This window comes from Hibiscus syriacus, unplaced genomic scaffold, assembly GCF_006381635.1.
Source record: "Hibiscus syriacus cultivar Baekdansim isolate YM2019G1 unplaced genomic scaffold, ASM638163v2 tig00005406_pilon, whole genome shotgun sequence".
Taxonomy (NCBI): Eukaryota; Viridiplantae; Streptophyta; class Magnoliopsida; order Malvales; family Malvaceae; genus Hibiscus; species Hibiscus syriacus.
Genome location: NW_024062056.1, coordinates 5509070 through 5581158, shown reverse-complemented (window position 1 = coordinate 5581158; position 72089 = coordinate 5509070). Strand labels below are relative to the sequence as shown.

The 72089-nt window shown below is 36.4% G+C and overlaps 1 protein-coding gene across 1 annotated transcript; it reads right to left on the bottom strand.

The window, feature by feature from the left end:
- Positions 1 to 40224: 40224 nt before the first annotated feature.
- On the bottom strand, positions 40225 to 63807 carry LOC120199232. The gene is made up of 2 exons (XM_039200388.1): positions 63483 to 63807; positions 40225 to 40400 (listed from the first exon to the last, which is right to left on the bottom strand). The coding sequence occupies exons 1-2, from the start codon at positions 63805 to 63807 to the stop codon at positions 40225 to 40227; spliced, it is 501 nt and encodes a 166-aa protein (XP_039056319.1).
- Between the last annotated feature and the right edge of the window lie 8282 nt (positions 63808 to 72089).

Genomic DNA, 72089 nt, shown 5'->3' with positions numbered 1-72089 from the left:
TTTTGCACTTCTTTTTGTATTTTTTTTGTTGTTGTTGCACGTTGCTTCTTCCACCAAAGCTCTGATTACCGCTTGATGTAATGTACTTGTACCTTTTCAAATGATTGTGGATCTAGGAAGGAAGCAAAACAACCTGCAAAGTGAATGGCTCAAAATAGAATGGTTAAGGGTGGTAGACGTATGGGTGAATTTGTAGGATATTTAAATAATGAGTAATGGAAGCGGAAGATAGTTGATAAGGCTATGGTTATGGTGATGAAATAAAAGGATGGTTGTGAGGATAGTATCTTGAAGAAATCTCAAAGAAGAACCAATGCTATAGAGAACAGAGACCCAATCTTTATATTGCTTCTTCAAGGGGTGGTGTTAAGTACTTTGACCCACTAGTTATATGAACTAGGAACCAGAAGTATCAAGATGAAAGGAAGGGGTTGACGCCACAAGTATAAAATACTTGATAAGTCGATAAAAAGTCACCAGGACTTAAGAAGAGAATAATCTCACTTTAATTGAAAAAAATGTCTGTTTACAAATGAAATATGCTTTCCTATTTATAGGAAATGGAAGGATATGGCCGAATGATTACAAGAGGTTTCGGCCAGCCCTTGTGCCTCTATGAAATGACATAATTTAATTATAAATAGAGAGGATGGTTCGGTTTAATTGGAGGAAAATATCCTTTGGCCGAATAGTGCTTGTACCCCTTCAAGTTGGCGCCAAATTGGAGAGAAAGGAGTGCTTGGCCGAATGGTAAGAGGACTCTTCATCTTGGCGCCTAAATGAAGTCACACGCCAATCACATGGTGGTCTGGTCACAAGGCGTGCACATGGTCTCTCTAGGATGCTTGTGGTGTAGCCTTGCGCATGGAATGATGGCTGGTCATGTGTTCCATCTTGGGCGTGCATGTGTCTCCTTCCAAGCTAGCTTGAGTGTTGAGCTAGCTAGCAAGAATGGGGCTGTTTATGAATGATCTTCCTAGCCGAGTCCTTTTGAGCTCCATAACAGCATGTTCAGCTACATTCAGCTACCTTTGTCATCACTTTTAGCAACTCAGCTTCAAATAGTCCAACTAGCTAAGTTTAGCTAGCCTGAAGCTTCTTCAGCTGAACCGAGCTTCCCTTAGCATTCCATGAGCTGCCTTGTACTTTGTGAGCTGTTTGTGAGCTATGTATGAAGTCCAAATCATTCACCAAGCTACCTCAACGTGTGCCATGCTCCAATGTAGCTACATGTGCAAGGAAACAAGGTAAGTTCATGATATTGAGCTAAAACGAGCTAAATACCTTGCTGCCATGTTTGTTTATGGTAATGGGAGCTAAGTATGATGGTCATGAGCTAAGTACATCATCTCCTAATATGTGTAAGATAATGTATAAAGCCTAAGAGTTAATATGAATGCAAATAAACTAATGAAATGCATTATAAGTATGCTGCCTTGATGTATATATAACAATCATGCTTAATATAATAATAAAACTATCCTAACATGCTTAACATATTAAAAATAACAATGTGTAATATGAATTCATACTAAGTTACTTAACTAATATTCTTATCATAATATATTAATAACATATATTATAAAGCTAATAATAAGTAAATTCAATATAAAGATGTTCAAAAGTACTCCCTTTGTAGATGAAAACGTGATGATATCATCCCCCCCTTCTTTAGGGTGATTTGTCCTCAAATCGAGTTCATTCTGTCCTTGCATAGCCTCACGCCTCTTTGCTAATAGAAAGTATTCTTTGAACGTTTGTGTTCTTCCATTAGGTACCTTTTTGTAAGATTTCCTTTTAGGTTTTCTTTGGAATATGATTTACCAACAGATACCTTTTGGGAATGATCTTTATCTAAGGATATCCCTTTTGGAAGTGACCTTTTACGTGGTTGGTCCTGAAAAGTGAGAAAAGAAAAGGTTTCATATGAAAGGTTACTTACCTTTTGAAGATTAAAACCATTGGTGAAGAGTTGCGACTTTAAGTCCCAAATATCACCATTGTTCGTAGAAAACCTTTCATTTTCCAGCATTGAACCATCATGTTTCTCTATGAAGAAGTTTGGTTTCTTGTTTTGTTCCTCTTCATTCTTTGTTGGGGTTTTGTCTTTGCGCCATGCTTGTACACTCTTTCTCATATGCAACTGATCTTGTTGCACTTCTTTGGGCGTTAAAGGCATCAAGGTCACCTTGCGTCCATCATGCTTAAAAGTATATTGATTATGAAAACAATCATGAATAGCCCTTTTATCATACTGCCAAGGTCTCCCAAGTAAAATGTGGCTAGCATGCATAGGGACAATGTCACAAAGCACCTCGTCCTTGTACCTACCAACTGAAAAAGGAATTAGAACCTGTTTGGTAACATTTAACTCACCTCATTCATTGAGCCATTGGAGTTTATACGGAGTAGGATGCTTTGACGTTGCCAATCCAAGTTTTTCAATCATAAGAGTGCTGGCTACGTTTGTGCAACTTCCTCCATCGATGATCATTGTGCAAACCTTATCCTTGACATGGCACCTTGTATGAAAGATATTGTTTCTTTGAATATCCTCTTGGGATGTTTGTGATTGTAGGCACCTCTTTGAAACAAGCATTTCACCATGATCTGCATTTTCTTCCGTTTCTTCGTCTTGTATTATTTCAGGTTCCTCGTCAAAAATAGGCTCATCAGAATCTGATATAATATCTCCATTGTCAAGTACCATCATGGCATTTCGGTTGGGACATTGACTAGCAACATGTCCTTTTCCGAAACACTTGAAACATTTGATGTCTCTTGATCTCTCAAAAGTGCTGGTTTGCTTTTCTTTACCCTTGCTAGATTCGCCCATTTGTGCAGATTTGGGTATCTCTGTGCGATCCTTTGGTTGGATTGGAGTTTGTTTCCGGAAGGTAATAGGTTCTTGCTTCCATTTGGTGGCCGAATTTGGACTGCTCCTAGTGTAGGATTTCCTTTTGAGTTGTCTTTCAATTTTCATGGCCACATGCACCATCTCTTCAATTTCTACATAATGCTGAAGTTCAACAAGGTTAGCAATATCAATATTTAGACCAGATAAGAACCTTGCCATTGTTGCTTCTCTATCTTCATCCACATTGGCTCGGATCATGGCAATCTCCATCTCCTTGAAATAATCTTCAACGTTCTTGCTTCCTTGTTTCAGATTTTGTAACTTATGATAGAGATCTCGGTGATAGTGATTAGGAACAAACCTTTTTCTCATAATAGCCTTCATTTCTTCCCAAGTTGTGATGGGGCGTTCACCATTTCGTCTTCTTGAACTCACCAACTGATCCCACCAAACTAAGGCATAGTCAACGAATTCCATAGCAGCAAGTCTAACCTTCTTTTGCTCCGTATAGTTTTGGCATTCAAAAATTTGTTCAATTTTGATTACCCAATCAAGATATGCTTCTGGATCAGTTCGTCCTTGAAATGGAGGAATAGTCACTTTAATGTTGCTGAAGTTGTCATTTTGATTTCGATGAACATCTCTCCTTGCTACTGATGTTACTTCAGCCTCTTCCTCTTCTAAGTCTTCTTCCATTCTAGGGTGATTTACTCTCCGATTGCCTAGAGATACTTCTAATTGATCCAGACGATCTTGCAAAGGCTCCAATTCTAATTTTAGCAATCTTGCCATTTCACGCATAACGGCTTGAGTCTGCAAATTAGGGGAATCTCTTTCTGGGGATTGTCCTAAACTCCGAGACATGGTTAATAAATAAGAAAAGAATAAGATGTGTAAAAGACCTTACCAGAATATACTCTCACAAAACCTCACGAGTCACTCCAAGAAAACTTGATGTCACTCAATCCGCTTGTGTTTGCACTCTAGGACTTTAATGGCTTTTACTTGTCCTCTTCTGATCTCACACACGCTCCAGCCTTTTTCTTCAATTCTCTTGTCTCAAGTTCTAATGAACTTTTACTCAAGACTATATCGAGTAATTTCACTTGTTTGGCGTCGGTTGCAAATGGTTAGTAGGAATGGAAAGCAAATATAATTGAAAAGGTGGCTTAGAAATTAGAAAGAAGAGAATGAAAGGGTTACTTACACAAGTCACTTCACAACCTTCTATCACCACAATCAATTTTAAAGGCTTACTTGAAAATGCTTGGTGATGAGAATTGTTGATGAGTGCTTCCAACTTTTCTTTCTTTTCTTTGCTTTTTCTTCTTTTTGAGTGCTTTGACTTTTGAGTCCTTCAATTTTTTTTCTTTGCTGATTTTTTTTTCTTTGACTTTGCACTTCACTTTTGCACTTCTTTTTGTATTTTTTTTGTTGTTGTTGCACGTTGCTTCTTCCACCAAAGCTCTGATTACCGCTTGATGTAATGTACTTGTACCTTTTCAAATGATTGTGGATCTAGGAAGGAAGCAAAACAACCTGCAAAGTGAATGGCTCAAATAGAATGGTTAAGGGTGGTAGACGTATGGGTGAATTTGTAGGATATTTAAATAATGAGTAATGGAAGCGGAAGATAGTTGATAAGGCTATGGTTATGGTGATGAAATAAAAGGATGGTTGTGAGGATAGTATCTTGAAGAAATCTCAAAGAAGAACCAATGCTATAGAGAACAGAGACCCAATCTTTATATTGCTTCTTCAAGGGGTGGTGTTAAGTACTTTGACCCACTAGTTATATGAACTAGGAACCAGAAGTATCAAGATGAAAGGAAGGGGTTGACGCCACAAGTATAAAATACTTGATAAGTCGATAAAAAGTCACCAGGACTTAAGAAGAGAATAATCTCACTTTAATTGAAAAAAATGTCTGTTTACAAATGAAATATGCTTTCCTATTTATAGGAAATGGAAGGATATGGCCGAATGATTACAAGAGGTTTCGGCCAGCCCTTGTGCCTCTATGAAATGACATAATTTAATTATAAATAGAGAGGATGGTTCGGTTTAATTGGAGGAAAATATCCTTTGGCCGAATAGTGCTTGTACCCCTTCAAGTTGGCGCCAAATTGGAGAGAAAGGAGTGCTTGGCCGAATGGTAAGAGGACTCTTCATCTTGGCGCCTAAATGAAGTCACACGCCAATCACATGGTGGTCTGGTCACAAGGCGTGCACATGGTCTCTCTAGGATGCTTGTGGTGTAGCCTTGCGCATGGAATGATGGCTGGTCATGTGTTCCATCTTGGGCGTGCATGTGTCTCCTTCCAAGCTAGCTTGAGTGTTGAGCTAGCTAGCAAGAATGGGGCTGTTTATGAATGATCTTCCTAGCCGAGTCCTTTTGAGCTCCATAACAGCATGTTCAGCTACATTCAGCTACCTTTGTCATCACTTTTAGCAACTCAGCTTCAAATAGTCCAACTAGCTAAGTTTAGCTAGCCTGAAGCTTCTTCAGCTGAACCGAGCTTCCCTTAGCATTCCATGAGCTGCCTTGTACTTTGTGAGCTGTTTGTGAGCTATGTATGAAGTCCAAATCATTCACCAAGCTACCTCAACGTGTGCCATGCTCCAATGTAGCTACATGTGCAAGGAAACAAGGTAAGTTCATGATATTGAGCTAAAACGAGCTAAATACCTTGCTGCCATGTTTGTTTATGGTAATGGGAGCTAAGTATGATGGTCATGAGCTAAGTACATCATCTCCTAATATGTGTAAGATAATGTATAAAGCCTAAGAGTTAATATGAATGCAAATAAACTAATGAAATGCATTATAAGTATGCTGCCTTGATGTATATATAACAATCATGCTTAATATAATAATAAAACTATCCTAACATGCTTAACATATTAAAAATAACAATGTGTAATATGAATTCATACTAAGTTACTTAACTAATATTCTTATCATAATATATATTAATAACATATATTATAAAGCTAATAATAAGTAAATTCAATATAAAGATGTTCAAAAGTACTCCCTTTGTAGATGAAAACGTGATGATATCAACACGATAAGAATAAAATAAACAAAAGATAAATAAATGAAAGATGAAATAAGATAATAAAGAAATCAAAAGATCTCCCTTATGAAGGTGAACGGTAAAGATGATTGATGGTGCGGATGGATTTATGGAAAAATAGATGGATAAGTGTCCTATCGAGCCCTCCTAGTCGCAATGAAAAGGCAAACATGATAAATGACTCAAACCAACCCTCCTAGTCGCGATGAAAAGGCAAATTGGAGTGTGAAGATTAATCTCCCTCACAAGAACTTGAAAGAACTCCAGGAGAAGAAGGTTTGAAGGCACAAGGCAGTCAGCACTTGCAAAAACGAACTCTCGTTGTATTATTAATCAAAGAAATCTTGAATTACAAAGTTTAATGAAGCCTCCTCTATATAGGGGCTGAGTTCTAAAGGTCCTAAATAACTAATGAATAAAATAATAATAAACTAAACATATCTTAACTCTAATTCCTAATAAAATAATAATAACTAATGATAATACTTTTAACCCAACCTTAATTCCTAATAAAATAATAAATCTAATCCTAAAAGATAATGCATCATCCTATATTAAGTTATATTACAAATAATCAATAAAAATATTGAAAATTCGTAATATTTACAAAATCCCGTATTAATCCCGTATAGGATTTTCTGCATGCACCGTCTTCAGTAAAATAGTCATATCTTGAGTTCCCGATATCAGATTGATGTGATTCAAGAACCGTTAGAAAGATAAGAGACAGACGGTCGTATATTCAAAGACATCTTGACTAAATAAGACCAGGATCCCATTCAAAAAGTTGTCGTAAGTCTGCTTCTGTTCTGATCTTCTTTTCCAATGCTTGGACGAGTGGATCTTTTGGAAGAGTTATTACTTATTCCTTTGATGTGAGCCTTGTGATGCATGTATCAAAGACGACGAAATGGTGAATGCCCCATCACAACATGGGATGAAATGAAGGCCATTATGAGGAAAAGGTTTGTTCCTACTCACTATCACCGAGATCTTTATCAAAAATTACAAAATTTGTAACAAGGAAGCAAGAACGTTGAAGATTATTTCAAAGAAATGGAGATTGCCATGATCCGAGCCAATGTGGATGAAGATAGAGAAGCAACAATGGCAATATTCTTATCTGGCCTAAATCTTGATATTGCTAACCTTGTTGGACTTCAACATTATGTAGAGATTGAAGAAATGGTGCATGTGGCCATGAAAATTGAAAGACAACTCAAAAGGAAATCCTAAACTAGGAGCAGTCCAAATTCATCCACCAAATGGAAGCAAGAACCTATTTCTTTCCAAATGCAAACTCCATTCCAAACAAAGGATCATGCAGAAGTACCTAAAACTACACAAGTGGGCGAATCTAACAAGGGTAAAGAAAAGTAAACCAACACTTTTGAGAGATCAAGAGACATCAAATGTTTCAAGTGTTTTGGAAAAGGACATGTTTCTAGTCAATGTCCCAACCGAAATACCATGATGGTGCTTGACAATGGAGATATTGTGTCAGAATCTGATAAGCCTATTTTTGAAGAGGAACATGAAACAATACAAGAAGAAGAAACGGAAGAAAATGCAGATCATGGTGAGATGCTTGTTTCATAGAGGAGCCTACAATCACAAACATCCCAAGATGATATTCAGAGAAACAATATCTTTCATACAAGATGCCATGTCAAGGATAAGGTTTGCACAATGATCATCGATGGAGGAAGTTGCATAAACGTAGCCAACACTCTTATGGTTGAAAAACTTGGATTGGCAATGTCAAAACATCCTACTCCATATAAACTCCAATGGCTCAATGAAGGAGGTGAGTTAAATGTTACCAAACAGGTTTTAATTCCTTTCTCAATTTGTAGGTACAAGGACGAGGTGCTTTGTGACATTGTCCCTATGCATGCTAGACACATCTTACTTGGGAGACCATGGCAGTATGACAAAAGGGCCATTCATGATTGTTTTCACAATCAATACACTTTTAAGAATGATGGACGCAAGGTGACATTGATGCCTTTAACGCCAAAAGAAGTACAACAGGATCAATTGCATATGCGAAAGACTGTACAAGCATGGCGCAAAGACAAAACTCCGACGAAAAATGAAGAGGAACTAAACAAGAAACCAAACATCTTCATAGAGATACATGATGGTTCAATGCTGGAAAATGAAGGGTCGCCTACGAAAAGTGGTGATGTTTGGGACTTAAAGTCACAACTCTTCACCAATGATTTTAATCTACAAAAGGTAAGTACCCCTTCATATGAAACCTTTTCTCTCCTCACTTTTCAGGACAATTCACGTGAAAGGTCACTTCCAAAAGGGATATCCCTAGATAAAGATCATTCCCAAAAGGTACCTGTTGGTAAATCATATTCCAAAGAAAGGCCTAAAGGAAAATCTTACAAAAGGGTATATAATGGAAGAACATAAATGTTCAAAGGATACTTTCTTTTAGAAAAGAGGCGTGAAGCTATGCAAGGATAGAATGGACTCGATTTGAGGACAAATCGCCCTAAAGAATGGGGGATGATGCAAGCATGTTTTCAACTATAAAGGGAGTACTCTTGAACATCCTTTTAATGCATTTACTTTATAATAACCTTATAATATATACTATTATATTACATATCATTCTAAGGATATTAGTTATGAAGTTAAAGAATAACTTAGTATGAATACATCTTGCACATTGTTATTTTGTTATGTTAAGCATGTTAGGATAGCTTTATAATCATATTAAGCATGATTATTATTTATGCATCAAGGCATCATACTTATAATGCATTTCATTAATTCATTTGCATTCATATTAGCTCTTAGGCTTTATATCTTACCTTACACATATTAGGAGATGATATAATTAGCTCATGACATTCAAACTTAGCTTACATTACCATATTCATGCATGGCAGCAAGGTATTTAGCTCATATCAGCTCAATGCCATGGACTTACCTTGTTTCCTTGCATATGTAGGTACATTGGAGCATAATAAACGTTGAGATAGCTTGGTGAATAATTTGGACTTCATATGCAGCTCACAATCAACTTACAAAGTACAAGGCAGCTCATGGAACACTAAGGGAAGCTCGGTTCAGTTGGAGGAGCTTAAGGCTAGCTAAACTTAGCTAGTTGGACTATTTGGAGCTGAGTTCCCAAAAGTGATGTCAAAGGTAGCTGAATGTAGCTGAACATAATATTGAGGAGCTCACAAGGACTTAGCTAGGACGTTTGTTCACAAACAGCCCATGCTTGCTAGCTAGCTTCACAACTCAAGCTAGCTTGAAGAAGACACATGCATGCCCAAGAGAGAAAGCACATGACCAGCCATTATTCCATGCACAAGGCTGCAGCACAAGGTTTCCTAGAACACCCATGTGCCTTGCATATGACCAGCCCCCATGTGCCTTGCATGAGGATCATTTAGGCACCAAGATGAAGAGTTTTCTCCCTATTAGGCCAAGCATCATTTCCCATGCAATTTGGCGCCAACTTGAGGGGACACAAGGACTATTCGGCCAATGATTATTTCCCTCCATAAAGGACCAAAACATTATGTCATTTAGCATTTAATTATGTCATTTTATAGAGGCACAAGGGCTGGCCGAACCACCATGTATCCATTCGGCCATACTCCTCCATTTCTTATAAATAGGAAATCACAATTCATTTGTAAGCGGACCATTTTTATTAATCAAAGTGAGATTATGCTCTTCCTTAAGTCCTGGTGACTTTTTATCGACTTATCAAGTATAATTTATACTTGTAGCGTCAACCCCTTCTATTTTCACCTTGATACTTCTGGTTCCTAGTTCTTTATAACTAGTGGGTCAAAGTACTTCATACCACCCCTTAAAGAAGCAATATAAAGTCTGGGTATTCGCTCTATATAGCATTGGTTCTTCTTTGAGTCTTCTTTAAGATACTATCCTCACAGCCATCCCCTTTATTTCATAAACCATAACCATAGCCATATCAACCATCTTCTGCTTCCATCTCTCATTTTAAACAGCTCACCTATTCACCATACGTCTACCACCCTTAACCATTCTATTTTTGAGCCATTCACTTTCGCAGGTTGTTTTACTTCCTTCCTAGATCAACAATCATTTGTCAAGGCATCAGAAGAGCCATACATCAATCGGTAATCAGAGCTTTGGTGGAAGAAAGCAACGTGCAACAACAACAACGAAGAAAAAAAAAGAAGTGCAGTGAAGTGCTAAAGTGAAAGAAAGCAAGAAAAAAAAATCAGCAAAGAAAACAAAAGCACTCAAAAGAAGAAATTGAAAGAACTTGAAAAAGAAAAAGAAAGAAAGAAAAATTGGAAGCACTAATCAACAATTCTCATCACCAAGCCATTCAAGTAAGCCTTTAAATTTGATTGTGGTAATAGAAGGTTGTAAAGTGACTTGTGTAAGTAACCCCTTTTATTCTTTTCTTTCTATTTCTAAGCCACCCTTTCAATTATATTTTGTTTTCCATTCCTACTAACCCATTTGCAGCCGGCGCCAAACAAGTACAAGTTTACTCGATATAGTATTGAGTAAAAGTTTTCTAGAACTTGAGACAAGAGAATCGAGAGAAAAAAGGCTGAAGCATGTGTGAGATCAAAAGAGGACAAGTAAAAGCCATTAAAGTCCTAGAGTGCAAACACGAGCGGATTGAGTGACATCAAATTTTCTTGGAGTGACTCGTGAGGCTTTGTGAGAGTATATTCTGGTAAGGTATTTTACACATCTTATTCTTTTCTTATTTCACTAACCATGTCTCGGAGTTCAGGACGATCCCCAGAAAGAGAAGCCCCTAACTTGCAGACACAAGCTATTATGCACGAAATGGCAAGATTGTTGAAATTAGAATTGGAGCCTTTGCAAGATCGTATGGATCAATTAGAAGCATCTTTAGGCAACCGTAGAGTAAACCGCCCTAGAATGGAAGAAGACTTAGAAGAGGAAGAGGCTGAAGTAACATCAGTAGCAAGGAGAGATGTTCATCGAAATCAAAATGACAACTTCAGCAACATCAAAGTGACTATTCCTCCATTTCAAGGACGAATTGATCCAGAAGCCTATCTTGATTGGGTAATCAAAATTAAACACATTTTTGAATGCCAAAACTATACGGAGCAAAAGAAGGTTAGACTTGTTGTTATGGAATTCTTGGACTATGCCTTAGTTTGATGGGGCCAATTGGTGAGTTCAAGAAGACAAAATGGTGAATGCCCCATCACAACATGGGATGAAATGAAGGCCATTATGAGGAAAAGGTTTGTTCCTACTCACATCACCGAGATCTTTATCAAAAATTACAAAATTTGAAACAAGGAGCAAGAACGTTGAAGATTATTTCAAAGAAATGGAGATTGCCATGATCCGAGCCAATGTGGATGAAGATAGAGAAGCAACAATGGCAAGATTCTTATCTGGCCTAAATCTTGATATTGCTAACCTTGTTGGACTTCAGCATTATGTAGAGATTGAAGAAATGGTGCATGTGGCCATGGAAATTGAAAGACAACTCAAAAGGAAATACTACACTAGAAGCAGTCCAAATTCGACCACCAAATGGAAGCAAGAACCTATTTCTTTCCGAAAGAAAACTCCATTCCAAACAAAGGATCGTGCAGAAGTACCTAAAACTACACAAGTGGTCGAATCTAGCAAGGGTAAAGAAAAGCAAACCAGCACTTTTGAGAGATCAAGAGACATCAAATGTTTCAAGTGTTTTGGAAAAGGACATGTTGCTAGTCAATATCCCAACCGAAATACCATGATGGTGCTTGACAATGGAGATATTGTATCAGAATCTGATAAGCCTATTTTTGAAGAGGAACCTGAAACAATACAAGAAGAAGAAACGGAAGAAAATGCAGATCATGGTGAGATGCTTGTTTCAAAGCGGAGCCTACAATCATAAACATCCCAAGATGATATTTAGAGAAACAATATCTTTCATACAAGATGCCATGTCAAGGATAAGGTTTGCACAATGATCATCGATGGAGGAAGTTGCACAAACGTAGCCAACACTCTTATGGTTGAAAAACTTGGATTGGCAACGTCAAAACATCCTACTCCATATAAACTCCAATGGATCAATGAAGGAGGTGAGTTAAATGTTACCAAACAGGTTTTAATTCCTTTCTCAGTTTGTATGTACAAGGACGAGGTGCTTTATGACATTGTCCCTATGCATGCTAGCCACATCTTACTTGGGAGACCATGGTAATATGACAAAAGGGCCATTCATGATTGTTTTCATAATCAATACACTTTTAAGAATGATGGACACAAGGTGACATTGATGCCTTTAACGCCAAAAGAAGTACAACATGATCAATTGCATATGCGAAAGAGTGTACAAGCATGGCGCAAAGACAAAACTCTGATGAAAAATGAAGAGGAACCAAACAAGAAACCAAACTTCTTCATAGAGATACATGATGGTTCAATGCTGGAAAATGAAGGGTCATCTACGAAAAGTGGTGATGTTTCGGACTTAAAGTCACAACTCTTTACCAATTATTTTAATCTACAAAAGGTAAGTACCCCTTCATATGAAACCTTTTCTCTCCTCACTTTTCAAGACAATTCACGTGAAAGGTCACTTCCAAAAGGGATATCCCTAGATAAAAATCATTCCCAAAAGGTACCTGTTGGTATATCATATTCCAAAGAAAGGCCTAAAGGGAAATCTTACAAAAGGGTATATAATGGAAGAACACAAACGTTCAAAGGATACTTTCTTTTAAAAAAGAGGCGTGAAGCTATGCAAGGACAGAATGGACTCGATTTGAGGACAAATCGCCCTAAAGAAGGGGGGATGATGCAAGCACGTTTTCAACTATAAAGGGAGTACTCTTGAACATCCTTTTAATGCATTTACTTTATAATAACCTTATAATATATACTATTATATTACATATCATTCTAAGGATATTAGTTATGAATTTAAAGAATAACTTAGTATGAATACATCTTGCACATTGTTATTTTGTTATGTTAAGCATGTTAGGATAGCTTTATAATCATATTAAGCATGATTATTATTTATACATCAATGCAACATACTTATAATGCATTTCATTAGTTGATTTGCATTCATATTAGCTCTTAGGCTTTATATCTTACCTTACACATATTAGAAGATGATATAATTAGCTCATGACATTCAAACTTAGCTTACATTACCATATTCACGCATGGAAGCAAGGTATTTAGCTCATATCAGCTCAATTCCATAGACTTACCTTGTTTCCTTGCACATGTAGGTACATTGGAGCATAATAAACGTTGAGATAGCTTTGTGAATAATTTGGACTTCATATGTAGCTCACAATCAGCTTACAAAGTACAAGGCAGCTCATGGAACACTAAGGGAAGCTCGGTTCAGCTGGAGGAGCTTAAGGCTAGCTAAATTTAGCTAGTTGGACTATTTGGAGCTGAGTTCCCAAAGGTGATGTCAAAGGTAGCTGAATGTAGATGAACATAATATTGAGGAGCACACAAGGACTTAGCTAGGACGTTTGTTCACAAACAGCCCATGCTTGCTAGCTAGCTTCACAACTCAAGCTAGCTTGAAGAAGACACATGCACGCCCAAGAGAGAAAGCACATAACCAGCCATTATTCCATGCACAAGGCTGCACCAAAAGGTTTCCTAGAACACCCATGTGCCTTGCATATGACCAGACCCCATATGCCTTGCATGAGGATTATTTAGGCGCCAAGATGAAGAGTTCTCTCCTTATTCGGCCAATCCATGTGCTTTGCATGTGAACAGCCCCATATGCCTTGCATATGGTTTATTTAGGCGCCAAGATGAAGAGCTTTCTCCCTATTCGGCCAAGCATCATTTCCCATACAATTTGGTGCCAACTTGAGGGGACATAAGGACTATTCGACCAATGATTATTTCCCTCCATAAAGGACCAAAACATTATGTCATTTAGCATTTAATTATGTCATTTTATAGAGGCACAAGGGTTGGCCGAACCACCATGTATCCATTCGGCCATGCCCCTCCATTTCCTATAAATAGGAAATCACAATTCATTTATAAGCGGACCATTTTTATTAATCAAAGTGAGATTATTCTCTTCCTTAAGTCCTGGTGACTTTTTATCGACTTATCAAGTATAATTTATACTTGTGGCGTAAACCCCTGTTATTTTCACCTTGATACTTCTGGTTCCTAGTTCTTTATAACTAGTGGGTCAAAGTACTTCATACCACCCCTTAAAGAAGCAATATAAAGTCTGGGCCTTTGCTCTATATAGCATTGGTTCTTCTTTGAGTCTTCTTTAAGATACTATCCTCACAACCATCCCCTTTGTTTCATAAACCATAACCATAGCCATATCAACCTTCTTCCGCTTCCATCTCTCATTTTAAACAGCCCACCTATTCACCATACGTCTACCACCCTTAACCATTATGTTTTTGAGCCATTTACTTTTGCAGGTTGGTTTGCTTCCTTCCTAGATCCACAGTCATTTGTCAAGGCATAAGAAGAGCCATACATCACATAGGATGGAAATAATGATATGATAACTTATACTAACATGTGAATGCATGCTTATGATAGAATAGAATGTATAAATGATATAATATAAGATAGGGTAAGAAAGAACTCCCTTAGAAACAGCAATGAAGAGCATCCATAGTCTGTTAAAGTCATGGAGAAAGTTGGAGCTAGTTTGGATCGTATCATCCTCCCCTTCTTTTAGGCGATTTGTCCTCAAATCAAAGTAGTTTCTCGTTGAAGACCTTCTTGATATAGGAAGGATTGAATCCTTATGTTTTCCTCCAATAAATGATTCACACGATATGTTCAGCCTCTTGGCTTCAAATCTGGTAACTTCACATCCTTTGATGGGAGGACACAATGTTTGGGAACCATCATATGTCCTTTGAATGGAAAAGACATATCCCTTCACAAAACAACTTGATCCTTTTACTTTATTCTTTGAACCATCACAATGCTTGGAAAGGACCTCTATATCTTCAATTCCTCCTTTTAATTCACCATGCTTGTTGGTGAAAAGGTTTGTCTCTTGATTGGAGTCACCATGTCGCTTGGTGAAAATAATTGTTCTCTGAATGACTCCTTTCACCTTTGTGCCTCTCCGAATAATTACTTTTAAGGTTGGTAGTATTTCATCATAAGGATGAAACAAGTTGCTACAACACAAATCAAAGTTAGTAAATGAAAAACTATTAACAATATGAATGGAAATAGCAAACCATGGAGGATGTTTAATGGGTGTTGGTTGCTTGATGATGAAAAATTCCATTCGTTGCTGAAATCTCTTCAATAGTTGTAATGTACTTGGAGAGTCAATGATCACAACTTGTGGCACTTCAAGTGACACATCTTTTTGAATTTCAAGTGGCATAACTGTTGGAACGTCAAAGGACATGTCTTGTGGATCACTAAAAGTGACGTCTATTGATTCTTCAAAAGACATGTTTCTTGAATCTTCAACTTGAAGTGACATGTCTATTGGATTGTCCTGCACAACAAAAGAAAGAATAGGAGTAGGATTAGATAAAATATGTTCTTCACCATCATTTTCCTTTTCCTCTTTGCTCCCATATTCAATCCTTTCATTTTGTTCATTTTCAACTCTCTCCACTCTTTTCTCATGCAAAAATTCTCTTTCAACTTTCTTCACGGCTTTAGCTTTCTCCCATTCCTCTATATGTGATTTGAGGGTAACCTGACATTCATGGACTTGATTTGGAAGCATAGGCGCCAATATGATTTTCTTTCCTTGATGTTGGAAAGATTACTTGTTAGAAAATCCGTCATGGGTAGCCTTCTTATCATATTGCCAAGGACGCCCGAGTATAAGGTGGCTTGCACTCATGGGCACCACGTCACAAAGGATTTCATCATTGTATCTTCCAATTGAAAAAGGAACAATAACTTGTTTGGTTACCTTGGCTTCCCCCACATCATTGAGCCACTGAAGTTTGTAATGATGAGGATGCTTGGAAGTCTTGAGACCCAACTTTTCCACCATGTGAGTACTTGCTACATTTTTACAACTCCCTCCATCAATGATCACCATGTAAACTTTATCTCCCACGTGACATTTGGTATTGAAGATGTTATCCCTCTGTTCATCTTATTGACTTTGAATGTTCAAAGTCCTTTTGACTACAAGGATGTTTGATGGAAAAGACATGTTAGCAAATAAGGAAAAAAATGAAATGTGTATAGGACCTTACCAGAATGTACTCTCACGAGTCTCTCCAAGGAAAACTTGAATGTCACTCAATCCACTCGTGTTTGCACTCTAGGACTTTAATGGCTTTTAGTTGTCCTCTTCTGATCTCACACACTCTCCAGCCTTTTTCCTCTCGATTCTCTTGTCTCAAGTTCTAGAGAACTTTACTCAAGACTATATCAAGTAAATTTTACTTGTTTGATGTCGGCTGCAAAAAGGTTAGTAGGAAGGGAAAACAAATATAATGAAAGGGTGGCTTAGAAATAGAAAGAAAATAACAAAAGGGGTTACTTACACAAGTCACTTTACAACCTTCTATCACCACAATCAAATTTAAAGGCTTACTTGAATGGCTTGGTGATGAGAATTGTTGATGAGTGCTTCCAACCTTTCTTTATTTCTTTTTCTTCTTTTCGAGTGCTTTCAATTTATTCTTTTGAGTGCTTTGATTTTTTCTTTGCTGGATTTTTCTTGATTTCTTTCACTTTGCACTTCAGTTGCACTTCTTTTTGTATTTTTTTATTATTGTTATTGCACGATGCTTTCTTCCACCAAAGCTCTGATACCACTTGATGTAAGGTAATTCTACCTTCTCGTTTGATTGTGGATCTAGGAAGGAAGCAAAACAACCTGCACAAGTGAATAGCTCAAAACAAAATGGATAAGGGTGGTAAACGCATGGTTTAATAGGTAGGTTATTTAATAAATGAGTGATGGAAGCGGAAGATGATTGAAATGGTTATGGCTATGGCGATGAAACAAAAAAAGGATAGTTGTGAGGATAGTATCTTGAATAATGCTCAAAGAAGAACCAATGCTATAGAGAGCAAAGACCCAATCTTTATATTGTTTCTTCAAGGGGTGGTGATAAGTACTTTGACCCACTAGTTATATGAACTAGGAACCAGAAGTATCAAGATGAAAGAAGAGGGTTGACGCCACAAGTATAAAATACTTGATAAGTCGATAAAAAGTCACCAGGACTTAAGAAAGAGAAAAATCTCACTTCAATTAAAATAAAAGGTCTGATTACAAATGAAATAGGAAGGCCTATTTATAGTTTTTCAAGGGACTTGGCCAAATAGGTACATGTTGGTTCGGCCAGCCCTTGTATCTTCCTAAAATGACATGATTTTTAATGAAAAAACAAGACTTTAATGAAAATACATGCTCTTGGCCGAATGTTTATGTGTTGGTTCGGCCCTAAGGATGATTTGAATGCATTTGGAAGTTATTTGGGCGCCAAAATGAAGAGGAAAGAGTCTTTGGCCGAATAGGAAGCATCCCTTGGTGTTTTGGCGCCAATTTGATGTCACATGGAGCGCATATGCTTGAATGATGCACATGGAAGTCTACATGAATGCACATGGGTCTTCTTGCTATGCTTTGATGAGGTTGCACCCATAGGATGATGTCTTGAAGTCCATGGAATGAAGATAGGCAACAACTAGGCGTGAATTAGCTTCCAACATGCATCTAGGTGACATGGCATCCATTGGGCAGCCTAGAGATGAACTAGCTTCAAGTTAAGCTAGGTGAGTGTCTTGGTAGCTAACTAGGTGAGTTATAGATTGATGAACTCAAGCTAGTTAGCTTTGGTCTTCTCAACTCCTCAGCTACTCTCCCAGCTACTTCCAGCTACTCTAGTCCACTTTTCAGTAATTTGGTCCAAAGCTCTCCTCCAGCGAAGTTCAGCTACATGCTAGCTCCTCCAGCTAAGTTTAAGCTCCTTATGTGATGAAATGAGCTGCCATAATGTTCATGAGCTAGTGGGAGCTGTTGTGCTTGTCCTTTTAGCTAGCCAAGCTACCATAATATGCCTTGTTTTGTGTTTCACCTATAGGAATCACCAAACAAATAAAATAAGCAATGTGTGAGCTCATTTAAGGTAAAATGCATGCTGCCGTGAGGTGTTTGAGTGATATGAGCTATGAATGCATGTCATGAGCTAAGTATATCATCTCAAAGTATGTGTAAGATAATGCATGAAGCTTAAGACCTAATATGAATGCATATGAACTAATGAAATGATTTATAATGATGCTGCCTTGATGTATATATGATAATCATGCTTAATATGATTTTAAGACTATCATAACATGCTTATAACATTGTGTATCAATCATAAAGATAGGGTATATATTGTATGCATGAATATCATATAACATGGTATTCATAAATGATGAATGGAAACATGTAATAATAATATCCTAAGAAATGATATGTGATCATAGCATATATTTGAATAATATGAAAAACTTGATCAACTAAGCATAGGATGGAAATAATAATATGATAACTTATACTAACATGTGAATGCATGCTTATGATAGAATAGAATGTATAAATGATATAATATAACATAGGGTAAGAAAGAACTCCCTTAGAAACAGCAATGAAGAGCATTCATGGTGTGTTAAAGTTATGGAGAAAGTTGGAGCTAGTTTGGATCGTATCAATAGTAGCTCACACTAGCTCTTGAACGTTATGGCAGCTCATTTCATCACTTAAGGAGCTTCAACTTAGCTGGAGGAGCTAGCATGTAGCTGAACCTAGTTGGAGGAGAGCTTTGGACCAAATTGTTGAAAAGTGGACTAAAGGTAGCTGGAAGTAGCTGGGAGAGTAGCTGAGGAGCTGAGAAGACCAAAGCTAACTAGCTTGAGTTCATCAAGCTATAACTCACCTAGTTAGCTACCGAGACACTCACCTAGCTTACCTTGAAGCTAGTTCATCTCTAGGCTGCCCATGGGCTTCAAGACATCATCCTATGGTTGCAACCTCACCAAAGCCTTGCAAGAAGACCCATGTGCGTTCAAGTAGGCTGCCATGTGCATCATTCAAGCATGTGCACTCCATGTTACATCAAATAGGTGCCAAAACACCAAGGGATGCTTCTTATTCGGCCAAAGACACATTCCTCTCCATTTTGGCGCCCAAATGACTTCCAAAAGCATTTAAACATCCATAGGCCGAACCAACACCTTACCATTCAGCCAAGAGCATGTATATTCATTAAAATCATGTATTTTCATTTAAAAATCATGTATTTTCAAAGGGGTTTTATCCATGGCCGAACCATCATGTATCTATTCGGCCTAAACCCTTTGAAAACTATAAATAGGCTTTGGCATTTCATTTGTAACGCATCTCATCTCTTATATAAAAAATACATTTGTGAGTTATTTCTCTTCAAAGTTCTTTGTGAACTTTATCGATTAAACAAGTATAGTTCCTATACTTGTGGCGTCATTCCTTCCATCTTGATTCCTAAATTCCTAGATTGATATCTAGTGGGTTGAACATGATAGGGAAGCGGTGGCGGATTAATGAACATTGCTCTTGTTGAAGAATCAAACCTAGAAAAGATCTAGACTCGATGAAGAACAATAAGGGAAGAATGGGGAAGGTGGCGGCAATAGATAGGGTTCTTTAGGGTTTGTTTTTGGTGCTGGAACAAGATCAAAAAATAATATTAAAACAATATAAAGAAAAAATAAAGGAATTGCAAATAAAATAAGATAACCAAGAAATCAAAAGATCTCCCTTATGAAGGTGAACGGTAAAGATGATTGATGACGTGGATGGATATGTGGAAAATCGATGGATAATGTCCTATCGAGCCCTCCTAGTCGCAATGAAAAGGAAAACACGATGATATGGCTCTAACCAACCCTCCTAGTCGCGATGAAAAGGCAAATTGGAGTGTGAAGATTAATCTCCCTCACAAGAACTTGAAAGAACTCAAGGAGAAGAACCTTCGAAGGCACAAGGCAATCAGCACATGCAAAAACGAACTCTCGTTGTATTATTAATCGAAGAAATCTTTAATTACAAAGTTTAATGAAGCCTCCTTTATATAGGGGTTGAGTTCTAAAGGTCCTAAATAACTAATGAATAAAATAATAATAAACTAAACATATCTTAACTCTAATTCCTAATAAAATAATAATAACTAAAGATAACATTTTTAACCCAACCTTAATTCCTAATAAAATCATAAATCTAATCCTAAAAGATAATGCATCATCCTATATTAAGTTATATTACAAATAATGAATAAAAATATTGAAAATTCGTAATATTTACAAAATCTCGTATTAATCCCGTATAGGATTTTCTGCATGCACCGGCTTCAGTAAAATAGCCATATATTGAGTTCCCGATATCGGATTAATGCGATTCAAGAACCGTTGAAAATATAAGAGACAGAAGGTCGTATCTCAAGAAGACATATTTACTAAATAAGATCAGGAACCTATTCAAAAAGTCGTCGTAAATCTGCTTCTGTTCTGATCTTCTTTTCCAATGCTTGGACGAGTGGATCATTTGGAAGAGTTATTACTTCTTACTTTGATGTGATCCTTGTGATGCATGTATCATCCTCCCTTTCTTCAAAAAGATTTAACCTCGAATCTGAAACATTAAAGGGAGCAACATTAGAATCGTTTAATGATTCATTCACATTATACTTACTTAATAAATATGCTTTGAATCTTCGAGACTTTGTTCTTCTAATAGGTTCGAGTAGAAACATTAGTCCAAAGAAGAATGTATTATGGACTCTGGTGCATGTATCATTCCCCCACTCCTCAAAAGGATTCATCCTCGAATCTGAAAATCCAAAATAAAGAGATTTAGATGTGTCTTTATGCGTTTTAGTCGAGGTTTCTTCTTTGTAGGAACTGATTTCTTGAAGTCTTGAAATCCTCTTTTGCATACAAGTCTTGTAATCTGATGTTTTGGTTGAAATTCAACATGGCGCCGGCCACTGTTGGCTTTATGTATGATTATTTCAGATAATTTCTCCATGATTTTATTTGTGTGTGGCGAGAATGAGTGTTTAAAAACCATGTCAACTGGTTTGTTAAAGTAATCCCTTAAGTCTCCTAAGTGGGGTTCATGAATTAATGATTCCCGGGAGGAGCTTTGTGGACTGTAGAACCTATTTAGTTGGCAAGGAAACTCATATACAAGATAAAGCTCATTAAAAGCACTTTTAAAAGTATGGGTAGAAATATAAAAAATATCCAAGTTATCGTGATATAAATCTTTGATATGTTCAATTCTCAGAATAGTAGTATGAGTTTGATATGTAAGAGTATACCTTCGTGGTAGTGTATCGTCTACTGTGTTTTGCTTACCTCGGTATGTTACGCACTTAAAGGAGTTGTGTTTAGTATGAATGACAACTTCACGAGCCTTACCTTGTAAGAAGGAGAAGAAGTATGTTACAATGTCATTAAAATGAGTAATAAAATACTTACCTTTGGACTCTCGTAAATCATGACTTTTCATTGATACAGCATAGTGATTAGGGCTTTCAGGTGGTAACCCGTCAGGAGGGTCACCTAGCACTATTTGACAACTCTTGGCGATAGAAGATGGTGTGGGCCAGTCTCGTGTTGCTTTTACTTTCTCATCATTTACATGGATTCCCTGTGCATGAACTATAAAGCATGTGGAGTTGTTCAAGTCATGTTTCATCATTAAGATGACGTTACGACTAAGGCTTTCATGGATGTAGCCTTTTTGTAACAAATTTAACTCTTTGGTTTCTTTGAGATTGTATGTTTGACGAGGTATGATGGAACCTTGAATTAGATTGGTTTGGTGTTGTTTTCCTTTTTCTAGTGGTAATCCGTTAGGTGGATCACCTAATTCTTCTTGAAAATCCTGTAACAAAGATGAAAACACACTAGGCAAATCCTTGTTAATGTTAGAAATCGAAATAATTGATTCTCTAAAGCGAACAAGGATGGAAGGCTGTTTGTAAAGAAGGTTCTCTCTCAATTCTTTTGTGCTCACACATAGATTTTGAGTCACTCTTTTCTTCTCACAATTAGGTTCACTCACCTCCCATGGGTCATTATTCTTTTGGCTTTTGTAACTAGTGACCTCTTTTTCTTTTGCCTCTTTATCAACTTTTTCTTTTTTTGCTTTCCCTACCTCCTCATAAATTATCATTTGATCTTTAGGGGCTGGAAGTGTGTCATTCTTTGTTGGTCGTTCTTTCTCATTGTCAGGTTTGTCATCTCTTAGCTTTTTTAGAGAAGATGGAGCAGAAGACGAGTAAGGATTTGAAGGATTACCTTGGTAAGAGGATGAAGTACCTTGGTAATGTTCTCGGAATCTCCTTTGGATTTGTACTTCGATTGTCATTGCTTTCTTTAGTGTATCTTCAAGGTTTTCGTACCCATGGAGGTCAATAAGATCAGTGATGTTTGAGTTCAATCCGACGACGAATCTTGACACGGTGACTTTTTCTTTTTCGGTTATGTTGGCCCTATTGAGTAAGGACTGCATCTCCTTGTAGTAGTCTTCAACTGAACTTCTACCTTGTTGAAGTCGGTGTAGTCGTAGTTTAACTTCTCGTGTATAATGTGTCGGTAGGAATCGCTTCCTCATGGTTTGTTTGAGGCTGGTCCAAGAAGTGATTGTTGGAATTTGGAAATTCTGGATCTTTTTCCTTGTTTGCATCTACCAAGTTCGAGCATATCCTTCGAATTGCATGGTGATGAGGGGAACTTCTTTAGCTTGGGGGTAGTCATGGTATGCGAATATGAGATCAAATTTTCCTTCCCAATCGATGTACCTGTTCGGATCGTTGTCTCCTTTGAAAGACAGGATCATGAACTTTGGTTTTGCAAAGAGTTCGGGTGATTGGAAACGTGGTTGTTCTTTCCCGAGTACCAAAAGTTCAGCATTGTTTGGACTTGGATTATGGTTTGGTAGATCCAGTTGTGGTTCTTGTCGTTCTCTCACGATTTCATCAAATCTTTCAACTTGAGTCGTGAGTCGGGCAAGTGTGGCTAAGATAGCCGTAAGTGTCACCCATTTTGAAATCATAACACTCAAAAGAAAATTTTAAAGTAAAATAAAAATAAAAGTAAGAAAATTCAACAAAGCAAGAAACCTCAAAAGTCACTCCAAGAAAGTAACACAAGGAGAGGCAAGTAAGCCGATCTTGTACTCTTTAAACTCACTTTACCAAGTAGTCTTCCACAGTTTGTATCGAAGTTTGATTACTAGCAAAGATTATAAGAAAAACTTAAAAGTTCTAAGATGTCAAAGAAGGGTTAGACTCCAAGAGAACGAGAATGCAAAGAAGGAAGAAATATGCAAACTCTTTAGTCCTACTAACACAAGAAAGATAATGTGTTAGATAATACAAAATAAAAATAAAAAGAAAAAACAAAAGAACCTAAAGCACTAAGAGTCAAAGAAAAAAAAGTACCAACCCAGAAACATGGAAAACGCTGGATCAACTTGAGCAACGTTTTTGAGAGGGTTATCGGTGTCCAAAAATTTTTGAAAAATTCTTGAATGTTTTTCGATGCGTCAAAAAACCACCTGTAAAATTTCAAAACCAAATACCTTCAGTAGTATCCAGTGGACTCTGTTGAACGGTGAGTCCTCAAACAATCTGTTTTTCTTGATCGCTTTGTTTGAAGGTGTTCTTGATCTCCAAATATTATTATTTTTTGTGTAAATTATCTTAAATATATGATATTACAATCTAGAAATTTTCACCACGAAATTCACTCTGTAGAATTTTCAAGAAATTCAACAAGATCCTAGATCGAATCTGCCAATGAAACTTGAAGAATGTATTTGAAGGCACTAATGAACTCCGATTTGGGTGAATGTTGTACTGGAGATTTATATTAGGATGAATATGATATATGGATAAAATCAACCCTAAATACCTTCGTTTACAGTTTTATTGAAATTTTGTTTTTTTTTTGTTTTTTTTGTGTTTTTTTGCCTATTTTGTTTTTTTTCTAAAAGAATAACAAACTTACAAGAAGAATTTGAATCTAAATTAAAATTAATTAAAAAGAACCTGAAACGACGAATCTTCTCTGGACTAGCTCCGTTGGGATACCTTGACGGTTTTGTGTGCAAGAACAAGCAAGATTGCTTACTCCTTTCCAAGAATCGGCCCAAATCTGATACCAATTGATAGGGAAGCGGTGGCGGATTAATGAACGTTGCTCTTGTTGAAGAATCAAACCTAGAAAAGATTTAGACTCGATGAAGAACAATAAGGGATGAATGGGGAAGGTGGTGGCAATAGATAGGGTTCTTTAGGGTTTGTTTTTGGTGCTGGAACAAGATAAAAAAATAAGATTAAAACAATATAAAGAAAAGATAAAGGAATTGAAAATAAAATAAGATAACCAAGAAATCAAAAGATCTCCCTTATGAAGGTGAACGGTAAAGATGATTGATGATGTGGATGGTTATGTGGAAAATCAATGGATAATGTCCTATCGAGCCCTCCTAGTCGCAATGAAAAGGCAAACACGATAATATGGCTCTAACCAACCCTCCTAGTCGCGATGAAAAGGAAAATTGGAGTGTGAAGATTAATCTCCCTCACAAGAACTTGAAAGAACTCAAGGAGAAGAAGCTTCGAAGGCACAAGGCAATCAGTACTTGCAAAAACGAACTCTCGTTGTATTATTAATCAAAGAAATCTTGAATTACAAAGTTTAATGAAGCCTCCTTTATATAGGGGTTGAGTTCTAAAGGTCCTAAATAACTAATAAGTAAAATAATAATAAACTAAACATATTTTAACTATAATTCCTAATAAAATAATAATAACTAAATATAACATTTTTAACCCAACCTTAATTCCTTATAAAATAATAAATCTAATCCTAAAAGATAATGCATCACCCTATATTAAGTTATATTACAAATAATGAATAAAAATATTGAAAATTCGTAATATTTACAAAATCCCGTATTAATCCCGTATAAGATTTTCTGCATGCACTGTCTTCAGTAAAATAGCCATATCTTGAGTTCCCGATATCGGATTGATTCGATTCAAGAACTGTTAGAAATATAAGAGACAGACGGTCATATCTCCAGAAGACATATTGACTAAATAAGATCAGGATACCATTCAAAAAGTCGTCGTAAGTCTGCTTTTGTTCTTATCTTCTTTTCCAATGCTTGGACGAGTGGATCATTTGGAAGAGTTATTACTTCCTCCTTTGATATGATCCTTGTGATGCATGTATCATCCTCCCTTTCTTCAAAAAGATTCAACCTCGAATCTGAAACATTAAAGGGAGCAACATTAGAATCGTTTAATGATTCATTCACATTATACTTACCGAATAGATATGCTTTGAATCTTCGAGACTTTGTTCTTCTAATAGGTTCAAGTAGAAGCATTAGTCCAAATAAGAATGTATTATGGACTCTGGTGCATGTATCAGAAGACACTATCACCACCCCTCAAGCAAGTTTGTGAAGACCGGGATTGTGCTTCATAGCATAGTTTCCTCTTTGGCGTGTTTGAGATACAATATCACCACCATTGCCATTTCATCATCAACATCATCCATCTCTTCCATCAATTCCGTAGCCATCGCAGCCATCTCTATCCTTTATTTATTTTATTTCATTCTTATTATTTATTTTCATTACTTATATTATTATTCCCTTTATTAAGTCCATTATTAATCATATTTCTTATCTTATTTTGCAGCTCAAACTTATAAATTCAAGGACATCAGTACTTGTCAATCCTAGATCGGGACACAATAAGGCTATCTACATCTCTCCATTAAAATGTGTAGATTCGCCTTACATCAAGCGGTAATCAGAGCATAGTCGAATTGACAACAAAAGTGTCATTGGAGTGTAAAGCAAAAAAAGAAATTCAAAAGAGAAAAAGACTCCTTCAACAAATTGGAGTGCAAAAAGGAGAAAAATCAGAAAAGAAGAAAAGAAAAGAAAAAGAGAAGTTCAAAAAGAGAAAGCAAGCCAAGGAAAGTGCTCTACCATTACAAGAACATCAAAGAGGCCATCTACACTAAGAGAAGATAACCTTATTGTTTCTTGAGAAAGGTTGCAGTATGTGTTGTTTCTTGAATTGTAAGTCACCTATTCCTTTTTTATACTTTCATTTTCCTTGTGTTCAACCATTTCTTTCTTTTAATACCTTTGAATCCTTTCTTCTACCTTTTCATTTTTTTCTACTCTTTCTACCCTAACCTATTTACAGCCGACACATACAAGGAAGGAATTAACTTGTTAAAATCTTGAGTAAGTTCCTCAAAGGACTTAACAAGAGAAATTGAGTGGAAAAAGGCTAACTGAGAGAGTGAGACCAGAAGGGGAATTGTTAAAAGCCAAATTATATTCCCGAGAGTAAACACGAGTGTTGAGTGGAGTGATCTCTTAATTTTCTTTGGAGTGAAGATTGTGAGGCTTTGAGAGTGTGCTGGTAAGGTTTTAATTTCTTTTCTACTAACAATGTCTTATGATCTTTCATCTTTCCAAACAATGGAGAACGAACAGCAAATAACAAACATATTTCACACTCGTTGCAATGTAAATGGTAAAGTGTGTCTTGTAGCTATTGACGGTGGAAGTTGTACAAACATTGCAAGTACATACATGGTGAACAAATTGGGGCTTACAACGATTAAACATTCAAGCCCATATGAATTAGGAAGAGATTAAGGTCACTGAACAAGTACTTGTTCCATTCTCACTTGGAAGTTACAAAGAAGAGATTCTATGTGACGTGGTACATATGAATACGAGTCATTTACTCTTGGGGAGGCCATGGCAATTTGACAAGCGGGCTGTCCATGATGGTTTCACAAATCGATACTCTTTCTTTCACAATGAAAGGAAAATCATCTTGACTCCACTTTCACCAAACCGAGTAAGTGAAGATCAAAACACCTTGAGGAAAAACATTGAAGCAATGAATGAACAACTTGAAGAAGACGTTGGAGTTGAAAATGAGAGAGTTGAAAAGGATGAATTTGGAGATAAAGAGGCTAATGAAGAACATATTTTAACTAACCTTACTCTTTCATCTATTCTTCCTATTGTTTTGCAGGTCAATTCAAGAGACGTATCTTTTCAATTTGATGATTCAAAAATCATGGATTTTGGAAAATTAAAAGATGTGACTTTTGAAGAACCAATAGTCATGACTTTTGGAGATTCACAAAAACATGTCTTTTGATATTTCAAAGGTTATGCCATTTGAAGTTCCAAAAGAAGCATCACTTGAAGTGCCAAGAGTAGTTTTCATTGACATTCCAAGTACATTGCCAATCCAGAAAAGAATTCATCAACCAACTCCCATTAAACATCCACACTGGTTTGATATTTCCTTTCATCTTGTCAATAGTTTTTTATTTACATGTTTTGATTTATTTTGCAGCAATTTGATTCATATATATGGTATTATCTTATCACTTGGTGATGGCAAGGTCATTCGAGAATGCCTATGGATGAAACGAAAGATCAAGGACGATTATTCTAACCATATAATTACAGATATTTTCTTTGATTTTTCGAATGTTTCAAGCGACACAACTTGTCAAATTGGGAGGCTAGGGGACGTGACCTTCAAAGAGGCAAGAGATACGAGGCAAAGGGAGACATTTTATCATCCAAAGGACGTGTCTTATGAGGATTCTAAGGACCAAGGAACATGACTTTTGAGGGACCAAGGAACATAACTTTTGGGGACATGATTGTTCAAAGCAACATATCATGGGATTCAAAAGACATCACTTTTGGCCATCCAAAAGATGTGAACAAGGAGTATACTTTTAACTTTCTAATAATTAATACTTCCCTTACTTATGAAAGTCTTCTTTCTTTTCAGGACAAGGAGGTTCAAATTACTTATTCAAGATTCATGACCCTTCATGAGGAACCTATCATAGATCGTTTCAAAAGGAAATGTCTTGAACAATTTTCTATTGAATGGATATATTTTGAAGTCAAATCAGCAACATTTGAATGGAAACACACTAAGGAGAAGTTACCTTATGATTTGAGGACAAATCTCCTAAAAGAAGGGGAGGATGATGTGATTATGTCTTGCACCAACTTTCTTCATGACACACTCACATCATTGAAGATTCATCATGCTTAATATAAGGGAGTTATACCTTACTTTATATTATATTTACTCATTTATGCACTATATATTATTATGAGCATACATTTGCATCTTAAACTATGCTTGAATAATCATATGTTATCATTCACTTGCAACTATATAATTTTCATGCATAACATATGTTTTCACATCTTTACTTAGCTTTATATTATGCTTACATATGTTTTAGATTCATTTATTTTGTTTGCATATCATTTAGATAACATGGCAGCATGTATTCATTCATTCATTAACTCATGTCATGTTATTCTAGCTCATGTTATGTTTACATTAGCTCACTAGCTTTAAATCCATTATTCTTTAGCTCATTTGCATGCATGCATCTATTTTCTAGCTCATATATGTTTTCTTAAAGCTCATGAACGTCCTATGCCTTTTATCTAGCTTATATACATGTTATCTTAGCTTCTAGATGATCATTCATAGCTTATATCACTCAAACACCTCACGACATCATGCATTTTACCTTAAATGAGCTCACACATTGCTTACTTGGTTTGTTTGTTAATTCCTATAGGTGAAACATAAAGCAAGGCATATTATGGTAGCCTGGTTAGCTAAAAGGATAAGCATAGTAGCTCACACTAGCTCTTGAACGTTATGGCATCTCATTTCATCACTTAAGGATCTTCAACTTAGCTGGAGGAGCTAGCATGTAGCTGAACCTAGTTGGAGGAGAGCTTTGGACCAAATTGTTGAAAAGTGGACTAAAGGTAGCTGGAAGTAGCTGGGAGAGTAGCTGAGGAGCTGAGAAGACCAAAGCTAACTAGCTTGAGTTCATCAAGCTATAACTCACCTAGTTAGCTACCAAGACACTCACCTAGCTTACCTTGAAACTAGTTCATCTCTAGACTGCCCATGGACTTCAAGACATAATCCTATGGTTGCAACCTCACCAAAGCCTTGCAAAAAGACCCATGTGCGTTCAAGTAGGCTGCCATGTGCATCATTCAAGCATGTGCACTCCACGTGACATCAAATAGGCGCCAAAATAACAAGGGATGCTTCCTATTCGGCCAAAGACACATTTCTCTCCATTTTGGCGCTCAAATGACTTCCAAAAGCATTTAAAACATCCCTAGGCCGAACCAACACCTTACCATTCGGCCAAGAGCATGTATATTCATTAAAATCATGTATTTTCATTTAAAAATCATGTATTTTCAAAGGGGTTTCATCCATGGCCGAACCATCATGTATCTATTCGGCCTAAACCCTTTGAAAACTATAAATAGGCTTTGGCATTTCATTTGTAACGCATCTCATCTCTTATATAAAAAATACTCTTGTGAGTTATTTCTCTTCAAAGTTCTTTGTGAACTTTATCGATTAAACAAGTATAGTTCCTATACTTGTGGCGTCATTCCTTCCATCTTGATTCCTAAATTCCTAGATTGATATCTAGAGGGTTGAAGACACTATCACCACCCCTCAAGCAAGTTTGTGAAGACCGGGATTGTGCTTCATAGCATAGTTTCCTCTTTGGCGTGTTTGAGATACAATATCACCACCATTGCCATTTCATCATCAACATCATCCATCTCTTCCATCAATTTCGCAGCCATCTCTATCCTTTATTTATTTTATTTCATTCTTATTATTTATTTTCATTTCTTATATTATTATTCCCTTTATTAAGTCCATTATTAATCATATTTCTTATCTTATTTTGCATCCCAAACTTATAAATTCAAGGACATCAGTACTTGTCAATCCTAGATCGGGACACAATAAGGCTATCTACATCTCTCCATCAAAGCGTGTAGATTTGCCTTACATCAGTGCCAATTTGAAACAAGATGATGCTTTGGTCGAATGTTTAGAAGCCTCTTCATTTTGGCGCCTATTTCATCCACATGCATGACACATGTGTGGGCTGTTCATGAGGAGCTCACATGGGTGGCATAGGGGCTTATGGTGTGGCTTCTTATTGCCGTGAATTTGAGCAGCAACTTAGGCGTGACTTGGCATCAAACTTGCATCTAGGTGACATGGCATCAATGGGACAGTAACTAATTATGAAAGGTCACATTTGTGTGAGACAACCTTTCATCATTTGAGCTAATTCCCATGATTTTGAGCTGAAGTTGAGCTGGCCATAGATGAAGGACATGTGTATAAGTCAAAGGATAACTTCTTGTGAAAATGCACTTCTCGGAATGACAACTCTTCACGAAAAGGTACGAATTCACAAAATTTGACATAGACCATATTTGTAGTGCTCTGTGTGGTGAAGATGATGGTGTAACTCTCCAGCTGAAAAGAGGTCTCTAGCTAGCTCAAAAGTCCAGCTTAAGTGAGCTATGAGCTTGGAGGTCAACTGGCAACTTTGTCCCAAAATGTTCTTGAGCTGTCCCGGAGTTGTCTTAGTCACTTTTCCTTAGCTCGTTGACTCCAATGCTAGTTTTAAGTCAACTCCCATTATGTGGCCGAACATGTATCTACAAAAGAAAGCATTTATAAACTAAATAATATAAGATATAAATATAAAAATATGTGGTTCATAACAATAACTTCATATATTCATAATATTATCATCATAACTATAAATATAATGTATGTAAGCTATTATCATAACTATGCTATAGAGAAAGATTAAGTTAAAGAAAACCCCCCTTTGATTATTGAGAAAGGTTGGAGATGCAAGTCCATTTTTTACGCTGAATCGGATCACATCATCCCCCTTTTTTTAAAGTGATTTATCCTCAAATCGAAGGGTGGTTTCTTTTCAACGTTCCTCCATTCCATAGTTGTTGTTTCGTCAGAAATTGGGATCCCTTCTTTAGGCTCTTGAATGAGATATGCCCATGTAATTTTGCTTTGAATGTTTAGGTCCCTTGATATCCCAAAAGTGGTGTCTCTTAATACTCCAATAGGCATGATCATTGAATCCTCATAGGTCACGTCCATTGGTTCTTCTAAAGACACGTCCTTTGAATGAAAAATGGTGTTCTTTTGCTGCTCAATGGACACATCTTTTGTATTCCCAAAGGTCACTTCTCCTAAACATTCCTTTTGGCAAATGGTGTCTCTTGGTACAACCTGCAAGTCAAAGAAACAATCTACATTTTCAAAGTTAGAATACTCATCTTCAACCTTGCATTCTGTCAATAGGCATTCTCGAATCAATTACTTTGATGAATAAGCACTTGTTCTCGGATCAGTTTCCTCCATGGTTGTTGCCTTTCCTTTCCTTATAGCCTCAACACTTTGCTTCTTTTTGGCTTGATCATTCTGGACTTGTTTAGGCGTTAAAGGAGTAAGGATAATCTTTTTCCCTTTATGGCTGAACGAATATTGATTGGTAAAACAATCATGAATAGTCCTTTTGTCGTATTGCCATGGCCTCCCAAGAAGTAGATGGCTATCGTTCATAGGGACAACATCACACATAACCTCATCTTTTTATTTGCCAATGAAAAAAGGAATTATCACCTGTTTGCTAACGTTGAGTTCTCCTCGTTCATTGAGCCACTACAACTTATATGGATTTGGGTGCTTCATTGTTTTCAAACCAATCTTTTCCACCATTATTGTACTGGCCACATTAGTACAACTTCCACCATCTATAATAACAAAGCATACCTTTTCAAACACATGGCATCGGGTATGGAATATGTTTTCTCGCTGTGCATTTTCTTCCGTAACTTGAAGATTCAAACTTCTTCTAATTACCAAGGCTTCTCCTCCATCAACCGGATCTACAAGAGTTATTTATTCTTTGACTTCAGTAGGTACCTCTTCTTCTTTTTCAGATTCAGATTCTATTTCACCATTTCCAAGTAAGAGCATGGTGTTCCTGTTAGGACATTGTGTAGCTACGTGGCCCCTCCCAAGACATTTAAAGCATCTAATGTCTCTTTTACGTTCAGTGATTTGCTTTCCTCGGTTGGGGTCTTTACTTACTTGCTGAGTCTTTGAAGATTCATCTTGTTCTTTAACAGGAGGAGGAGTAGGTTTCTTTATGTTTGGACTCAATTTTGATGGTGTGGGTGAAATATTGTGAGATGTATGTCTTCTCTTTAGTTGTCTTTCAATCTTCGTTGCCATTTGCACCATTTCATCTAATTCGATGTAATGATACAATTCTAAGGTATTGGCAATTTCGGGATTAAGTCCATCAAGGAATCTCGCCATAGTTGCTTCACGATCCTCCTCAATGTTAACTCGGATCATTGCCATTTCCATCTCTTTGTAGTAGTCCTCCACACTCCTATGGCCTTGTTTAAGATTCTGTAACCTTAGAAACAAGTCACGGTGATAGTGAACAGGAATGAATCGTTTCCGCATAATACCTTTCATTTCAAGCCAAGTTGAAACCGGTCGTTCTCCATTCCTCCTTCTGTTCAAGGTAAGTTGATCCTACCATATTAAAGCATAGTCTATGAACTCCATGGCTACCAATCTCACTTTCTTCATTTTGGAATAGTTGTGGCAACTAAAAACATGTTCCACTTTGCTTTCCCATTCGAGATAAGCTTCAGGATCAGTTTTTCCTTGAAATTGAGGAATTTTGATCTTGATATTACTCAGATTGTCATCAACAATGGCACGTCTAGGGCCTTAGACTGCTACTTGTTCTCCCTCGTCAAAATTTTCTTGAACATCTTCTTCTGGATGTAGTGGTGGTTGTTGTCTTCTAGGGACTCCATTATTACGGCCTGGTGGTAGATCCTAGCGTTGATCTATCTTTTCATGAAGAGCATCAAACTCTTCACGAAACATTCTCATCATTTCGCCAATAAGTGCCTGCATTTATAAGTTTGGTGTTCCTACATTTTCTCTGGGGCTTTGAGACATGGTTAGTGCAAATAAAATGAATTGAAAACCTTACCAGCACACTCACAAAACCTCACTTGATCTCTCCAAGAAAATTTTAGATTGCACTCTACTCACACTCGTGTTTGCACTCGGGGATATATTCTTGGCTTTTTCGATCCCCCTTCTGATCTCGCCCTCTCGTTTGCCTTTTTTCGCTCGATTCTCTCTTATGGGTCCTTTTAAGAACTAACTCAAGATTGAGCAAGTTTCTTAGTTTGTGCGTCGGCTTTAAAAGAAATGGTTAGGGTATAGAAATGGTAATGATAGGGGTAGAATAGAAAATGAACTAGTAAGAAAAATGAAGATAACTTACAACTTAAGTTGCAACACTTACTATCTTCATTCACAAGAAACAACAAGGATACCTCCTTCTAGTTTGTTATTGGGTAGATTGTATTGTGCTTCTATTTGAGTGTACTTTACAACTTTCTTCACTTTTTCTTTTTCTTTGAATTTTCTTCTTTTTGTTTTCTTTCTTTTGCACTCCAAATTTTGATGTAGGAGTCTTTTTCTTTTTTTTTTGTTTTTCTTCTATCTTTTTCTCTTTTTTTTTTGCTTTTGTTGCAACACTTGATTGTCAATCCACCAAAGCTCTGATTACCGCTTGATGTAAGGCTAACCAAACTTCTTTAATAATGGAGAAGTTGGCAACCTTGTTGTTTCCCGATCTAGGAGAGACACCAAATGCTACACATTGAATTGAAAGTAATTTGCAAAATTTAAAGATAGAAATGATTAAAATAGAATATGAAAGAAGAAAGGAAATGAAAGAAAAGGAAAGGGATAGAAATGTTATCAAAGATGGCTGCGGAAGTATTATAAAAGAATCCTTCAAGAATAGATGAATTCAGCCTCCAAATAATGTTGATAGACAAATGCCTTGATGATGATTGAAGGATAATTTAATGGTGAAAAGATGAAGATGGCAATGGAATGGTAATGGAATTGGCGTGAAGGTGATGGACTATGGTGATGTTATAGGCATGAAAAATGGTGATGGAAGATGGTGATGAACGGATAGTATCTTATAAAACTAAGAAGGAACCAATGCTATAAAGGAGCAAAGACCCGTTTCTTATAAGTTTTATAAGGGATGGTATGAAAGGACTTTTACCCACTAGTTATAGAAACTAGGAACCAGAAGTATCAATGAAATGGATGACGCCACAAACTTAAGAATTAAGCTTGCTTAATCGATATCGTTCTAAAAAGAACTTGAAGAGAGAATAATCTCACAAAGGCTTGGCCGAATAAATATATGCCTTTTTGGGAAAGTACATGTCTTAAAACGAAAATAAATGATACTTTGATGAGGGGAGATGTCTTTGGCCGAATGGTTCTCTTGTCTCTTCATCTTGGCGCCAATTTGAAATAAGATGATGCTTTGGCCGAATGGTTAGAAGCCTCTTCATTTTGGCACCTATTTCATCCACATGCATGGCACATGTGTGGGCTGTTCATGAGGCACTCACATGGGCTGCATAGGGGCTTATGGTGTGGCTTCTTCTTGGCGTGAATTTGAGCAACAACTTAGGCGTGACTTGGCATCAAACATGCATCTAGGTGACATGGCATCAATGGGGCAATAACTAATTACGATAGGTCACATTTGTGTGAGAGAACCTTTCATCATTTGAGCTACTTCCCATGAGTTTGAGCTGAAGTTGAGCTGGCCATAGATGAAGGACATGTGTATAAGTCATAGGATAGCTCCTTGTGAAAAGGCACTTCTCGGAATGGCAACTCTTCACGAAAAGGTACAAATTCACAAAATTTGACCTAGACCATATTTGTAGTTCTCTGTGTGGTAAAGATGATGGTGCAACTCTCCAGCTGAAAAGAGGTCTCTATCTAGCTCAAAAGTCCAGCTCAAGTGAGCTATGAGCTCATAGGTCAGCTAGCAACTTTGTCCAAAAATGATCTTGAGCTGTCCCAGAGTTGTCCTAGTCACTTTTCCTTAGCTCGTTGACTCAAATGCTAGCTTTAAGTCAGCTCCCATCATATGGCCGAATATGTATCTACAAAAGAAAGCATTTATAAGCTTAATAATATAAGATATAAATATATAAATATATGGTTCATAACAATAACTTCATACATTCATAATATCATCATCATAACTATAAATATAATGTATGTAAGCTATTATCATAACTATGGTATAAAGAAAGATTAAGTTAAAGAAAATCCCCCTTTGATTATTGAGAAAGGTTAGAGATGCAAGTCCATTTTTGACGTAGAATCGGATCACATAAAAAATACTTACCTTTGGACTCTCTTAAATCATGACTCTTCATTGATATGACATAGTGATTAGGGCTTTCAGGTGGTAACCCATCAATAGGGTCACCTAGCACTATTCGACAACTCTTGGCAATAGAAGATGGTGTGGGCCAGTCTTGTATTGCTTTTACTTTCTCATCATTTACATGGATCCCCTGTGCACGAACTATTAAGCATGTAGAGTTGTTTAAGTCATGTTTCGTCATTAAGATGGCATCACGACTAAGGCTTTCATGGATGTAGCATTTTTGTAACAAATCTAACTCTTTGGTTTCTTCGATATTGTATATTTGATGAGGTAGAATGAAACCTTGAATTAGATTGGTTTGGTGTTATTTTCCTCTTTTCGGTGGTAATTCGTTTGGTAGATCACCTAACACTTCTCGAAAATCCTGTAACAAAGATGAAAACACACTAGGCAAATCCTTGTTAATGTTAGAAATCGAACCAATTGATTCCCTAAAAAAAAGGATGGAAGGTTGTTTGTAAATAAGGTCCTCTCTTAATTCTTTTGTGCTCACACATAGATTTTAAATCACTCTTTTCTTCTCACAATTAGGTTCACTCACCTCCCATAGGTCATTAATCTTTTGGATTTTATAACTAGTGACCTCTTTTGCTTTTGCCTCTTTCTTAGTTTTTTCTTTTTTTGCTTTCCTACCTCCTCACAAATTATCATTTGATCATTAGGGGCTGGAAGTGCTTCACTCTTTGTTGGTCGTTCTTTCTCCTTGTCAGGTTTGTCATCTCTTGGATTTTTTTAGAGAAGATGGAGTAGAAGTGGAGGAAGGATTTGAAGGATTACCTTGGTAAGAGGATGAAGTACCTTGGTAATGTTCTCTTAATCAGAATTTCCTTTGGATTTGTGCTTCAATTGTCATTACTTTCTTTAGTGTATCTTTAAGGTTTTCGTATCCATGGAGATCAAGAAGATCAGTGATGTTTGAGTTCAAGTTGACGACGAATCTTGACACGGTGACCTCTTCTTTTTCGGTTATGTTAGCCCTATTGAGTAAGGACTGAATGTCCTTGTAGTAGTCTTCAATTGAACTTCTACCTTGTCGAAGTCAGTGTAGTCGTAGTTTAACTTCTCGTGTATAATGTCTCGGTAGGAATCGCTTCCTCATAGTTTGTTTGAGGTTGGTCCAAGAAGTGATTGTTGGAATCTGGAAGTTCTGGATCTTTTTCCTTGTTTGCATCCACCAAGTTCGAGCAAATCCTTCGAATTGCATGGTGATCAGGGGAACTTGTTTAGCTTGGGGGTAGTCATGGTATGAGAACATGAGATCAACTTTTCCTTCCCAATCGATGTACCTGTCCGGATCGTTGTCTCCTTTGAAATACGAGATCATTGACTTTGGTTTTGCAAAGAGTTTGGGTGCTTGGAAACGTGGTTGTTCTCGTATGGGTACCAAAAGTTTAGCATGGTTTGGTCTTGGATTTTGGTTTGGTAGCTCCAGTTGTTGTTCTTGTAGTTCTCTCACGGTTTCATCAAATCTTTCAACTTGAGTCGTGAGTCGGGCAAGTGTCTTGATGTTATTGTCACCTATTCTAAAATCATAACACTCAAAAGAAAATTTTAAAGTAAAATAAAAATAAAATAAAGAAAATTCAACAAAGCAAGAAACCTCACAAGTCACACCAAGAAAGTAACACAACGAGACGCAAGTAAGCCGATCTTGTACTCTTTAAAAATCAATTTACCAAGTAGTCTTCCACAGTTCGTATCGGAGTTTGATTACTAGCAAAGGCGATAAGAAAACCTAAAAGTTCTAAGGGGCCAAACAAGGTGATATAAGGTGTTTCCACCTTAACGATTGATTGTGGATCTAGGAAGGAAGCAAAATAACCTGCATAAGATAATGGTAAGAAATGGATAGATTAAGGTGGTAAATATGATGGTAACATGGTCAGTTAAGAGATGGTAGCGAAAGACATGGTTGTGGTAATAATATGGATAACATAATAAGGAATGGTGAATATGGTAGTATCTTAAGGAAGACTCAAAGAAGAACCAATGTTAAAGAACAAATACCCATACTTTATATTGCTTCAATAAGGGATGGTAAATAAGGAATGGATAGTATCTTAGAATAACTAAGGAAGAACCAGTGCTATAAAGAGCAAAGACCCAGCCTTACAAATCGTTCTAAGGGATGGTAAATAGCACTTTGAGCCGCTATCTATAAAGAGATAGGAACCACAAGTATCAAGGTGAAAACAAATGACCCCACAAGTAACAAGTTACTTGATAAGTCGATAAAAGTCACACAGGACTTAATAAGAGAAAACTCTCAAGTTTAATTTCAATTCAAAGTTCAAAATTACAATGCAATATGAAGGTCCATTTTATAGGACTTGAACATGCATGGCCGTAGGTTACAAAATACATGGCTAAATGTTACAAATTGCATGGTCTCATGGTGCTTGTTGATGTGGCACATAAACAATCTTAATTTAAGCACATTTTCATGCATGATTTCGGTCATATGTAGTTGATATGTTCTTTGGCCGGATCCTTCTAGTGATGGCTGGTGGAAACAAAGTTAAGTGGAGACAAGCAATCTTCCATGCACATGGGCTGTTTGTAGTGCATTGTTTTCTAATGCACATGGGATGTTTCATAGTGCAATGGTATGTATGATTTGCAACAACAAACACACGTGGGTTGTCTTCATCTTAGGGTTCAAGTAAGTGGAAAAATTGTTTAATCAAAGACAAAGGTTGGTGGTGCATTTCCAGCCGAATCCACTCTTCTCAAATGCTCACATTCTGTCGTGAATTACTGAATGGTTGGTGAATCATTCTTGTTCCCTTAAGTGCTTGAACATGCTGCCAAATGTTTGCCATATTTTAATAACCCTTGTGCCATGTTTTGTGAGCTGGAAAAGTCTTGAAAATGCTCCATTAAACAGTCCAGCATGGGGCAGCTTCTACATGTTCCTACACATGCAATATGCAAGTTATTTAAAAGATATAGTTCTGATTTGAATAAGTACTTTTTGTCGTGCCATTGATTATGAAACTTGACTTGCATTTTTATTAACTTCAAACAATATTAACTACACGTGAAAATGCTAGATGCAAGAATGAATGCAAACATGAACAACACGTGACAAATTATAGGTACTAAAATGGATGCATTGAGTCACACGAATGCATATGCTAATTAAAATATGCTCAAATGAATGCAAAATGCAAATATACCTAGTTATGCTAAATAACAAGATGCACGAAGTGCTCATACTAAGTTATTAACTATTAAGACATTATGTAACTTAACGTCGGAGGGTGTCAATTTATCAAATGAATTAAAGCTTTCAAGGCACTTAGTTAAGAGTATTTCCTTGAATTATTTGGCCCTTGATCAAGTAATGGGACCTGGTGGCATGACTTCTGGGTCTGAGGTGGACGTGATCACATCATCCCCCTATTCTTTAAAGCGATTTATCCCCAAATTGTCTCCATCTTTAAAGGGCGTCAAATCTGTAATGTTGAACGAAGCACTGACGCCACCAGACTCACCGGGCAACTCCAGTTTATATGCATTGTCATTGATCTTTTCCACAATCTGGAACGGGCCATCTCCTCGGGGTAATAAATTAGACTTCCTTTGATTTGGAAACCGCTCTTTTCTAAAGTGTACCCAAACCCAATCTCCTACATCAAAGATTACCTTTTTCCTTCCCTTGTTTGGTTGCTGCTCATTTTGTATAGTTCTCCTTTCAATATTGTCCTTGACTTGTTGTTGGAGCCTTTTAATAAATTCTGCCTTGTCTTTTCCATCTCTGTTCACTATTTGATCACAAGGTAAAGGAAGTAAGTCTAAAGGAGTTAATGGATTGAAACCATACACTACCTCAAATGGAAAATATTTTGTTGTGGAATACTTGGTTCGATTATAGGCAAACTCCACGTGTGGTAGACATTCCTCCCAAGTCTTGATGTTCTTCTTGATTATGGATCTAAGTAATGTTGACAAAACTCAATTGACTACTTCAGTTTGTCCATCCGTTTGAGGATGGCAAGTAGTAGAGAAGAGTAGTTTTGTACCAATTTTACTCCACAAGGTTCTCCAAAAGTGCCTAAAAAATTTGACATCTCTATCCGATACAATGGTTCGAGGAAGTCCATGTAACCTTACCACTTCTTTAAAGAATAAGTTTACAATGTGAACAACATCATCGGTTTTGTTACAGGGTATAAAATGAGCCATCTTGGAAAATCGGTCAACCACCACATATATCGCATCCTTTCCATTTTTGGTTCGAGGTAATCCCAAAACAAAATCCATAGAGATATCTACCCATGGCATAGTTGGTATAGGTAATGGCATGTACAACCCATGAGGCATGACCTTTGATTTCGCCATTTTACACACTAGACACCTTTCACATACCTTTTCAACGTACCTTTTCATCTTTGGCCAAAAGAGGTTTTATTTCAAGATGTTAAGTGTCTTTTCAATGCCAAAATGTCCCAAAAGTCCCCCTTCATGTGCTTCTTTGGTTAACACTTCTCGCATAGAACCATGTGGGATACAAAGTCTTCATTCCTTGAAAAGATACCTATCATGCTGATAATATTTGTCATAAGCACATGTTTCACATAACTTATACCTTTCTCCAAAGTCCAAGTCAGTAGCATAATGTTCTTTAAGGAATGAAAAACCAAGGAGTTTGGAATCCAAAGTGTTAAGTAATGCATACCTGCATGAAAGAGCATCTGCCACAATATTATCTTTTCCTTTCTTGTAGCGGATAACATAGGGAAATGTTTCAAGGAACTCGACCCATTTGTTATGTCTCTTGTTGAGTTTGTGTTGTCCCTTGATGTGTTTTAACGCTTCATGATCAGTGTGTATAACAAATTCCCTTGGCAATAAGTTGTGATGTCACGTTTCCAATGTTCGAATAAGTGCGTACATCTCTTTATCATAGATTGGGTAGTTCAAGGTCGCACCATTTAGCTTTTCGCTAAAGTAAGCGATTGGTTTTCCCTATTGACTCATAACAGCTCCAATCCCAATTCTGGAGGCGTCACATTCGACTTCAAATGTTTTCTCAAAGTTTGGCAAGGCTAATAAGGGAGCCTTAGTCAAGCAATCCTTGAGTTCCTTGAATGCTTCATCTTGCTCTTTGCCCCAAGAGAAGTTTGAATTCTTCTTAATAATCCCTGTCAAGGGGAAACAATAGAACTGAAATTTGGTACAAACCTCCTATAAAAAACTGGCTAATCCAATAAAGCTCTGAACTTGACTGACGTTGATTGGTTCTGGTCATTCTTGAATTGCCTTAATCTTTTCTGGATCCACTGCTAGTCCCTGTGAACTTACAATGAAACCTAAGAAAGTAACTTGGTCAGTACAAAAAGCACAGTTTTAGAGGTTATCATATAAGTGTCCGTCTCTCAAAGTGCTTAAGATAGCCCTTAAATGTTCAACATGTTCGTTCAAGGATTTACTGTAAATCAGGATGTCATCAAAATAAACAACACAAAACTTACCGATGTAAGGCCGAAGGACATGGTTTATTAGACGTATAAAGGTACTAGGAGCATTAGTTAAGCCAAAAGGCATGACTAACCACTCATATAAACCTTGTTTTGTTTTGCACGCGATTTTTCACTCATCTCCTTCCCTCATCCTAATATGGTGGTAGCCACTCTTCAAATCAATTTTGGAGAATATACTAGCTCCACTAAGTTCATCAAGCGTATCATCCAACCGAGGTATAGGATGCCTATATTTGATAGGGATATGGATTACAGCTCTACAATCCACACACATCCCCCAAGTTCCATCGTTTCCTCGGGATTTGATGTAAGGCTCCTGATGCCACTTGAGGTACGACACTTATACCTTAACAAATTGATTGTGGATCTAGGAAGGAAGTAAACAACCTGCATAAGTAAATGGCTCAAAAAGAGATGGTTAAGGGTGGTAAACGTATGGGTGAATAGGTGGGCTGATTAAATGAGAGATGGAAGCGGAAGATGATTGAAATGGCTATGGGTTATGGCTATGAAACAAAGGGATGGTAGTGAGGATATTATTTTGAAGAAGTCTCAAAGAAGAACCAATGCTATAGAGAGCAAAGACCCAGACTTTATATTGCTTCTTTAAGGGGTGGTATTAAGGACTTTAACCCACTAGTTATAAGAACTAGGAATAAGAAGTATCAAGGTGAAAAGAAAGGGTGACACAGTTCAACCTAGCCTCACTTGGATGGATGGTGAAGTCAAGGTTGTACCTTTGATTGTTTCGATCTAGGAAAGCAACAAGTAACCTGCACAAACAAGAAAGCTAAAAAAATGGTTAAATGAAAGTAATGAAATGGAAAGATAAATATGGCAGCGGAAAATATATATAAGTTGGTGATATGTTTAAAGGAAATGATGAAGTATGGTAATGGAAGTAGAATGAAGGTGATGGAGATGAATATGAAAAGTAGTATCTCAAAGAAGACTAAAAGAAGAACCAATGTTAAAGAACAAAGACTCAGACTTTATATTGCTTCTTTAAGGGATGGTAAATAAGGACTTTGACCCACTATCTATAAAGAGATAGGAACCAGAAGTATCAGGGTGATATAGATAGGGGTGACGCCACAAGAATAAGCTTGATAAGTCGATAAAGTTCACTTAAGAACTAAAGAGAGAAACTCTCACAAATATTTGATTAAACAAAGTGAATTGGGTTTCTTTTACAAATGAATGGAAAGCTATTTATAGGCCTAAGAGTGCATGGTGTGAATACAAAACATTTAATGAGTGAACCTTCATGGATGAGTGTTCATACTTTAAGTAGATACAAAGCATGGCTTAGGTGAATGAATTTTGATGAATGGATATTCATCTTTTAATGGAATACATCCTTTGGCCGAATTCATCCCACCTTGTGTGAACTTGTTGATTTTTCTTCTATGGATGAATGTTCATGAATGTATCTTGGCTGAAATTCTTCCCCCTTGTGTGAACATGACTATTTGGCTTCTTGCATGAATGGATGAATTTAAAAACCTTTGAATGAATCCTTGCACCTCCTCACAAATGTTCTGATTCATTTTAATATTCTTTTCTCGTCCATGCATGTCTTCATTAATTCCTCCCATGCATAAGTCCTTTGAAGGAGATGAATGGTTGCAAATCCCGTATTAATTTCCAGCCTGCACTGTCTTCAGTAATATGGACATATCTCAAGATCCCGATATCATATTAATGTGATTAAAAATGTGTTGGAAAGCTACTAGATAGGGGATTAAATGTTAAGAGACTTAATCACCCAAAGATGCTTGGAACATGTTCAAAAATGTAGATCAATCTTACTGACGTGAACTGTCCATCCAACTCTTTAATTGCCTTTAGTTTACTTAGCATCCAATGTACCTAGACAAAGTATGTAAACAAATAATTAGATAGGAATTGAGCTATTATAATTATGAATGCATTCTGCCACCTATGTTATGAATGCAAATGAGCTAACTATGAATGCATATGCATTGAATGAGTTATAGAAAGATGTGAATTAATAAGTCATGCATTTATATCATATATTATACATATAAATGGCAGCATATAACATTTAAGCATAATTAAGAATAAGATAAACATATTCACATGACATGTAATTGATAAATAAGTAAATAAATAATAAAATAAGGCAAGACTCCCTTAGAATCAACAAGGTAGAATGTCCATGAAGTGATCATGTGTTGAAGAAGTTTGGTCCTTGGCATGATCGCATCATCCCCCATTCTTTAGAGCGATTTGTCCTCAAATCGAAGGCTTTTGTCATTGATTGATCCATTGGTGTAAGAAAGGATGAATGAAGATCATTATGCCTATTAGGGTATGCATGAATTTCTTTGAATCCTTCAAGTAGGTAAGGCATGCCAACTTTATACTTTGTACCCTTCCACATTATGAATCTTGAATAATTGGATAATGCTCGTTTCTTTTCCTTGAATTGATGATCACAAGCAATAACACTTCCATGTAAATGATTCAATGTGCTGCAAAATAGAAATAAGATAGAACATGAAACATCATTAACAATGTGAATGAATGTACAAGATTCATTAAAGTTCATGAATGGAATTTGGTTCGTTGAAACTTCCCTTTCATAAGGCTGTTTGAACTTTGAATGTAGAATGAACATACTTCGAATGTCAAAGAGCACATGCCTTGGAATACCAAATGTTACAACTTTTGGAACTTCAATGGAAAAATGTGATTCATCAATTTGCAATGGTATGTCCTTTGGAATAACCTGCAAATCAAATGAAAGAATAGGAAGAAAATATTGATTAGTATAAAGTAAAACTTCCTTCTCCTCACATTCTTTTCTCTCATGCTCATGTTTTTCAACACACTCATCTTCATTCTCAATGCTCTTACTCTCATCTTCAATTACTCTAATGGCTTTCTCATGAAAAACCACACTCTTATTTTCAACTCCAAATGTCTTGTTTTTCTCATGATGTTCTTCAATGTTTTTCTTCAGTTGAGTTTGGTCTTCATGCACTTGATTTGGCAACATTGGTACCAATGTGATTCTTCTTCCTTGATGTTGGAATGAATACTTATTGGAAAACCCATCATACAATGCTTGTTTATCAAACTGCCAAGGTCGACCGAAAAGAAGATGGCTTGAATTAATGGAGGCAACATCACAAAAGACTTCATCTTCATATCTCCCAATTGAAAAGGGCACAAGTACTTGCTCTATGACTTTGAACTCTTCATCTTCATTTAATCCTTGCAAAATGTATGGGTTGGGATGTTTGAATATTGTAAGTCCCAACTTCTTGACCATGTATGTGCTTGCAATGTTTGTACAACTTCCACTATCAATGGCTACAAGACATACTTTGCCATCTTTACCGTTTACATGGCAACGAGTATGAAATGCATTCTCTCTTTGTTGAATGTTCTCCATTGCTTGGGAAGAGGAAAGATCAAATAACATTGTTAGTAAAAATTTGAAATGTGAAAATTAGGACCTTACCAAATTTCATACAACAAAACCTAACGGTCACTCCAAAAATACATTGTGATGTCACTCCTCTCAAGCACTCGTGTGTCACTCGGGAATATGTCTTTGGCTTTTGTAATTCCCCTTCTGATCTCACACACTCGAATAGCCTTTTTCCACTCGTTCCTCTCTTGTAAAGTTCTTAAAATAACTAACTCGAGACCTTTCAAGTGCTATGGACGTCGGCTGAAAAATTTGTTAGTGTAGAGGAAAAAATAGAAAGGTAGAAAGATTAAATAATGAAGGGTGGTCTTGTAAAAGGAATAAAAAGAAAGAAAGGTTCACTTACTATGCAAATATACTCACCACCTTCCTAGAAGAAACAATCAAAGGTCTTGAAGACTTCTTTAGGATCGGTTGGAATAATGATGTTGCTTGTCACCTTTGGCACCTCTTTGCATTTTCCTTTCTTTGTTTCCTTTCTTTTGTTTTTCTTCACTTGGAATCCCTTGTTGATGTTGGGATTAACTTGCTGATTTTTTTTTGCATTTCTCTTTTTGATTTTCTTTTTATTGAATGGTAGGATGTTGCTTTTGCTTGTTCTTGTTGCAATCCTCCTTAGCTCTGATTACCATATGATACAGTTCAACCCAGCCTCAGTTCGATGGATGGTGAAGTCAAGGTTGTACCTTTGATTGTTTCGATCTAGGAAAGCAACAAGTGTCCTGCACAAACAAGAAAGCTAAAAAAATGGTTAAATGAAAGTAATGAAATGGAAAGATAAATATGGCAGCGGAAAATATATATAAGTTGGTGATATGTTTAAAGGAAATGATGAAGTATGGTAATGGAAGTAGAATGAAGGTGATGGAGATGAATATGAAAAGTAGTATCTCAAAGAAGACTCAAAGAAGAACCAATGTTAAAGAACAAAGACCTTGACTTTATATTGCTTCTTTAAGGGATGGTAAACAAGGACTTTGACCCACTATCTATAAAGAGATAGGAACCAGAAGTATCAGAGTGATATAGATAGGGGTGACGCCACAAGCATAAGCTTGATAAGTCGATAAAGTTCACTTAAGAACTAAAGAGAGAAACTCTCACAAATATTTGATTAAACAAAGTGAATTGTGTTTCTTTTACAAATGAATGGAAAGCTATTTATAGGCCTAAGAGTACATGGTGTGAATACAAAACATTTAATGAGTGAACCTTCATGGATGAGTGTTCATACTTTAAGTAGATACAAAGCATGGCTTAGGTGAATGAATTTTGATGAATTGATATTCATCTTTTAATGGAATACATCCTTTGGCCGAATTCATCCCACCTTGTGTGAACTTGTTGATTTGTCTTCTATGGATGAATGTTCATGAATGTATCTTGGCTGAAATTCTTCCCCCTTGTGTGAACATGACTATTTGGCTTCTTGCATGAATGGATGAATTTAAAAACCTTTGAATGAATCCTTGCACCTCCTCACAAATGTTCTGATTCATTTTAATATTCTTTTCTCGTCCATGCATGTCTTCATTAATTCCTCCCATGTATAAGTCCTTTGAAGGAGATGAATGGTTGCAAATCCCGTATTAATTTCCAGCCTGCACTGTCTTCAGTAATCTGGACATATCTCAAGATCCCGATATCGATTTAATGTGATTAAAAATGCGTTGGAAAGCTATGAGATAGGGGATTAAATATTAAGAGACTTAATCACCCAAAGATGCTTGGAACATGTTCAAAAACATAGATCAATCTGACTGACGTGAACTGTCCATCCAACTCTTCAATTACCTTTAGTATACTTAGCATCAAATATACCTAGAAAAAGTATGTAAACAAATAATTAGATAGAAATTGAGCTATTATAATTATGAATGCATTCTGCCACCTATGTTAAGAATGCAAATGAGCTAACTATGAATGCATATGCATTGAATGAGTTATAGAAAGATGTGAATTAATAAGTCATGCATTTATATCATATATTATACATATAAATGACATCATATAACATTTAAGCATAATTAAGATTAAGATAAACATATTCACATGACATGTAATTCATAAATAAGTAAATAAATAATAAAATAAGGCAAGACTCCCTTAGAATCAACAAGGTAGAATGTCCATGAAGTGATCATGTGTTGAAGAAGTTTGGTCCTTGGCATGATCGCATCAAAGGGGTTGACGCCACAATTATTAAAAATACTTGATAAGTCGATAAAAGTCACCAGGACTTAAGGAAGAGAATAATCTCACTTATATTAATCAAAATAGTCTGAGTACAATTGAGATATGCTTTCGTATTTATAGTAAATGGAGGACATGGCCGAATAGAGACATAATGGTTCGGCCAACCCATGTATCTCCCTATAAAGACATAATTTAAATGCTAAAAGAGATGATGGTTCGGCCTTTGATGGAGGGAAATGATCCTTGGCCGAATAACACTTGTATCTCTTCAAATTGGTGCCAAATGGGAGAGGAGATGATGCTTGGCCGAATGGTTAAATGGCTCTTCATCTTGGCGCCTCAATGAGTGCACATGCAAGGCACATGGGGGCTGGTCATATGGCATGCACATGGGTGATCTAGGAGCTTTGTGGTGCAACCTTGTGCATGGAAAGATAGCTGGTCATGTGCTCCATCTTGGGCATGCATGTGTCTCCTACCAAGCTAGCTTGAGTATGGAGCTAGTTAGCAAGCATGGGCTGTTTGTGAACAAGCTTCCTAGCCGAATCCTTATGAGTTTCATAACAGCACGTTCAACTATATTCAGCTACCATTGACATCATTTTTGACAACTCAGCTCCAAATAGTTCAACTAGCTGAGTTTAGCTAGCCTTGAACTCCTCCAGCTGAATTGAGCTTTCCTTAGTGTTCCATGAGCTGCCTTGTACTTTGTGAGCTATTTGTGAGCTGCATAGGACGTCCAAATACTCTACCAATCTGCCTCATTGTGCATCACACTCCACTGTACCTATATGTGCAAGAAAAAAGGTAAGTCCATGATATTGAGCTGTTATGAGCTAAATACCTTGCTGCCATGTATGATTATGGTGATGTGAGCTATGTTTGAAGGTCATGAGCTAATTATATCATCTCAAAAAGTGTAAGATTATACATGAAGCTTAAGAGCTAATATGAACGCATATGAACTAATGAAATGATTTATAATGATGCTGCCTTGATGTATATACGATAATCATGCTTAATATGATTATAAGACTATCCTAACATGCTTATAACATTGTGTATCAATCATAAAGATATGAGTATATGTTGTATGCATGAATATCATATAACATGGTATTCATAAATGATAAATGGAAACATGTAATAATAATATCCTAAGAAATGATATGTAATCATAGCATATATTTGAATAATATGAAAAACATGATCAAATAAGCATAGGATGGAAATAATAATATGATAATTTATACTAACATGTGAATGCATGCTTATGATAGAATAGAATGTATAAATGATATAGTATAAAATAGGGTAATGAAGAACTCCCTTAGAAACAGCTTTGAAGAACATCCATGGTGTGTTCAAGTCATGGAGAAAGTTGGAGCTAGTTTGGATCGTATCAGGATTACTCCGGTAGGCTGGTCTATTAGGAATGGTAGCCACAATAATCAAATCAATTTGATGTTCAATTCCTCTAATTGGTGCTAATCCATCGAGAATTTCTTCAGGAAACATATCTTCAAATTCCTTCAAAAGTTTAGAAACATAAGAAGGCAAACCTTCAGGAGGGTTAGTAAGTAGAAAAATTTCCTTATACATAAGCATAAGTATAGCCTTCTTGGTCGATAAATGTTTTCGAACATCTCCTCTACTGGCGTACACGTTCATCTTCTGAGTAAGACTTTCTTTGGCCTTATTTTCCTTCTCCCAGTCATCTATACGTGACTTAAGGGTGATGTAAGGCTAACCAGGCTTCTTCAATAGTGGAGAAGATGGCAACCTTATTATTTCACGATCTAGGAGAGACATCAAATGCTACACCTTGAATTGAAAAGTAATCTGCACAAAGAAGAATGATGGGTTAAGTAAATGAGTAATTAAGAAAGGAAATGGAAAGAATTGAAATGGATAGAATAGTTATCAAAGTAGGGCTGCGGAAGTGTTGTAGAATGATCCTTCAAGTGATGATGGATTCAGCCTCCAATGGTGGTGATGGACGAATCCCTTGTTGAGGATGAAGGATCATTCAAAGATGAAGAAATGGAAATTTAGAAGTTGGTGATAATATAGGAGTGATATGGTGATGGAATATGGTGATGATATAGGCGTGATAATGGTGATGGACAGAGTGTATCATATAAAACTAAGAAGGAACCAATGCTATATGATGTGATCCTGTCTAGCTCCAAATTTCTCCATGATTTGATCACACCATGGAGGTTATTCAAATCTGGTTCTAAGGGAGTTCTACCTTACTTTATCTTATATTTACTTATTTATGCACTATATATTATTATAAGCATAAAATTTCATATTAGACTATGCTTGAATTATCATAACATGTGCATTCATTCATTATGTCCTATGGTTTGCATCATTGATTGATATTCATGCATATAATCTATAGTTGTAATAATAATATTCATTCATTGTCGTATGATGCATGAGTTATTATTATAACCTATAGTTCACATCTTTATAATATGCACATTCTTATTACTTTATAATAATTCATATACTTAGATTATATTGTGCTTTCTTTTGTAGGTGCATGTTCGGCCATATGATGGGAGCAGACTTAAAGCTAGCATCGAAGTCCAAGAGCTATGGAAACTTAACTAGGACAACTCTGGGACAGCTCAAGAACATTTTGGGACAAAGTTGCCGGCTGACCCCCGAGCTCATAGCTCACTTGAGCTGGACGTTTGAGCTAGCTAGAGACCTCATTTCAGCTGGAAAGTTGCACCGTCATCTTCACCACACAGAACACTTCAAATACGGTCTTTGTCAATTTTTGTGGATTCGTACCTTTTCGCGAATAGTTGCCATTCCAAAAGGTGCCTTTTCACAAGGAGCTAACCTATGACTCATCTTCATGTAATTCATCTATGGCCAGCTCATCTTCAGCTCAAACACTTGTAAAGTAGCTCAAATGATGAAAGGTTACCTTCCACATAATGTGACCTTTCATGACAAGTTGCTGCCCATTGAAGGCCATGACACCTAGATGCATGTTGGAAGCAAAGTCACGCCTAGTTGCTGCCATATTCATTCCATGCACTTCAAGACACCATCCTATGGTTGTAACATCACCAAAGCCTTGCAAGAAGACCCATGTACGTTCAAGTAGGCTGCCATGTGCATCATTCAAGCATATGCACTCCATGTGACATCAAATTGGAGCCAAAACATCAAGGGATGCTTCCTATTCGGCCAAAGACTCTTTCCTCTTCATTTTGGCGCCCAAATAACTTCCAAATGCATTCAAATCAACCTTAGGGCCGAACCAACACATAACCATTCGGCCAAGAGCATGTATCTTCATTTAAATCATGTATTTTCATCAAAAAATCATGTATTTTCAAAGGGGTTTCAACCTTGGCCGAACCATCAAGTATCTATTCGGCCTAAACCCTTTGAAAACTATAAATAGACTATTGCATTTCATTTGTAAAAAAACCCTTTGATAATACAAACTCTTTGTGAGATTATTCTCTTTTCAAGTTCTTTTTAGAACTATATCGATTAAGCAAGCTTTTCTAAATTTTGTGGCGTCAATCCCTTCCATTAATACTTTTGGTTCCTAGTTCATATAATTAGAGGGTCAAATTCCTTACTACCATCCCTTATAGAACTTATAGGAAACGGGTCTTTGCTCCTTTATAGCATTGGTTCCTTCTTAGTTTTATAAGATACTATCTATTCATCACCACCTTCCATCACCATTTTCATGCCTATAACATCACCATAGTCCATCACTTTCACGCCAACTCTACCACCATTCCAATAACATTTCATCACTATTAAATCATCCTTCATTCATAAACAAGGCATACTTCATCACCACCATTGGAGGCCGAAGTTAACATCTCTTGAAGGAGATTTATTCAACACTTCCGCAGCCCATCTTAATAACATTCATTTCCATTTCTATTCTTTCCAATTCCATTCACTTTTAATTTCTTAATTATCATATTAATTAAACAATTCTTCTTCTTTTGTGCAGATTATTTTCAATCCAAGGTGTAGCATTTGGTGTCTCTCCTAGATCAGGAAACAACAAGGTTGCCAACTTCTCCATTATTGAAGAAGCCTGGTTAGCCTCACATCAAGCGGTAATCAGAGCTTTGGTGGATTGACATACAAAGTACTACAACAAAAAAAGTAACAAGAAAGAAGAAAAGAAAAGAGAAAAGAAAAGAAAAAGACTACTACATCAAATTTGGAGTGCAAAAGAAAGAAAAGAAAAAGAAGAAAATCAAAAGCAAAAGAAAAGTGAAGCAAGTTGCAAAGTACACTCAAAGAGAAGCACCATACAATCTGCCCCAATATCAAACTTGAAGGAGGTATCCTTGTTGTTTCTTGTGAAGGAAGATAGTAAGTGTTGCAACTTGAGTTGTAAGTTATCTTTACTTTCTTACTATTTCATTTATTTATTCTTTCATTTTTTTTACCATATCTTTTTCTTAAACTTTCTACCCTATCATAACCATTTCTATTCCTAACCATTTCTAAACCGACGCACAAACTAAAGAGACTTGCTCAATCTTGAGTTAGTTCTTTAAAAGGACCCATAAGAGAGAATAGAGTGGAAAAAGGAAAATGAGAGGGTGAGATCAGAAGGGGGATCAGAAAAAGCCAAGAATATATCCCCGAGTGAAAACACGAGTGTGAGAGGAGTGACATTTTAATTTCTTTGGAATGTTATTGTGAGGTTTTGTGAGTGTGCTGGTAAGGTTTTAATTTATTTTATTTTTATACTAACAATGTATTGTGATCTTCCATCTTTCCAAACATTGGAAGATGAACAACAAAGAACAAACACATTTCACACTCGTTGCCATGTAAATGGTAAAGTGTGTCTTGTAGCTATTGATGGAGGAAGTTGTACAAACATTGCAAGCACATACATGGTCAAGAAATTGGGACTTACAACATTCAAACATCCTAGCCCATATGTTTTGCAAGGATTAAATGAATATGAAGAGTTTGAAGTCATATAGCAAGTACTTGTGCCCTTTTCAATTGGGAGATATGAAGATGAAGTCTTTTGTGATGTTGCTTCCATAAATTCAAGCCATCTTCTTTTCGGTCGACCTTGGCAGTTTGATAAACGAGCATTGTATGATGGATTCACAAATCGATATTCATTCTACCACAATAAAAGAAAAATTATCTTGACTCCATTATCCTCTAGTAGAGTAAATGAAGATCAAAACATCTTGAGGGAACGCATTAAAACAACGAAGGAGCAACTTGAAGAAGAACGTTTGGAAGAAAGTTGCAGTGAAGGAATACAATTTGAAATTGAACAAAACGTTGAAAATGATGAAAATCAGAGAGTGGATGAAGAACACATTGGAATTAAAAATGAGGGGAATGAGATTGGAGTAGAAAAGGAGACTTTTGAACAAGTTTTATCTAACTTTACTCCTATTTTTCCTTATGTTTTGCAGGGAAATTCAAAAGACATATCTTTTCGAGGAGACGATTCAAGAATCATGGCTTTTGGAGGACTAAAAGATGTGAATTTTAAAGAACCAATAGTCATGACTTTTGGTGAATCACAAAACATGTCTTTTGATATTTCAAAGGTTATACCATTTGAAGTTCCAAAAGAAGCATTCCTTGAAGTGCCAAGAGTTGTGTTCGTCGACATTCCAAGTGCATTGTCAACAATGAAAAGAATTCAGCAACCAACTCCCATTAAACATCCACCCTGGTTTGATATGTCTATTCATCTTGTCAATAGTTTTTCATTTACTTATTTTGATTCATTTTGCAGTAATTCAATTCATGTCTGTGGCATTATCTTATCAATTTGTGATGACAAGGATGATTCAAAAGACACAATTTGTCAAGGGAAAGAGCCAAGAGACGTGAATCATAAAGGCTTAATGAACGTGACCCTTCAAGAGCATAAAATTGTGAATTTTCATGATCCAATGGACATGACTTTTGGGATGCCAAGGGACATGATCATTCAAAGCAACATGTCTTCAACAGACATGATTTTTAACCAACCATCAAACACCAACAGGAAGTACAATTTTCCTTTATTTGTATTTAATCGTGTTTTTACTTATGAGAGTTATATTTCTTTTCAGGTCATGTACATTCAAAGCACTTATTCAAAGGACATGACTTATGAAAAGAATCATTTCATAAAGATCCCCGTTGTATATATCGGATGGGAGGACACTAAGGAGAAGTCAACTTTCGATTTGAGGACAAATCACTCAAAAGAAGGGGAGGATTATGTGATCCTGTCTAGCTCCAAATTTCTCCATGATTTGATCACACCATGGAGGTTATTCAAATCTGGTTCTAAGGGAGTTCTACCTTACTTTATCTTATATTTACTTATTTATGCACTATATATTATTATAAGCATACAATTTCATATTAGACTATGCTTGAATTATCATAACATGTGCATTCATTCATTATGTCCTATGGTTTGCATCATTGATTGATATTCATGCATATAATCTATAGTTGTAATAATAATATTCATTCATTATCGTATGATGCATGAATTATTATTATAACCTATAGTTCACATCTTTATAATATGCACATTCTTATTACTTTATAATAATTCATATACTTAGCTTATATTATGCTTTCTTTTGTAGGTGCATGTTCGACCATATGATGGGAGCTGACTTAAAACTAGCATTGGAGTCCAAGAGCTATGGAAACTTAACTAGGACAACTCCGGGACAGCTCAAGAACATTTTGGGATAAAGTTGCCAGCTGACCCCCGAGCTCATAGCTCACTTGAGTTGGACTTTTGAGCTAGCAAGAGACCTCATTTCAGCTGGAGAGTTGCACCGTCATCTTTACCACACAGAACACTTCAAATATGGTCTATGTCAATTTTTGTGGATTCGTACCTTTTCGCGAATAGTTGTCATTCCAAAAGGTGCCTTTTCACAAGGAGCTGACCTATGACTCATCTTCATGTAATTCATCTATGGCCAGCTCATCTTCAGCTCAAACACTTGTAAAGTAGCACAAATGATGAAAGGTTACCTTCCACATAATGTGACCTTTCATGACAAGTTGCTGCCCATTGAAGGCCATGACACCTAGATACATGTTGGAAGCCAAGTCAAGCCTAGTTGCTGCCATATTCATTCCATGCACTTCAAGACACCATCCTATGGTTGTAACATCACCAAAGCCTTGCAAGAAGACCCATGTGCGTTCAAGTAGGCTGCCATGTGCATCATTCAAGCATATGCACTCCATGTGACATCAAATTGGCGCCAAAACACCAAGGGATGCTTCCTATTCGGCCAAAGACTCTTTCCTCTTCATTTTGGTGCCCAAATAACTTCTGAATGCATTCAAATCAACCTTAGGGCCGAACCAACACATAACCATTCGGCCAAGAGCATGTATCTTCATTTAAATCATGTATTTTCATCAAAAAATCATGTATTTTCAAAGGGGTTTCAACCTTGGTCGAACCATCAAGTATCTATTCGGCCTAAACCCTTTGAAAACTATAAATAGGCTATTGCATTTCATTTGTAAAAAAACCCTTTGATAATACAAACTCTTTGTGAGATTATTCTCTCTTCAAGTTCTTTTTAGAACTATATCGATTAAGCAAGCTTTTATAAAGTTTTTGGCGTCAATCCCTTCCATTGATACTTTTGGTGCCTAGTTCATATAACTAGAGGGTCAAAGTCCTTACTACCATCACTTATAGAACTTATAAGAAACGAGTCTTTGCTCCTTTATAGCATTGGTTCCTTCTTAGTTTTATAAGATACTATCTATTCATCACCACCTTCCATCACCATTTTCACGCCTATAACATCACCATAGTCCATCACTTTCACGCCAACTCTACCACCATTCCAATAACATTTCATCACTATTAATCATCATTCATTCATAAACAAGGCATACTTCATAACCACCATTGGAGGCCGAAGTCAACATCTCTTGAAGGAGATTTATTCAACACTTCCGCAGCCTATCTTGATAACATTCCTTTCCATTTATATTCTTTCCAATTCCATTCACTTTTAATTTCTTAATTATCATATTAATTAAACAATTCTTCTTCTTTTGTGCAGATTATTTTCAATCCAAGGTGTAGCATTTGGTGTCTCTCCTAGATCGGGAAACAACAAGGTTGCCAACTTCTTTATTATTGAAGAAGCCTGGTTAGCCTTACATCAGTATAAAAGAGCAAAGACATGTTTCTTATAAGTTTTATAAGGGATGGTAGTAAGGACTTTGACCCGCTAGTTATAAAAACTAGGAACCAGAAGTATAAAGGTGAAGGAATAATGCCACAAGCTTTAGAAAGGCTTGTTTAATCGATATAGTTCTAAAAAGAACTTGAAGAGAGAAATATATCACAAAGAGTTTTTAATTAATCAAAGGGTTATATTTACAAATGAATTATCCAAGCCTATTTATAGGCTAGTATAGGTTTGGCCGAATAAATAGTTATCCATTCGACTAAATACATGACTATTAAATAGAAATACATGATGTTTTAATGAATGAAGATGTCCTTGGCCGAATGGTCTCCTTGCCCTTCATCTTGGCGTCAATTTTGAATCAAAAGGGTGCTTAGGCCGAATAGAGAGAACCCTCTTCATTTTGGCGCCCATTTCATCCACACGAATGGCACATGTGTGGGGTGGTCATGAGGCACTCACATGGGTGGCTTGGGGTCTTATGGTGTGCCTCCTACTTGGCGTGAAGTTGAGCAGCAACTTAGGTGTGACTTTGCATCCAACTTGCTTCTAGATGACATGGCGTCAATGGGGCAGCAACTATTTATGAAAGGTCACATTTGTGGAAGGCAACCTTTCATAATTTGAGCTATTTCCCATGTGTTTGAGCTGAATATGATCTGGCCATAGATGCAATACATGTCAATGAGTCTTAGGACAGCTCCTTGTGAAAGGGCACTTCTCGGATTGGCAACTCTTCGCGAAAAGGTACGAATTCACAAAATTTGACCTAGACCATATTTGTAGTGCTCTGTGTGGTGAAGATGATGGTGCAACTCTCCAGCTGAAAAGAAGTCTCTAGTTAGCTCAAAAGTCCAGCTCAAGTGATCTATGAGCTCGGAGGTCAGCTGACAACTTTTCATCATTTGTTCTTCATGATCTCCCGAGTCATCTTATGGAAGTTTTTCTAGCTCATTGACTCCCATACTAGCTTTAAATCAGCTCCTATCATGTGACCGAACATGTACCTACAAAAGAAATCATAATATAAGCTAAGTATATGAATTATTATAAAGTAATAAGAATGTGCATATTATAAAGATGTGAACTATAGGTTATAATAATAACTCATGCATCATATGATAATGAATGAATATTATTATTATAACTATAGATTATATGCATGAATATCAATCAATGATGCAAACCATTGGACATAATGAATGAATGCACATGTTATGATAATTCAAGCATAGTCTAATATGAAATTGTATGCTTATAATAATATATAGTGAATAAATAAGTAAATATAAGATAAAGTAAGGTAGAACTCCCTTAGAACCATATTTGAATAACCTCCATGGTGTGATCAAATCATGGAGAAATTTGGAGCTAGACAGGATCACATCATCCTCCCCTTCTTTTGAGCGATTTGTCCTCAAATCGAAAGGTGACTTCTCCTTAGTGTCCTCCCATCCGATATATGCAACAGGGATCTTTATGAAATGATTCTTTTCATAAGTCATATCCTTTGAATAAGTTCTTTGAACGTACATGACCTGAAAAGAAAGATAACTCTCATAAGTAAAAACATGATTAAATACAAATAAAGGAAAATTGTACTTCTTGTTAGTGTTTGATGGTTGGTTAAAAATCATGTATGTTGAAGACATGTTGCTTTGAATGATCATGTTCCTTGGCATCCCAAAAGTCATGTCCATTGGATCATGAAAATTCACGATTTTATGCTCTTGAAGGGTCACGTCCATTAAGCCTTTATGATTCACGTCTCTTGGCTCTTTCCCTTGACAAATTGTGTCTTTTGAATCATCCTTGTCATCACAAATTGATAAGATAATGCCACAGACATGAATTGAATTGCTGCAAAATGAATCAAAATAAATAAATGAAAAATAGTTGACAAGATGAATGGACATATCAAACCAGGGTGGATGTTTAATGGGAGTTGGTTGCTGAATTCTTTTTATAATTGGCAATGCACTTGGAATTTCAACGAACACAACTCTTGGCACTTCAAGTGACGTTTCTCTTGGAACTTCAAACGACGTTATCTTTGAGACATCAAGAGATATGTTTCGTTGACCACCAAAAGTAACAACTATTTGTTCTTCAAAAGTCACATCTTTTAGTCCTCCGAAAGCCATGATTCTTGAATCATCACCTTGAAAAGATACGTCTCTGAAATTGCCCTGTAAAACAGAAAGAAGGATAGGAGAAGAAAGGTTAGATAAAATTTGTTCTTCACTCTCCTCTTTTTCTCCAAATTTATCTTTCTCATTTTCAACTCCAATGTTTTCTTCATCTACTCTTTGATTCTCATTATTTTCAACGTTTTTTAATGATTCCATTCTTTTCTTCAAATGGTGCTGCTCTTCATTCACTTGACTAGGAGAAAGTGGCGTCAAAGTGAATTTCTTGCCATTATGGGTTATAGAAAATCTGTTTGTAAACCCATCATGGATTGCTCGTCTATCGAATTACCATGGTCTTCACAAGAAACAACAAGGATACCTCCTTCAAGTTTGATGTTGGGGCAGATTGTATGGTGCTTCTCTTTGAGTGTACTTTGCAACTTGCTTCACTTTTCTTTTGCTTTTGATTTTCTTCTTTTTCTTCTCTTTCTTTTGCACTCCAAATTTGATGTAGGAGTCTTTTTCTTTTCTCTTTTCTTTTCTTCTTTCTTGTTGCTTTTTTTGTTGTATCACTTTGTATGTTAATCCACCAAAGCTCTGATTACCGCTTGATGTGAGGCTAACCAGGCTTCTTCAATAATGGAGAAGTTGGCAACCTTGTTGTTTCCCGATCTAGGAGAGACACCAAATGCTACACCTTGGATTGAAAATAATCTGCACAAAAGAAGAAGAATTGTTTAATTAAAATGATAATTAAGAAATTAAAAGTGAATGGAATTGGAAAGAATAGAAATGGAAAGGAATGTTATCAAGATGGGCTGCGGAAGTGTTGAATAAATCTCCTTCAAGAGATGTTGACTTCGGCCTCCAATGGTGGTGATGAAGTATGCCTTGTTTATGAATGAAGGATGATTTAATAGTGATGAAATGTTATTGGAATGGTGGTAGAGTTGGCGTGAAAGTGATGGACTATGGTGATGTTATAGGCGTGAAAATGGTGATGGAAGGTGGTGATGAATAGATAGTATCTTATAAAACTAAGAAGGAACCAATGCTATAAAGGAGCAAAGACCCGTTTATTATAAGTTCTATAAGGGATGGTAGTAAGGACTTTGACCCTCTAGTTATATGAACTAGGAACCAAAAGTATCAATGGAAGGGATTGACACCACAAACTTTAGAAAAGCTTGCTTAATCGATATAGTTCTAAAAAGAACTTGAAGAGAGAATAATCTCACAAAGAGTTTGTATTATCAAAGGGGTTGTTTACAAATGAAATGCAATAGCCTATTTATAGTTTTCAAAGGGTTTAGGCCGAATAGATACTTGATGGTTCGGCCAAGGTTGAAACCCCTTTGAAAATACATGATTTTTTGATGAAAATACATGATTTAAATGAAGATACATGCTCTTGGCCGAATGGTTATGTGTTGGTTCGGCCCTAAGGTTGATTTGAATGCATTCAGAAGTTATTTGGGCACCAAAATGAAGAGGAAAGAGTCTTTGTCCGAATAGGAAGCATCCCTTGGTGTTTTGGCACCAATTTGATGTCACATGGAGTACATATGCTTGAATGATGCACATGGAAGCCTACTTGAACGCACATGGGTCTTCTTGCAAGGATTTGGTGATGTTACAACCATAGGATGGTGTCTTGAAGTGCATGGAATGAATATGGCAGCAACTAGGCGTGACTTGGCTTCCAACATGCATCTAGGTGTCATGGCCTTCAATGGGAAGCAACTTGTCATGAAAGGTCACATTATGTGGAAGGTAACCTTTCATCATTTGAGCTACTTTACAAGTGTTTGAGCTGAAGATGAGCTGGCCATAGATGAATTACATGAAGATGAGTCATAGGTCAGCTCCTTGTGAAAAGGCACCTTTTGGAATGGCAACTATTCGCGAAAAGGTACGAATTCACAAAAATTGACATAGACCATATTTGAAGTGTTCTGTGTGGTGAAGATGACGGTGCAACTCTCCAGCTGAAATGAGGTCTCTAGCTAGCTCAAAAGTCCAGCTCAAGTGAGCTATGAGCTCGGGGGTCAGCTGGCAACTTTGTCCCAAAATGTTCTTGAGCTGTCCCGGAGTTGTCCTAGTTAAGTTTCCATAGCTCTTGGACTCCAATGCTAGCTTTAAGTCAGCTCCCATCATATGGCCGAACATGCACCTACAAAAGAAAGCATAATATAAGCTAAGTATATGAATTATTATAAAGTAATAAGAATGTGCATATTATAAAGATGTGAACTATAGGTTATAATAATAACTCATGCATCATATGATAATGAATGAATATTATTATTATAACTATAGATTATATGCATGAATATCAATCAATGATGCAAACCATAGAACATAATGAATGAATGCACATGTTATGATAATTCAAGCATAGTCTAATATGAAATTGTATGCTTATAATAATATATAGTGAATAAATAAGTAAATATAAGATAAAGTAAGGTAGAACTCCCTTAGAATCAGATTTGAATAACCTCCATGGTGTGATCAAATCATGGAGAAATTTGGAGCTAGACAGGATCACATCATCGGGTCACTTGACATTCATGAACTTGGCTCGGGGGCAGGGGTGCCAGAATAATTTTCTTTCCCTCATGTTGGAAAGAGTACTTGTTGGAAAATCCATCATGGGTAGCCCTCTTGTCAAATTTCCATGGTCTCCCCAATATAATATGACTTGCACTCATGCGCACCACATCACAAAGAACTTCATCCTTGTATCTTCCTATTGAAAAGGGAAAAATGACTTTTTTCTGATGCCAAATGATATGATTTCTGCTATGTGTTTCGAGTCATTTATGTAAATGTTCGATCGTGATTCTAGTAAGAAACCCTGTAATGATAGCTTGAACTCTGAAATTGCATAGATATAACATAAGAAGGAATTGATATAAAATAATAATTGAAATAATGGAATGAAAAGAATGAGGAAGTTGTTTGAAGGTGATGGAAGAGTGATGGTTATTGTGGTTTAATGATAATGAAAATAGATGGTGAAGTATGAATGGCGTTGTCGTGGCAAATGGTGTTGCCGTGGTAAGTGTTGTAAGGTTAAAGCGGATTGTGACCCATTAGCTATTTGGAGCTAAGAACCAACAATATAAAAAAATGGATTCGAAATGGTAGGGTAAGGAACGTGACCCACTAGCTATATATGAGCTAGGAACCAACGCTATAACAAAAGAAAATGGATGAAGACTACAAGACTATCTTGAAGCCGATAAAGTTCTTCAAGATAAGAAGAATGAAAGCAACCTCTCAAATATGTTTTATATATTAAAAAATGTGTCTACAAATATCCCAAATGTCTATTTATAGCATTTCTAAGAAGCATATGAAAAGACTCAAAAGATGAAAACATTCTCATCAATTTAGCAATAAAATGCACTTGAATGCTTTGTCTTCTTATCTTCAAAGTTGGATGAATATTCTAAATCATTGTGGGATGAATCTAGACAATTTGAAGCTGAATTGGCCTTAATTTCGTCTAAGGGGAGGAAGACTCTTGCTATTCTATGCTGAAAATTGTCTTGATAAGTGAATTAAATCACCCTTCATTGTATGCTCCCTTGAAGAATATGAACAGCCCTTGAACTTAGATGATAACAATCAGCTTTGAATGCCTTTAATAGGTGAATTAAGAGTCCTTCAATGGCTTGTCACTTGGCTGAAGTTGAAAATACTCTCCCTTGTCTCAAACTCATCCAAATCATCCATGCATATAATTCCCGTAACAATTCCATCCTGTACTGTCTTCAATATATCGATCATATCTCAAGCTCCCGATATCGGATTAAGATGATTCAAAAGGCGTTGGAAAGCTAAGAGATATAGGAATAATGTTAAATTGATTTCTAGAACCAAAAACATCTGTATCAGATCCAGAATTGGAAGACATTCTGACTAACATTCTTGCATATGATGAAACCTTTCAACTTCTCTCATGCACCTAGACACAAAGGTGAACTTTATTCAATATTTAATTGAAAACATGCATGAAACAATTAAGATTTAATCTAATAAATGAACTAAATTGATGAATGAACTAGATGATTTAAATGCAATGCATGCTTGAATGAACAACACACTTATTAATGCAATGAATGTTATGCAAACTTTAAATTCTCATGCAAATTCATGCATAAGCAAAGTAAAGTGTTCCTCCCTTATTATTCCTTCTTCATCACATTCCAAACATGATGTGAACATACTCTCCATGGCTGATTGAAACTCCTTAGCCCTTGCTCGTGTGATGGGGCCACTTGGGTACTTCTCCGGGTCTTTGCTATTGACGATCATATCAGTCCCTCCCTCTTTAAGGCGATTTGTCCCCAAATCATCACCTATATCATAAGGAGACAAGTCAGCAATGTTGAAGGTTGCACTGACATTAAACTCACCTGGAAGATCTAATTGATAGGCGTTGTCATTGATCTTCTTGACTATTTGGAATGGTCCATCTCCCCGATGCATTAATTTGGACTTTCGTTGTGCCAAAAACCTTTCTTTCCTCATGTGCAGCCACACCCAAAAGTAATTCGCTTACGACCCTTATTTGCTTGCTGCTCGTATTGCTTAGTTCACTTTTCAATGTTCTCCCTTACTTGTTGATGAAGCTTCTTAACAAACTTAGCTTTGTTAAGTCCATCTTTATTCACAATTTGATCAGCAAGTAATGGGAACAAGTTTATCGGTGTTAATGGATTAAACTCATACACCACTTCGAAAGGCGTACGACCCGTAGTAGTATGGATTGAACGGTTGAATGCAAACTCCACATGTGGTAAACTTTCCTCCCATGTTCTCAAATTCTTTCGAATGATAGATCGAAGTAACATGGAAATTACTCGATTCACCACTTCAGTTTTACCATCCGTTTGAGGGTGGCAAGTGGTGGAGAATAGTAGCTTAGTACCAATCTTACTCAATAGGGCTCTCCAAAAGTGGCTTAAGAACTTCACATCCCGATCAGACACAATAGTTCTTGGTATACCATGTATCCTTAAAATTTCCCTGAAAAACAAAGTAGCAATATGTGATGCATCATTAGTTTTGTCACAGGGAATAGAATGAGCCATTTTGGAAAATCTATCAACAACTACAAAGACGGAGTCTTTGTTATTCTTTGTGCGTGGAAGCCCTAGCACAAAATCCATTAAAATATCCATCCTTGGTGCTTCCGGTATGGGTAGTGGTGTGTAAAGTCCATATGGCATGACTTTAGATTTAGCCTTCTTGCAAGTAATGCAACGCTCACATAACCTTTCCGCATCTCGTTTGATTTTGGGCCAATATAGATGTTCTTGAAGTATAGCCAAAGTCTTTGCTATCCCAAAATGTCCCATTAATCCTCCTCCATGGGCTTCCGTAGTGAGCAATTCTCACATGGAACCTTAAGGGACGCATAGCCTCCCTTCCTTGAATAGAAAACCATCATGCTTAAAGTATTTATCAATCGTTCCTTTCTCACAAGCTTTGTAAATTTCCCCAAAATCAAAGTCAGAAACATTAATAAAAGTAAAACCCAACAACTTAGATTCCAAAGTGTTTAAAAGAACATACCTTCAGGACAATGCATCGGCAACTATATTCTCCTTACCTTTCTTGTACTTGATAACATATGGAAAAGTTTCAAGAAACTCTACCCATTTGGCATGCCTTTTGTTGAGTTTATGCTGCTCCCGAATATGTTTCAACGCCTCATGATCGGTGTGAATGATAAACTCCTTAGGCCAAAGGTAGTGTTGCCATGTTTCTATTCCCATCACAAGAGCATACATATCTTTATCGTAGGTAGGATAATTAAGCATAGCTCCACTTAATTTCTCACTAAAATAGGCTATAGGACGTCCACCTTGAGACAAGACTGCTCCAATTCCTACACCTGATGCATCACATTCAATTTCAAAAGTTAAATTAAAATCAGGTAGAGCAAGTAAAGGGGCATGTATTAAACAATCTTTAATTATATTAAAGGACTTATCTTGATCTTCCCCCAAAAGCCAAAAGAATTTAGAATTCTTCTTAATAACACTTGTTAGTGAGGTGGCTATGGTGCTGAAGTTTGGGACGAGTCTCCGATAAAAACTTGCAAGTCCATGGAAGCTTCTAACTTGAGAAATGCTTGTAGGTTGTGGCCACTCTTCAATGGCTTTAACCTTCTCTTTGTCAACCTCCAAACCTTCAGAACTCATAACAAAAACCTAGGAAAACAACCTGTCAGCACAAAATGTACATTTTTGTAAATTAGCAAACAGTTTTTCCTTCATCAAAACAAGTAAAACTACCTCAAATGTTGAATATGATCTTCCATGGTTTTACTAGATATTAGAATGTCGTCAAAATAAACCACACAAAACATACCCAAGAATGGCCTAAGACCATGATTCATTAACCTCATAAATGTGCTTGGTGCATTAGTTAAGCCAAAAGGCATAAACAACCACTCATAAAGACCTTGCTTCATTCTGAATGTTGTTTTCCACTCATCACCTTCTTGCATTCGTATTTTGGTGGTAACCACTCTTAAGATCAATCTTGGAAAAGAGGTTAGAACCACTAAGCTCATCTAACATGTCATCTAAGCGAGAAATAGGGTGACGATACTTTACCGTAATTTTGTTTACCGCTCGACAATCCACACACATGCGCCAAGTTCCATCCTTCTTTGGCACAAGTAGAACCGGCACGGCACATGGGCTAAGGCTTTCCCTCACGTAGCCTTTTGCCATCAACTCAGATACTTGCATTTTCAATTTCTTAGTTTCTTCAGGGTTGCTTCGGTATATTGGTCGATTTGGAATGACAGCACCAGGAACAAAGTCTATTTGATGTTCTATGCCACGAATAGGTGGAAACCCACTTTGTATTTCTTCCAGAAATAGGTCATCAAACTCCTGCAATAAAGACACAACAAAAGCAGACAAATTTTGATTAAGGTAGTTAGTGTTCAAAAAATTTTCCTTGTACATGAGCACAAGTGTTTCCTTTGCCGCCATTAAACACTTTTTCAACTCCATCTCTTTAGAAAGAATGATACTTTTCCTTCCCTCATTTTGATCACACTCTTTTTCTTTTACCTCCATTTTGGTCTCTATCTCTTTGGCTTTTTCAAAGTTTCATCTCAATTGAATTTGGTCTTCATGTATTTGCTTTGGTGAGAGTGGAGCTAAAGTGATCTTCCTTGCCTCATGGGTGAATGTATACCGATTGGTATAACCGTCATGGATCACTCGCCTATCAAATTGCCAAGCCCTTCCAAGTAGTAAATGGCTTGCGTGCATTGGAACGACATCACATAACACCTCATCTTTGTACTTCCTTATGGAGAAAGCAATTCGAACTTGCTTGGTCACCTTGAGTTCTCCTTCATCGTTGAGCCATTGCAGTTTAAGTGGTTGTGGATGCTTTGTTGTTTCCAAGACAAGTGTATCTACCATTAAGGTACTAGCAACATTAGTGCAACTACCTCCATCAATAATAACAAAGCATACCTTTCCTCCAACGTCGCAGCGAGTATGGAAGATATTTTCACGTTGTTCATCTCCCCCATATGATTACACGTTTAGGCTCCTTTTGACAACAAGGACCTCTCCTTCCACGGCATGCTCTAATTCTTCCATATCAATGGTAGTATCTTCATTCTCATTATCTTCTTATTCCGATTCAACTTCTCCATCATCTCGAAGAAGCATGGTGTTGCGATTTGGACATTGGCTTGCAATGTGTCCACGCCCCAAACACTTAAAACATTGTATGTCACGAGAACGATTTGGAGTGGTGGCAGTTTTACCCTTACTGGTTTTGGCAATGGGCTTACTTCCTTTGGGCGGTTGATGTGATCCTACCAACCACCAAGTTCAAACAAAACATGCTCACAACTTTGAAATTCTTCCAAGATGATTCTAAGGGAGTCTTGCCTTATTTTATTATTTATTTACTCATTTATGCATTATATGTCACGTGAATATGTTTATCTTATTCTTAATTTTTGCTTGAATATTATATGCTGTCATTCATATGTATAATATATGATATTCATGCATGACTTATTAATTCAAATCTTTATATAACTCATTCAATGCATATGCATTCATAGTTAGCTCATTTGCTTTATTAACATAGGTGGAAGCATGCATTCATAATTATCATAGCTTAATTCCTATCTAATTATTTGTTTACATACTTTGTCTAGGTTCATTGGATGCTAAGAAGACTAAAGGCAATTGAAGAGTTAGTTGGACAGTTCACGTCAGTCATATTGATCTACATTTTTGAACATGTTCCAAGCATCTCTGCATGATGAAGACTCTTAACATTTAATCCCCTATCTCGTAGATTTCCAATGCATTCTTAATTACATTAATCCGATATCGAGAGCTTGAGATATGTCCAGATTACTGAAGACAGTGCAGGCTTGAAATTAATACGGGATTTGCAACCATTCATCTCCTTCAAAGGACTTATGCATTGGAGGAATTAATGAAGACATGCATGGATGAGAAAAGAATATTAAAATGAATAAGAACATTTGTGAGGAGGTGCAAGGATTAATTCAAAGGCTTTTAAATTCATCCATTCATGCAAGAAGCCAAATAGTCATATTCACACAAGGGGGAAGAATTTCAGCCAAGATACATTCATGAATATTCATCCATAGAAGACAAATCAACAAGTTCACACAAGGTGGGATGAATTCGGCCAAAGGATGTATTCCATTAAAAGATGAATATCCATTCATCAAAATTCATTCTCCTAAGCCATGCTTTGTATCTACTTAAAGTATGAACACTCTTCCATGAAGGTTCACTCATTAAATGTTTTGTAATCACACCATGCACTCTTAGGCCTATAAATAGCTTTCCATTCATTTGTAAAAGAAACCAATTCACTTAGTTTAATCAAATATTTTGAGAGTTTCTCTCTTTAGTTCTTAAGTGAACTTCATTGATTTATCAAGCTTCTGCTTGTGGCGTCACCCCTATCTATGTCACCCTGATACTTCTGGTTCCTATCTCTTTATAGATAGTGGGTCAAAGTCCTTGTTTACCATCCCTTAAAGAAGCAATATAAAGTCTGGGTCTTTGTTCTTTAACATTGGTTCTTCTTTGAGATACTACTTTTCATATTCATCTCCATCACCTTCATTCTACTTCGATTACCATACTGCATCATTTCCTTTAAACATATCACCAACTTATATATATTTTCCACTGCCATATTTATCTTTCCATTTCATTACTTCCATTTAACTATTTTTTTGAACTTTCTTGTTTGTGCAGGATCCTTGTTGCTTTCCTAGATCGAAACAATGAAAGGAACAACCTTGACTTCACCATCCATCCAAGTGAGGCTAGGTTGAACTGTATCATATGGTAATTAGAGCTAAGGTGGATTGCAACAAGAACAAGCAAAAACAACATCCTACCATTCAATAAAAAGAAAATCAAAAAGAGAAGTGCCAAAAGAAAAAAATCAGCAAGTTAATCCCAACATCAACAAGGGATTCCAAGTGAAGAAAATCTAAAGAAAGGAAACAAAGAAATCAAAATGCAAAGAAGTACCAAAGGTGACAAGCAACATCATCATTCCAACCGATCCTAAAGAAGTCTTCAAGACTTTTGATTGTTTCTTCTTGGAAGGTGGTGAGTATCTTTGCATAGTATGTGAACCTTTCTTTCTTTTTTTCTTCCTTTTATAAGACCTTCATTCATTATTTAATTTTTCTAGCTTTCTATTTTTTCCTCTACACTAACAAACTTTTCAGTTGACGTCCATAGTACTTGAAAGGTCTCGAGTTAGTTCTTTTAAGAACTTTACAAGAGAGGAACGACTGAAAAAAGGCTATTCGAGTGTGTGAGATCAGAAGGGGAATTACAAAAGCCAAAGACATATTCCCGAGTGAAACACGAGTGCCTGAGTGGAGTGACATCACAATTTTTTTTGGAGTGACCGTGAGGTTTTGTTGTGTGAAATTTGGTAAGGTCCTAATTTTCACATTTCAAATTTTTTTTTTACTAAAAATGATATTTAATCTTTCTTCTTCCCAAGCAATGGAGAACATTCAACAAGGAGAGAATGCATTTCATACTCGTTGCCATGTAAATGGTAAAGATGGCAAAGTATGTCTTGTAGCCATTGATAGTGGAAGTTGTGCAAATCTTGCAAGCACATATATGGTCGAGAAGTTGGGGCTTATAACGTTCGAACATCCCAGTCCATATGTTTTGCAAGGACTAAATGAAGATGAAAAGTTAGAAGTCATAGAGTAAGTACTTGTGTCATTTTCAATTGGGGGATATGAAGATGAAGTTTTGCGTGATGTTGTTTCTATGAATTCAAGCCATCTACTCCTTGGACGTCCTTGGCAGTTCAATAAACGAGCATTCTATGATGGGTTCTCCAACAAATATTCATTCAAACACCAAGGGAGAAAGATCGTGTTGGTTCCAATGTGCCCAAATCAAGTCCATGAAGAAAGTTGAAAGAGAAGTTTCACGTGAGAAACAAATAACAGTGGAGGGAGATCAAAATGAAAATGAGAAAATTGATGTGAGAAACGTTGGAGTCGAAAATGAGAAAGTTGAAAAGATTGAATTTGGGAGCAAAGGGGGAAGTACGTGTAGAAGAGAAAATGAAAAGATTACAAGTGAGGTTGTGGTTAAAAGATATGATGGAGTTGAACATGCACAAATCAAAGAAGGAAATTGTGAGAAAACCAAGACATTTGGAGTTGAAAATGAGAGTGAAGATGAGTGTGTTGAAAAACACGAGCATGAAAGGAATTAATGCAATGAGAATGAAGTTTTTCTTTATACTAATCAATTTTTTTCTTCTATTCATTCTTTGAATTTGCAGGTTATTCCAAAGGACATTCAAGATGATTCAATCATCATTTCTTTTGAAATTCCAAAAGATGTGTCACTTGAAATTATAAAGAACATGTTCATTAACCTTCAAAGTACATTCACCTCATACTCAAAATCGAATGCACCTTATAAAAGGGAAGATTCAATGAACCTAACCATGGAGAACATTAAGAGTCCAAACGCATTCATTCATGAATTTAATCCTTTCATTTCCTTTGATTCTAAATTATCTACTTCTAACTTTGTTCTATTTTTCAGATTGTTGATTCAAAAGCAAAGACTTGAACATGTGAAGCATTTTGAGCAAAGAAAACGATGCAAGATGAGAATGAAAGAATTTCCATTCAAAAGAACATCAAAGTTGTTCCCTTACGTACCAAGCATCGATTTGGGGACAAATCGCCTTAAAGAAGGGGGGGATGATGTGATCCTACCAACCACCAAGTTCAAACAAAACATGCTCACAACTTTGAAGTTCTTCCAAGATGATTCTAAGAGAGTCTTGCCTTATTTTATTATTTATTTACTCATTTATGCATTACATGTCACGTGAATATGTTTATCTTATTCTTAATTTTTGCTTGAATATTATATGCTGTCATTTATATGTATAATATATGATATTCATGCATGACTTATTAATTCACATCTTTATATAACTCATTCAATGCATATGCATTCATAGTTAGCTCATTTGCATTATTAACATAGGTGGAAGCATGCATTCATAATTATCATAGCTCAATTTCTATCTAATTATTTGTTTACATACTTTTTCTAGGTTCATTGGATGCTAAGAAGACTAAAGGCAGTTGAAGAGTTGGTTGGACAGTTCACGTCAGTCAGATTGATCTACATTTTTGAACATGTTCCAAGCATCTTTGTGTGATGAAGTCTCTTAACATTTAATCCCCTATCTTGTAGCTTTCCAATGCAATCTTAATCACATTAATTCGATATCGGGAGCTTGAGATATGTCCAGATTACTGAAGACAGTGCAGGCTAAAAATTAATACGGGATTTGCAACCATTCATCTCCTTCAAAGGACTTATGCATGGGAGGAATTAATGAAGACATGCATAGACGAGAAAAGAATATTAAAATGTATCAGAACATTTGTGAGGAGGTGCAAGGATTCATTCAAAGGCTTTTAAATTCATCCATTCATGCACATTCTACCTTGTTGATTCTAAGGGAGTCTTGCCTTATTTTATTATTTATTTACTTATTTATGAATTACATGTCATGTGAATATGTTTATATTATTCTTAATTATGCTTAAATGTTATATGTTGTCATTTATATGTATAATATATGATATAAATGCATGACTTATTAATTCACATCTTTCTATAACTCATTCAATGCATATGCATTCATAGTAAGCTCATTTGCATTCATAACATAGGTGGCAGAATGCATTCATAATTATAATAGCTCAATTCCTATCTAATTAATTGTTTACATACTTTGTCTAGGTACATTGGATGCTAAGTAAACTAAAGGCAATTGAAGAGTTGGATGGACAGTTCACGTCAGTCAGATTGATCTACATTTTTGAACATGTTCCAAGCATCTTTGGGTGATTAAGTCTCTTAAAATTTAATCCCCTATCTCGTAGCTTTCCAATACATTTTTAATCACATTAATCCGATATCGGGATCTTGAGATATGTCCATATTACTGAAGACAGTGCAGGCTGGAAATTAATACGGGATTTGCAACCATTCATCTCCTTCAAAGGACTTATGCATGGAAGGAATTAATGAATACATGCATGGACGAGAAAAGAATATTAAAATGTATTAGAACATTTGTGAGGAGGTGCAAGGATTCATTCAAAGGCTTTTAAATTCATCCATTCATGCAAGAAGCCAAATAGTCATGTTCACACAAGGGGGAAGAATTTCAGCCAAGATACATTCATGAACATTCATCCATAGAAGACAAATCAAAAAGTTCACACAAGGTGGGATGAATTCGGCCAAAGGATGTATTGCATTAAAACATGAATATCCATTCATCAAAATTCATTCACCTAAGCCATGCTTTGTATCTACTTAAAGTATGAACACTCATCCATGAAGGTTCACTCATTAAATGTTTTGTATTCACACCATGCACTCTTAGGCCTATAAATAGCTTTCCATTCATTTGTAAAACAAACCCAATTCACTTTGTTTAATCAAATTTTTGTGAGAGTTTCTCTCTTTAGTTCTTAAGTGAACTTTATCGACTTATCAAGCTTATGCTTGTGGCGTCACCCCTATCTATATCACCCTGATACTTCTGGTTCCTATCTCTTTATAGATAGTGGGTCAAAGTCCTTGTTTACCATCCCTTAAAAAAGTAATATAAAGTATGGGTCTTTGTTCTTTAACATCGATTCTTCTTTGAGTCTTCTTTGAGATACTACTTTTCATATTCATCTCCATCACCTTCATTCTACTTCCATTACCATCTTCATCATTTCCTTTAAACATATCACCAACTTATATATATTTATCGCTTCCATATTTATCTTTCCATTTCATTACTTCTATTTAACTATTTTTTTTAGCTTTCTTGTTTGTGCAGAATCCTTGTTGCTTTCCTAGATCGAAACAATCAAAGGTACAACCTTGACTTCACCATCCACCCAAGTGAGGCTAGGTTGAACTGTATCAGCGGTCCTCTTCTTTCATGGGATGATAATGGAGGAGTCTTCTTGTATGAACTTTGCCCCCATTTTGAAGTTTCACTCCCATAAGATCATGTGACACCCTACCTTTTGAGTTGTTTTTCCACCTTTATGGCCATATGCACCATGTCTTCCATCTCCACATAATGTTGCAACTCAACCATGTTCGCAATGTCTGGATTAAGTCCCGCTAGGAATCTTGCCATTGTGGCTTTTCGATCCTCATCGATGTTGGCTCGAATCATGCCCACCTCCATCTCTCTGTGATAATCTTCAACACTTCGGTTACCTTGTGAAAGGTTTTGAAGACAGTTGAATAACTCCCGATGGTAGTGGGTTGGAATGAATCACCTTCGCATAACTGCTTTCATTTCATCCTATGTAGTGATAGGATGTTCTCCATTTCGTCTCCTACTTGATGTCAATTGATCCCACCATATTAGTGCATAATCCATAAACTCAAGGGCAACGAGTTTTACCTTCTTGAGTTCAGAATAATCATGGCACCCGAAGATGTGCTCTACCTTCTTTTCCCATTCTAGGTAAGCCTCGGGATCTATCTTTCTTTTGAATGGTGGAATGGAAATCTTGATATTAACAAGATTATCATCCATTAATGGATGAAACCTTTGGGGCTTTATACCTCGATTTCCCATTCTTTGTTGTGATGCACGATCTTCTTATGGTCTTTGCACTTCTTCATTTCCTCCTTGATTGACTTCTTCTTGCTCTCGAAATCCTTGAGTACGCTCTTCTTTAATACGATCAATACGTTCATGGAGAGGTTCCAACTCTTCCCTCAAAATCCTAGTCAATTCACACACCATGGCTTGCATTTGTAGGTTTGGTTCAACGGTACCTGTAACTTGAGAATTGTCTCGTGAATGATGAGACATAATTAGTAATAAAAAAAATAACCTCACACAACAAAAAACCTCACCAAACACTCCAAGAAAAGTCACTCCCACTCGTGTTTCACTCGGGATGGCTTTTACCCTTAATGATCACTCTTGTCTTTTACCACTCGTGCTTTGATTTCAAGTCCTTTTGGGAACTTCCTCAAGGCTTACAAGGTCTAGTGGACTTCGGCCGAAACAATTATGGTTTGATAGTAATGACAGTGAAAGGAAATTGCCTACAAGGAAAAGAGATGGTAAGTATAGGTAAAAATTGAATAATTGAATATAAATATGAAGTAAATATTTTTTTTAAAGATGAAAAGAATTACTCCCTCCCTCTTTAAACTTTTTTTCTTTTGTTTTTTTTTTGTTTTTTTTTATTTTTTTACTAACCCGGAAGAGAGCAAAACAATACGCTTAATGAATCGACTAGCTCTGATGCCAAATGATATGATCTCTGTTATGTGTTTCGAGTCATTTATGTGGATGCCCGATCATGATTCTAGTAAGAAACCCCGTAATGATAGCTTAAACTCTAAAATTGCATATATATAACATAAGATGGAAATGATATAAAATAATAATTGAAATAATGGAATGAAAAGAATGAGGAAGTTGTTTGAAGGTGATGGAAGAGTGATAGTTTTTATGGTTTATTGATAATGAAAATAGATGGTGAAGTATGAATGGCGTTGTCGTGGCAAATGGTGTTGTCGTGGTAAGTGTTGTAAGGTTAAAGTGGATTGTGACCCGTTAGCTATTTGGAGCTAAGAACCAACAATATAAAATAAATGGAATCGAAATGGTTGGGTATGGAACGTGACCCACTAGCTATATATGAGCTAGGAACCAA

What these genes read in the sequence shown, in the direction of transcription:
- LOC120199232 (XM_039200388.1), bottom strand. Translation starts at nt 63,807, where the DNA reads ATGGAGTTGAAAAAGTGTTTAATGGCGGCAAAGGAAACACTTGTGCTC. An exon ending in GAGGGAAAGCCTTAGCCCAT is followed by an intron (nt 40,401 to 63,482) that starts GTGCCGTGCCGG and finishes TCCCCTTGACAG; the next exon opens with GGATTATTAAGAAGAATTCA.